The following is a 72,089-nucleotide window of genomic DNA, read 5'->3' as shown; positions in this document are numbered from 1 at the left end:
TGGGTTGACTGACACGGTGATCTACTGACCCACTGCTCCAGTCACGCCATGCAATGTGAAAAACATCTTTCAGGTGAGTGTGGATATTAGCAATACATACGGTCAAAATTGGTGGCGGGGGTGGTAGTGGTGGGGGGTGGTGGTGGTGGTGGTGGTTGTTGTTGGTGGAAGAAAAAGATTTTGAATAGAATAGAATACACACGCGCACGCACACACACACACACACACACACACACACACACACACACACACACACACACACACACACACACACACTGTGACACAATTCGGCCTAATTCGGGTCATCTTGACCGGTCATGTGAACCCTTTTTTCTTTGATTTACTTTCTCCCCTTAGTCACCGTATGTATATACGATTCTGGCATGCACTTCAAAACTATACCTGTACAAGAAAAAGAAGGGCAACAAAAACACAAACACTTACAACAAATAAACAAGAGGCGAAGCCTTCAAGACTCACGTAAGAAATCGACAAACAGTAACACAAACTCAATCACTCCGTCACACATACACACACACACACACACACACACACACACACACACACACACACACACACACACACACACACACACACACACACACACACACACACACACACACACACACACACACAGTAAGCATAGGTGACACTGTGCAAGAAAGCGAGACACTAGATCTAGATCTGTCTGTCTGCATGTAGCCTGTAACTTACAGGGACACGACTGCCAACTAGTCTCGGCCCGCTCAAAATAACAATGACCGAGACTTTCAGTAATTCCTTCGCGTGACGTCTAACCCTCTTACGCCATAATGTGACGTCTTCAAATGTTAAAGTTTCTACCACAGACATACACACGCACACACGCACACACGCACAAACAGACAAAGTTACGATCGCATAGGCTACACTTACGTGAGCCAAAAATCGACCCTTTCGGTCCGAATCTGCTGCCATCTGTTCTTATTTCGGTCAGGTCTGGACACAAATCTTCCGGCTTGTTCACGGAGCTATTTTGAACAGAATATAATGAACATAATCACTCGCCTTTTCAGAGAACGTTTGGTAAATAATGAGGGCTTTTACCGAATGTATGGGAGATAATCATTTTTTTAAAGGCACAGTGCAGCTCACAGCCTTCGTTTTGCGTTTTTGTTGCAGCTGAGTGCATTTACAGTTCAAAAATCCTCATATGGTAGTAAAACAAACCCAAAACTACCCAACGACGACATCTGTGAAGCTCGACAGTTTCTTGTTCACGCGAGTGCATGAATTAACCTAGCTATTACGTGGTGTTTGGTCGGAGTTCGATTCAACTGAGTGATTCCGGCATCCATTTTGTTTTACACAAACTCATGATGACGTCTGACATAGTTTGCTAGTGACGTGTCTTTTTGTGCATGATGTGGTGATCTACCTGATCTAAATTTAGATCCAAAAATAGGTCAAGACCAGCCGGGTCCGAGTACGAAATTAATTCGTAAAAAAATCGCAGTTCTCGACTCTTTGGGTGCAAGTCAATGAAACTTGGTAGTTCTTCTAACGGATAGCTGCCTGAGGTATGACTAAAAGCCCCAGGGGCTCCGTGCACCTGGATTTGACAAGTTCAGTACCTTTAACACATGGGAGACAATCACGTCTGCGGACGTCTTCTGACAGGGCTTTGTCGTCACAGGGCGGCGCTGCAGTATAGAACGACCCATATATAAGGAGATGTCTGGCAGGGGCAACTTTTTTTAAATTTTTTGTTGTCTTGTTGCAACTGGCGTAGGTGTAATAAGAGGGTAATCAGTGGCGTCTGCTATAGAGTCGTGCTGCCTGCTCAGCATCTTACCATGTATACCTGTTCTGATTAGAGTGACCTTTCTGTTTGCTTAATGTGACGGACATGATTGTGTGATAAGGTTCTTCTGCAAAATGCTCTACTTTGATACATATATATATATATAGGCAGACCTACACAGACCCACAGAGACCCACAGAGAGACTCAGACAGACAGACAGACACAGACAGACAGATTCACAGACAGAGAGACACACAGACAGACACAGACACAAACAAAGACACACAGACACACAGACACACACAAACACACACACACATACTCACACAAACACACACACACACACACACACACACACACACATACTCACACAAACACACACACACACACACACACAAACACACACACACATACACACACACTTCGTTTGTTTGTTTACTTGTCATTTTTTCTCAATCATCTGGAGCAACTTCTTTCTCTCCAACATATTCAATCTTTTCAGGTCGGCTCTTTTCTTCTTATGGGTGTTAACTAGTGCTTATATGTATGCCGTCTAGCCAGTTCATCAGAAAAAGGCAGGAAAATACCATCCTCCGCAAGCCAGTTTTTGAGCAAACGTCGTTTAAGTGCACTGTGCGGTTCTCGGTCTGAAGCTTCGGGTTGACTGAATGCAAGCACATACACTTTGAGAATAATAAAGAAAACCAAAAAGCACTGTTCTCTGAGCCATCTCTCATGAACTGTGCGACCTTCCACAAAAACATTCTGGACTGCTACACCGTTTTGCACCGAATTCACCGAGTTAATTAACAGTATATTCTAACTTCAAAGTGCCCATATAACTCGTTCAATTTGCAATTGAGTCTCAAGCTGTGGAGGTCGTGTACTCATTCAGGAACCCGCTTCACGTGCTTGAAAGGTTTCAAACGAAGATCTTCCCTCTGGTAAATATCAATTTGGCAACAGCAACCAAAATGAGACATACAAAAAAGACAAAACAAAGACAAAACAAAGATCAAGCGAGAGGGGGGGGGGGGGGATTGAACTTTATTGAATTGAACTTTATTTAACAAGGATTAAGATTTAAGGCTACGCCTTTTCTTACAATCTGTCCTTGGGACGCATAGACACACAATTATATAATTAAAAAATTAAAAATTAAAAAGTTAAAAAGTTAACCAACAAAAAAAGGAGGTCGGAAAACTTCAGCACGTGATAATAAAGATGACGATGATGATGATGATGATGACGATGATGATGATGATGATGATAATGATGATGATGCTGTTGTTGGTGGTGGTGTCGTCGCCACCGCCGCTTCCGTCGTCGTCTTCGTCGTCTTAGTCATCGTTGTTGTTGTTGTTGTTGGTGCTAGTCAGAGTGTTGGGGTGTACTTGCTTTTTCCCATAACTTTCTATTTCTGTGTTATTTCGAGAAGTACAATGTTATCTGCATCCGCCAGATTATAACCTAAATAATCTCTGCTGTCTACCCATGTTTTGGGAGGAGTTGAAAACTCAGTGTTTACGTGTTAAACGAAAAGATGTAAAGTGTTCTAGCTTTCACCGACTTTAAGCCAGGGGTTCACTCAGGGTGTTCAAAAACATAACAAGAAGAATCGCAAAAAAGTGGTACTTGTACCTAGGCACCGGTCGTTCCCTTCGCCCTCGACACCGGTCGTTCCCTTCGCCCTAGGCACCGGTCGTTCCCTTCACCCTAGGCACCGGTCGTTCCCTTCGCCCTCGACTCGCGACCGCCATCTTGGTGCCCATGGGTCCACCATTTATTTAGCTAAGTTCTGGTTATTTCGATGGTTTTATCATTATTTGTATACATGTCTGTCCTCTGCAAAGGTCACATTAGGTCACATTCGGGGTACGTTCCCCTTAATAACCTGTTTTTGGTTGTATTTTGGTACTTGTACCGTATGACTTTTCTTGTTTGTATACACCGGGTTGACCCCTGTGATGCTTTCTACAGTGTATCTCAAGTTTAGTTTTGACAAGTACGTCACTAGTTTTCTGTGAAAAGGTAGGGAAGCCGGTTCACCGGAAAGTGTTTTTTTTTTAAATGGGTTATATAGATTCGAAAGACCTGTACTTTTAATATGGAAGTAGGTCTCTTGTACAGCGTGACTGTTTGTTTTCGCATGCACTGGCTCGTAAAACTCTGCTTGTGTTTCTCAAGTTGAGTCTTAATACGTCACTATAGTTCGTAAGCTGTGAAACGGTCCGTTGGTTGACCGACAGTTGTATTACATTTAGTCAAGTTTTGACTAAGTGTTTTAACATAGATGGGGAATCGAAACGAGGGTGGTGGTGTGTGTATGACTGTCTGTCTGTCTGTCTGTCGATCTGTGTGTAGAGCAATTCAGAGAAAACTACTGGACCGATCTTCATTGAATTTGTACATGAGTGTTCCTGCAAGTGATATCCCCAGACTCTTTTTTCATGTTTGTTTATGAATGTCTTTGATGACGTCATATCCGGCTTTTTTGAAAGTTGATGCGGTACTGTCAAACATTAATTTTTCGATCAAATTGATTGACATTTTTGGTCAAGCAATCTTCGACGAACCCCGGACTATGAGATTGCATTTCAGCTTGGAAGCTTAAAAAACAATTATAAAGTTGGGTCATTAACAATCTGATAATTCTAATTAAAATTAAAATGTGAATAACAAAAAAACAAATAGATATATAAATATGTTATATTTTGAACATATTTTTCAATCAATCAATCAATATGAAGCTTATATAGCGCGTATTCCGTGGGTACAGTTCTAAGCGCTTGTCGAAGAGTTGTCAACACAGGACTAACAAAGAAATTAACATCTACAGACGGACACGAACCCTATCACACACCAGCAAACCCTGATACACATACAACAAACAACTGTTTAACAACAATGTACACATCAATAGCTAGGTCCAAACAAAATAATATTAAACACAAAGAAAACACCTCTCACAGAGCACAGCACAAGAATGTCTTTTGGGGCACAACACATCACGTCGAACATGAAAGTCGCAGCCAGCTACGGGAAGAACTGAGTCTTCAACCTACTCTTGAACGCGTCAAGAGAGGGGCTCTGACGAAGCTCAAGCGGCAGGGAGTTCCAGACGGAGGGGCCCGCGGAGGGGAATGCACGCTGACCAGCAGATGCGAGTTTCGAGCGAGGGATGTGAAGGCGGAGTGGGTCAGCAGCAGAACGAAGGGGACGGTCGGAGGGCTGGGTGTACAGGTCCAGGGAGGATTGAAGGTACTCGGGAGCAGAGTCGTTGAGACACTTGTAGACCAGAGTGGACAGTTTGTAGGAGATTCGGGTGTTGACATGGAGCCAGTGCAAGGAGCGAAGTAGGGGGGTGATGTGGTCTCGCTTCGTCTTCCTCAACGTCAGCCTGGCAGCAGCGTTCTGGACTCGTTGTAGGCCATGAATGGATGAGGCGGGGAGGCCAGCCAGAAGGGAGTTGCAGTAGTCCAGACAACTGAAGATGAGGGAGACAACCAGCTTGACACAGGCGTCGTGGGTGAGGTAGCGACGGATGGAGGCGATGCGTCGTAGGTGGAAAAAGCAGGTCTTTTAATCTTTTTAAAAATATATTACCGTATTTTACGGACTATAAGGCGAAACTTTTTTCTCAATCTTGACCCCTGCGGCTTATTGAACGGAAGCGCCCTATGTGTTGTTAAAATAGAAATCCCTGGCCAAGTTTCATCTCAGACATCAAAGAGACCGCCTGAGTACCAGTCAAACAACTTATGATAATGCATGTTTCAGCTACTACCGTACTACCCTGGCCAAGTTTCCTCTCAAGACATCAAAGAGACCGCCTGAGTACCAGTCAAACAACTTATGATAATACATGGTTCAGCTACTACCGTACTACCCTGGCCAAGTTTCCTCTCAAGACATCAAAGAGACCGCCTGAGTACCAGTCAAACAACTTATGATAATACATGGTTCAGCTACTACCGTACTACCCTGGCCAAGTTTCCTCTTAAGACATCAAAGAGACCGCCCCATAGGTTAAACTCCGTCACTGACCCCAGTAACACCGGTGCACAGAAAGTTTCCTCTCTCAGATATGAAAGGGGAACCACCTCTCATAGCTAAAACTGGGTCATTGACCCCGGGGAAGAAGGTCAGTGTCTGCAAACAAGGCCACCCAGCTATCACAATGTGACATGCCTTTGATCTCGCCGCACACACAGAGCACAAATATTTCCACTCTGTATTCTTCCTTTGATGTGCGGCTTATAGACCGGAAGCGCCTAATGTGATGTTTTTTTCTCTCAATTTTACCTCAAAAGTGGGGGTTGTGCCCTATATAACGAAGCGCCTTATAGTCCCGAAAGTACGGTATATAACAACATATTTTCAAAGATACAAAAACATATAGCTATGATATGTTCGAATTAAAAACAAGCTCATAAAGTGTACCGTTTGACTTTTCATTTTTGTATACACCGGTTTGACATCCCGGGTGGGGAAGAGGAACGAATATATTTTGTTTAAATGAGTTATATAGACCTGTACTTTATAAAAGTAGGTCTCTTGTACCGTATGACCGTTCGTTTTTGCATGCACTGGCTCGTAATACTCTGCTTGTACGTATGGTGTTTCTTAAGTCGAGTCTTCATACGACGTATGGTGTTTCTTAAGTCGAGTCTTCATACGTCACTATAGTTCTTACTAAACTGTGACCGACAGTTTTATTTAGTGTTTGTTAGCCTACATCGACCACGATCATACCGTTCGACCTATATTATTATGAAAGTAGGTCTCTTTGACAGGGGGAAAATGGAACAGTTACCCTTTGACGTCGAATTAACAATAGTAGATATTCAGAAATATATCTGTCGGGTTTGTATGAGCTGTGAAAGAGTGAATACCCTTGCTTTTAGTGGAACAAATAAATTAACACGTCCTCCTCGTCCACGTGTTTCCATGTGTTTCCAACACACCCCTCGCTTGTGATTGGCTCGTGAATTTGTAAAAGCAAAGGAACTTGATTCACTCTTTCAGAACCCATACATATCCGACAGAGTTATTTTCGGAATTCGTCTATTACCAAGCTATATTCTTCGTTTTACCTCACTTGGCTGAATAAAACATACTGGATCTGTACTTTTTCAAGTAGGTCACATTTTTTCACATTTGTTTGCTTAAAGGCCAACATCCAAAAGAATTTTTCTCCTGGAGCGACCTAAACTTGAACCCGTCGCTATTCTTGCATGTCTGTTTACTTCGTGCTGCACGCAAAAATCGAGCGACTTCCTTGCCGCGTGGATTGACGAAGCTATTTTATTCTCGTGACTGAAAACACTGCAGTGCGTGCAGTTTTTGACGAGCCGCAGGAGCGGCGACTCATATGGTCTCGGCTCGAAAGCTGTCTGTGGAGGCTGCGTGCTATAATTAGCTGACCTGCTGCGCGAGCAGTCACTGCAGAGTTTTGAGATAACTTTGTAACACGTTTTATTTTATGCTCCTCAAGAATACAACTTTGGGCAACGTGCCACGTAAAACTACACGCAACAAGGATTCAGTAGGTACCAAACATGCCTTGGTCAGAAGTAGAATGTAAATGAATCTTTATAAAGAAGTAGGCTACTTCAAACGACAGCCACAGCCACGGTTGGGTTCACGGCATCAAACCGATGCGACTCTCCGTCATATCATACACGTAATCTATCAAATAGATGACTAATAAACATGTAAACTACATGTATACGTCTATCGTCGGACATAAGAAAGGAGAGCTTCCCCCGGGCCTGTGCATGTGTTGTTCGTTGTGCGTGTGTAAATGTACACAACAAACTGACGACAAAACTGAGACAGACCTCTTTCGCTTCAGTCTTGCAGAATTTAAAAACGAATACAGGTAAATCGTGCATTATACTAACTGTTTGGTAAAAGTATCAAACGTTTCTTTTTATAAATAAGTGGCAGGCATACAAAGAGGCGCAAGTTGAAAGTAATGGATATATCTCTGGAAGATGCCATCAGTCCAAGTTGTCAAATGAAATCAAAGATGACAGAAACAGAAGTTTTCCATACAAATGTTGGTGTTTCAAAGGAAGTTGGCATTCTTTCAGATAATGATATAGACGAGGTGGCTGTTTGTTATGAAGTTTCAACAAGCCAACATTCAAATGATTTTACTTCATCTACAGATTTTTTAAATTCAGCACTTTATAACTGTCATTATGAACTTGGAATCAGAGAGAGACCGTCTTTCCATTGTCATTCATGCCATAGATTTTTGTTTCAGAATCAATGTTTCACATGGCGTTCACAAGAGAGCATGCGAAGTTTCCGACAGTCTTTAGGATTTGTAAAAAAGGCCGTGTTTTGCTGTACATGCAAAAACTACCTGTCAAAAGGAAAAGTGCCCAACAGATTGCAACAACATTCCTATTTTAAGCTCAGCCACACGCCGACATGGAAGTTCAATGGTACTTTCAAACTTTTTTTTCTCTTCGTCGTATTTGATTTCTTTCTATTTCATAAGTCGAGTGCATATGATTTCGGCTCGTGTTCATCGTGAGATGGACTTAGTTTCTTGTATTCTGTGGGTTCGACAGATTAACTAAATGTTGTAATTTCGCCTTACGCGACTTGTTCTCTCTCTGTTGGCAGCGTGTAATGCAGCTGGTTAGAAATTAGAGTATTATTTTGCAAAGTGTGTACCAAAAGTTTGTCATGAGCTGCTTTAGGTTTGGGGTGTGGGTTGGTTTGATATTTCCTCCTTGCAGATCAAATCTGTATTCATTTTTGATGTTGTGTCTTATTTTGTGAAAGGAAACATGCAGACTGACTGAACGCATATATATAATTATGTAACTCATAAACACATGGGTGTAGTTATGTTCAAGAACACACACACACACACACTCACACACACACACACACACACACACACACACACACACACACACACACACACACACACACACACACAACTGTGTAGATGTATCGTACACCTGATATATTAAATTGAAGTTCACGAAGAAATCGTTTTATTTCTGTGTCATTCAACATCTAGTTTGAATCAGACAAATTGAAACTGGTACAAATATTCAATAATGTTGCGATGTGGAAATGGACATGATATCGCAAAAGATAGACAACGGCAAGATCATTCAAGTATGTACATGCTTGTTGATGTCTACTTAGGCGATGCTCAGAACACTAGTTAGATCTTCCGAGATTAAAAAATGACGATGATCTGTAAACAAACCAGGACAAGGAAAGAAAGACAAAACGTATTTGAAAACAAATCATACTATACAGATTGACAAACTGAAACTTCGAACTCTGTTGATATTTCACGGGAGATGAGGTATGGTGCAAACGTATATAATTATACTGACTACATTTTGTTACGTACTCATCAACAACAACAAAAACCGATATAACCAAAGGCACACACACACACACACACACACACACACACACACACACACACACACACACACACACACTTTGCTGGTTTGCTGATCAATGTCACAGGAAACGAATGAACAACAGAAAGCGTGATGAATTCCTGGCTAGAAATCAGTCACAAAGACCTGAAAGTCTGCTGAATGGAACTGGTAAATGTACACATTTGAACTGCTGTCAAAATTACTATGTAATACGATAGTCGGGTTTTAAAATTGGTAGCAAATTACAACCAATAATGATGTTTGTTGCTTCGGCATTGAAGCAATGTTCACTATTTACTAACAAAATAATTACGAAATAAACACAAAACCAAATCAGTGAGGCAGAGGGGACAAAAAGCCGAGCGGGTGTGTGCGTGTGTGTGTGTGTGTGTATGTGTATGTAAATGTACACATTTGAACTGCTGTCAAAATTACTATGTAATACGATAGTCGGGTTTTAAAATTGGTAGCAAATTACAACCAATAATGATGTTTGTTGCTTCGGCATTGAAGCAATGTTCACTATTTACTAACAAAATAATTACGAAATAAACACAAAACCAAATCAGTGAGGCAGAGGGGACAAAAAGCCGAGCGGGTGTGTGCCTGTGTGTGTGTGAGTGTGTGTGTGTGTGTGTGTGTGCCAGTGTGTGTATGTGTATGTGTGTGTGTGTGTGTGCGTGTGTGTAGAGCAATTGAGACCAAACTACTGGACCGATCTGTCGAACCCACAGAATAAAACTGCACGCACTGCAGTGTTTTCAGTCACGAGAATAAAACAGCTTCGTCAATCCACGCGGCAAGGAAGTCGCGCAATTTTTGCGTGCAACACGAAGTAAACAGACATGCAAGAAGAGCGACGGGTTCAAGTTTAGGTCGCTCCAGGAGAAAAATTCTTTTGGATGTTGGCCTTTAACGCCCAGCCGACCACGAAGGGCCATATCAGGGCGGTGCTGCTTTGACATATAACGTGCGCCACACACAAGACAGAAGTCGCAGCACAGGCTTCATGTCCCACCCAGTCACATTATTCTGACACCGGACCAACCAGTCATAGCACTAACCCCATAATGCCAGACGCCAGGCGGAGCAGCCACTAGATTGCCAATTTTAAAGTCTTAGGTTCGAACCCACGACGTATCTTACATTTTCACAGTTTACAAGTTAGCCTCTAAAACCGGTCATGGAGTGTGTTTTCCAAAAGCAGACATATCTGCTGGAACGGGACTCTAATTAAGTCGCAGCAACACCAGATGTAAAAATTCAAAATACGCCAGAACTAAAGGTTCAATGATACATGATTTCTTGATAACACCGTCAACAGACAATATTGTTAAACAAACAGTTTTTATATTAGGCCTGTACAATTTTTGTTATGTTTTTTTTATTTAAAACTTTTTAAAATTCCTTTTTGACAGCAACAAGGAGAACTAGAAGGGAGCGGGGCGGGTCAAAATCGTGACACCGTGCAACGCAAACACATATTAAACGTTGAACAAGCGTAGACACAAATCAATGCCTTTCATTATCTGGGGGCTATACTGCCCACAATCAAGTTTGTCACCCTCGACCTTCAGGTAATGTGTAGGAGTCGCCGAGAAGCAATTCATTCATTTCCAAGTATGTAAGAAATGTTAAGTCCTTTGTACTGGAAACTTGCATTCTCCCAGTAAGGTAATACATTGTACTACGTTGCAAGCCCCTGGAGCAAATTTTTGATTAGTGCTTTTGTGAACAAGAAACAATTGACAAGTGGCTCTATCCCATCTCCCCCCTTTCCCCGTCGCGATATAACCTTCGTGGTTGAAAACGACGTTAAACACCAAATAAAGAAAGAATTCATTTCCATTTCCTGAATGGTTTATTCAATTCAGGTATTTCCCAACTTTGTGTATTGACTGAACCATGTAAAGTCTGTCCTTACTGAGCACATTTCATTCGACGGCAGTTCTCTGTTCGGGAATTTTTGGAGGCATATCAGTAGATTATCTGTATTGATTACCCACGCACGGGTGCGTATCGCTAGCGCTACGTGTCATTTGTCCTACGTGTCAATTGTGATACGTGCCGCTATCGCTACGTTGATTAGTGCTACAAATAATTTGTCTATGAGTCGCTATCATTCGTTCGTTATCACTACGTGTCGACAGCACTACATCTTTTAGCGCTACGTGTCATTATCGCTACGTGTCGATACCACTACTTACTGACGACTCTCTCTTTCTCATTTTTTCTCTCGCTCTCACTCCTTCTGGTTTGTGTTTGTATATGTATGTTTGTTTCTCTGTGTGTGTGTGTGTGTGTGTGTGTGTGTGTGTGTGTGTGTGTGTGTGTGTGTGTGTGTGTGTGTGTGTCTCTCTCTCTCACTCGCTGGTTCACTCACTCTGTCTCTCTCTGTCTGTCTCTGTCTGTCTCTCTCTCCCTGTCTCTCTCTCTCTCTCTCTCTCTCTCTCTGCCTCTTAATCGCTCTTTCTGTGTACCTCTTTAAAATCGCTCTCTCCTTGTCTCTCCCGCTCTCCTCCCCCTCTCTCTCTCCATCTGTCTTTCTGTATTCTCTTGCTCTTTCTTTCTCGCTCGCTCTTTCCCCCTCCCCCCTCTCTCCCTCTCTCTCTCTCTCTAGCATTATACCGTATATACATGTGTGTGAGTGTACGATACTGTGTGTACGTATGCGTTTGTGCGTGTGTGTGTGTGTGTGTGTGTGTGTGTGTGTGTGTGTGTGTGTGTGTGTGAGAGAGAGAGAGAGAGAGAGAGAGAGAGGGAGAGAGGGAGAGAGAGCTCAGAATGGTTTATGCCACAGACTCATATACAAAGCACGGAGGATGGGGGAAGAACAAAATCAAAACAAGTCGCGTAAGGCGAAATTACTACATTTAGTCAAGCTGTGGAACTCACACAATGAAACTGAACGTAGTCCGCCGCTAGTGCAAAAGGCAGTGAAAGTGACGAGCCTGTTTGGCGCGGTAGCGCTTGCGCTGTGCTTCATAGCACGCTTTACTGTACCTCTCTTCGTTTTAACTTTCTGAGCGTGTTTTTAATCCAAACATATCATATCTATATGTTTTTGGAATCAGGAACCGACAAGGAATAAGATGAAATAGTTTTTAAAACGATTTCGGAAATTTAATTTTGATCATAATTTTTATATTTTTAATTTTCAGAGCTTGTTTTTAATCCAAATATAACATATTTATATGTTTTTGGAATCAGAAAATGATGAAGAATAAGATGAACGTAAATTTGGATCGTTTTATAGAAACAAATTTCTTTTACAATTTTCAGATTTTTAATGACCAAAGTCATTAATTAATTTTTAAGCCACCAAACTGAAATGCAATACCGAAGTCCGGCCTTTATCGAAGATTGCTTGGCCAAAATTTCAATCAATTTGATTGAAAAATGAGGGTGTGACAGTGCCGCCTCAACTTTTACAAAACGCCGGATATGACGTCATCAAAGACATTTATCGAAAAAAAGAAAAAAATGTCCGGGGATATCATTCCCAGGAACTCTCATGTCAAATTTCATAAAGATGGGTCCAGTAGTTTAGTCTGAATCGCTCTACACACACACACAGACAGACAGACACACACACATACACCACGACCCTCGTCTCGATTCCCCCTCTATGTTAAAACATTTATTCAAAACTTGACTAAATGTAAAAACAAAACACACACCAACAACATCCATGAAATAAATACGTGGTGAAAAAAAGAGAGAGTGAGAGAGAGAGAGACAGAAAGACAGGCAGACAGACACACACACACACATACACACACACACACACACACACAGACAGAGACAGACAGACATACCGTCAGATCCGACAGACAGCCATGCAGACAATATATATACACACACTCACACGCACACACAAAGGGAAGTGTCTGCCGTTTGAACATGTAGTAGTGCTATCGACACGTAGCGCTATCGACACGTAGCGCTACAGTACATTGATTTTTTTAAATAGTGATATCGACACGTAGTTCTATTGAGACGTAGTGATAATGGCATGTGTGCATTGTGGCAATAGCACTACGTGCCGATAGCACTACTGTTTTTGGCAATTTGTGTCGATAGCACTACAGAAAATAGCGCAAACGATACGTAGCACAAATGACACGTAGCGCTAGCGGGACGCACCGCCCACGCACAAAGCGAGATTTTGTTGGGGGTATTTTTACCGACCGACTGACCGACCGACCGACCGACACACACACACACACGCACGCACGCACAGACACACATACACACACACACTCAACCGGTGTAACTTGAGCGATCAAAACAAGCAGGTCAATACATACTGTAACAGGTCATTCTATTTCTGGCACAGACTTTGACCAAGCTGACATCAATCCGTTCCACAAAAGGGGTAATACACTAAATATATCCCACAGCGACACTAGTATGATACACAGATGACACCCTCTCAACCCGCGAAAGTCTCGATTGAGAGCAAGCAAGTGTTCTTTGAAGTTGATACACTCTGATATATATGTCGTTGTAGGCTTATCTAACTGTATAATTCAATATATTGCTGGAAATTATTTTTTTTAAACTGATTGAATGTGTTAGCTGTTATTTTTCTCTCGCGAAAGTCTCAATTGAAAGCAAGCAAGTGTTCTTTGAAGCCTATAATTGTGCCCTGACTATCAATCTGATATATGTCGTATCTAAAATTGTAGATTTCAAATTTAGTGCTGGAAAATATTGGAAACCGATGGAATGTGTTAGCTGTTATCTTTTCCTCGCGAAAGTCTAGTTTGTAAGTAAGGAATTATTCTTTGAAGCTTAGAATTTCGAACTGACTGTGACTCTGATGAGATTTCGTTGTAGACTTCATATTGAATAAAAATGATTAAATATATTACCTGTTATTTAATCTGGTTTTTTGTGAAGGTCTCGAATTGTAACAAGTAAGTGGTCTGTGGAGCTTTCAGTATTGCACGGGCTTTCGCTCTTAAACCGTTGTATCTAACTGTATACGTTCATACAGTGCTTGAACATAATGAACACTGATTGAATCTATTAGCTGTTAACTGTACGTCCCTCGTGAAAATTGGGATTGTAAACAAGTACTATTCTTTGAAGCCTACAGTATTGCACTTACTGTCAATCTATTTGTAAACTTCGTTAATATAGAGCTGGAATTTTTTTTTTAATTAAACAGATCAATAAGCTGTTATCATGTCTGTCCCTCGTAAAAGCTCGATCGTAAACTAGTAAGTGTTCTTTGAAGCCTGCAATTTTGCATTTAATGTCACACTGATTTTGTTATATATCTAATTTTATATTTAGCTCAGTTGATGGAAATTACTGAAATCCGATTGAGTCTATGAGCTGTGATTTGTCCCTCTGGAAAGTAATCAGAAATAAGTAAGAGTTCTTGGGAGCGAAGGGCTATCCCCCACCCCCCCTCTCCCTTCCCTGCTCCACCTGGTGGGGGGAGCTGTGCCCCGCACACCAAATACCAATATAATACGTACCTAACCCTCCCCACCATACCTCAACCACTCTCTTGTCTGGTGTGCGCGTCCCGCCGGTACCCACTTGCCGGAGGCGACGAGCCCCCCTTCCCCCCTCCACCCTCATCCCCCATCTCCCCTCCCCGCCCCTTCTGGTGAGTGGGTCGCTGAGCACCGCACACAAAGAAAGACCCAACCAAATCGCGACACCCACTTGTACCTAGTGCTACCACTACATCACCGACGAGGCCTTACCCCACCCCCCCCCCCCCCCCCCCGTCCATACCCAGCCAAGGGCTCTAAAATGGCAGTCCACCAAATTAAAAAAAAAAAAAAAAAGCAAATCAACCAGCTTACCCTTAACTTTCGCGTCACTATACGACAAACTATTTTATACGCAACACTTTTTAGATGTCAGTATTTTTTTTTAACCTCTATGTACCTCTACTTACATTTAAGCAAGCCAGTCTTATGTATATTATGTATATTATGTACATTATGTATAATACAAATATTCAATTTTTAAACTGCTGCGGCAGAACAGATGCTTTGCATACTGAACGTTTTTAAAACCGGTGGTCCTGATTTTATCACTTTTAACAAATTTATTGAATAAAAACTGAACTATTTTATACCCCCCTCACCCCCTGACACAATATAGACACAGCAAAAATGGTGACCACGGGCGAAACTGATTCGTGCCCAGAATGAAACTCTTATAATCTCTATCAACGCAACTTTTAACTTTTACAGTCCCTCTCCCGTCATCCTCCCGGCCCCACCCCCACACACCCAACTTTTTCTTAGCGTACAACCACCTCATGTCCCAAATAGATTCTTATTCTGGGGACAGAAATAGAAATTTAGCATAGCCGGCACACAACTCTGCAGAGTAAATAATACCTGTTATTTGTCTTGACAAAATAAACATGCCATGGTAAACTGCTTGCAAGGTCCAGCGCTTGCCCTCCAACTTACCCGCAGGTTACAGCGTAACCCAGCCTTAGGCCATCCAGCTTTTGTCGACCTCTATACTGCTGTCCGCATAATCTCCCGTCACACGTCACCGTTGTGCTGTAACTGACCTTGTTTTGCTGACCCGTGTACGCTTAGTTGTCACTACTGTCCACTCTAGGCTCAGCTGCTAGGTCAGCTGTAATGCCCTTATTTTGCATAGCGTGTGTCCGTGTCACAGTCCAAAGGGCTTAAACCTCCGTTCTCACGCCATGGTTACGCTTACGCCATGGTTACGCTTACGCCATGGTTACGCTGCCGTATCGTTCTGCCTCAACAACGACGATTGACAAAGGACATGTTTACCACTGGCGTGGAAAGAGGTAAATAATTGATGAAATGGGAAGGACATGCCAGCATCATACTGAGAGGGATTGTCGCTTGTCTGGACTTGTTCAAACAGTGTGTTAAGAAGTGCTCATGCCGTCATGGACAGGTTTTTGCTCTCCCTCACCCCTCAACTCCCTTTTCTGTACATAGTCTGATTTCTTTTTGTTTTAGTTCCTTTTATTTGGTGTTGAATGAAATGTGTTTTTATTGTGTTTTTTAATTTTCCATGTACCCTCACGGGGTTTTATTGGAATAAATAAAACTTGAAACTTGAAACAGACATTAAAGGACGCACCAATTGTTTACCCTATCCCTCCGATGTCAGTAAGGGGCTCCGCTCACATAATTATGTAACTTCAGCAGGACCGACGACGCACTGCAGATTATCCCAGCCCGCTACACGTTGCATGAAAGGAAAACAGGCCAAGTACTCGTCATAATCCCTATCGCGGCAAAAATAACAGGCCGTGGGTCGTCTGTGCCGCTGAAACTGCGCAGGTATATTCTGCCCAGCAAGCTCAAGTCATCCGTTTGAAAGGTTCTTCACTGACTGTTTTACTCTTCAAAAAAAGTTAAGGATCACTTTTTTACAAGCACGCCACACAAAACAGACAAGACCGAATTCTTTCATTTTTTAAAATTATATAATTGAACAACCAAGGAGTAATGACAAACAAAGCAAAGATCGAACGCGGCAGCGACCATTTAGCTAGAGTGTGTCAAACGTGACAACCCTCAAAATGGAATTCACAACAATGTGAATCAGTGTCAATAACGCGTGTGCCCTCCGTTGTGTGCCAGGCATCAACACATCGTTGGCGCATATGGAGTGGATCAGGCTGCATATGAATGCTCTGGGAACTCCCTTCCACTCCTGCTTTAGCCATTGCAGCAGTTGACCCAGATTGGCAGGAGGAGGGTGATGTTGCTGTACCCGACGACAAAGCTCGTCCCACATGTGCTCTATGGGGTTCAGGTCCGGGCTGTTGGCTGGCCACATCATCCTGTTGACCCTGGCCTGCTGGATGAAGGTGTTTACAGCTGCAGAGCGATGGGGAGGTGCGTTGTCATCCTGAAGAATCGCTTGGAGGGCTGGAACGACCAGGGGTTGCAGGATCTCATTCTGGTAGCGGACACCGGTCAAGTTGCCCACTACATGGTACAGAGGTGTCCTTAGACGTGTGCTGATCCCTCCCCAGACCATCACAGAGCCTCCGCCAAAACGCTGTCGTTCCAGAACAGCGCCTTCTGCGAAGCGCTCTCCACGACGCCTCCACACTCGGATGCGACCATCAGCAGGTTCCAAGCAAAAGCGGGACTCATCTGTAAACAACACCTGAGCCCACTGCTGACGTTGCCACCTCACATGTTGAGTGCACCAGGCTCGGCGAGCTGCTCGGTGATTAGCAGTCAGGGTTGTTCCTCGGACTGGACGCCTTGCACGCAAGCCAAAGTTGTGTAAGCGGTTTCGGATCGTCTGACCACTAACAACAGTGTTGGTGGTAGCTTGTAGGCGTTGCCTAATGTTGTTTGCCGTAGCCATTCTTTGTTGCATGGCCTGCCTCTGAATGAAGCGATCCTCTCTTTGTGTGGTGACTCTGGGCCGACCAGAACGTTGTCGCTCCTGCACTCTTCCAGTTGTGTGGAAACTCTGTTTTAGTCTGATGATGACAGAGGGAGCCACTGCAAGCCTCTGGGCCACTTGCCTGGCAGCAACACCGTCTTGTAGCCATCCTATTGCCCTTCCTCTATCCAAATCGCTCAGTTTTCTTCGTGGGGGCATGTTGCTACTGTGCATAATTGTGTCAGCGTGTCAACCTTTAAACACAAGCTGGTGAGCGATGTTCATAGCCAGGACCCTGTTGTAGCACGTGCATCACAACCTTTTTCCCTGGCATGCATTCCGCAAATTTCATGGGGCTATAAAAAACACCCTTTTTCTTCCAAAATGCAGAAGCTTTTGAGAAGTCCCACAAAGGAAATAACTCTGCCTGCCAAACAAAATTCTAGGTCAAGACTCATTGTTCATTTGTTAATTCAAACACATTAATTTGTTAATTACTATGTCGATGTTTAATTTTTTGGCAATTTTTTATAATTAGATCCGTTTTTTCAACCGATCCTTAACTTTTTTTGAAGAGTGTACATTCGATTCTGCACGGTGAGGGTGAACGTACAATTGGTCAACTAACAAGAAAACGCGCACACGATGCCGTGGACCCTCCCCCCCACACACACACGTACAAACACACACACACACACAAACACACACGCAAACACACATACACACACGTACACACACATATACAAGCATACACGTATGTAAATATGTACAAACACATCCGCACAAGTGCACACACACACACACACACACACACACATATATAAACACACACACACACACACACACACACACACACACACACACACACATCTATATATATATATATACGACTTGTGTCTGTCTGTCTGTGTGTGTGTGTGTGTGTGTGTGTGTGTGTTCGCGATGCACGGCCAAAGTTCTCGATGGATCTGCTTCAAATTTGGTGGGCATATTCAGGTAGACCCCGGACACAACCTGGTCGATGAGAATTTTCAACACGTGCTCTTAGCGCGCAGCGCTGAACCGATTTTGGTTTTTCTGTTCATCTTCCCAGATCCATTCCCAGTAACTCTTCCTTATCTTCTCCAGTGTTTTGCGTTTATCTCCCTTCCTTCGTGTGGCGTCAATCCGTATTCCCGTTACTATTTTTAGAAGGTCACTGTCCACAACGCTTTCATCCCGGCGAAGCCGGATATTCCCGTTACTATTTTTAGAAGGTCACTGTCCACAACGCTTTCATCCCGTATTCCTCTACTTCTTCCCGACGAAGCCGGGTATTCGCTCTACTTCTTCCCCGGCAAGGCCGGGTATCATTCGGCTCTACTTCTTCGCCGGAAACCCGGCGAAGCGGGTATTCATTCTAGTACATACATACACACGCACTCACACACGTACACACACGTGCAAGCATACACGCATACACGTGGGGGCGCGCATACTCACTGACGTACACCTACACACACATACAGAGTGCAAACACACACACACACACACACACACACACACACACACACACGCACACACACGCACACAGCGTGCACACACACACACACATACAGCGTGCAAACACACATACTTATACTCACGCACACACCCACACACACACACACACAGACACACACACACACATTAACACACACACACACACACACACACACACACGCACACACACACACGCACACACACACCCACTTACTGACTCACACATTCACCCGTAAACAAACATTTATAGCTCCTTCCTACGACTTTTGTCCTCATAAAATACACATACATGCATATATGGGTGCGTCTCAGAAACTGATCCTTTTGTGTGTGCCATAATCAAATTAGCCCACAATTGAAACATACTGAATTTTAAATCATGATATTGGTATTTTTGAGAAGTAAAATGAATAAAGAAATAGTACAAACAAAATTGAGTATTTTGCATGATTATTATGAAGATTGTTTTGCGAAAGAAATGATTGGATGCGTGAAAAATGGAGGTCTGATCTGTGACATGAACCATCAACTAGTTTTGCACCTCACTACAAGAATCGTTTAGAATGTCCAAGGACTGCTATTCTTGTTATGTGTGTTTGGTTTAAGTGTACTTGACAGTTGAAATGTTATTTTGTCCACAGAATTGTTTTTTTAAACGAAATTAATCGCTTGAAAGTTTGCCATCACTGTCGTAACATAGGTTTCCGCACGCGTGCAACAGCAACAAGTCCTAAATTTGAACTTTAGAATTTGCATATTCATCTTCAACACGATCTAGACATGAAAGGGCATAGAACATCGCTAAGCTAAATGTTATTTAAGTATTATTTTCTCAAAATTGCATCTGCAAACTAAGTTGAAAGTTGCGCAATATGACATGCTTCTTCAAAATTCAGTTACGATGGTGAACGGTTTTGCAAATAATGTTCAGAGTTTTGAAGAAAGATTAGAACTATTTTGCGCGTAGTGACTTAGAGGTGCGGGTGACTACGCATGCGCAGTTACAGAGAGAAATAGTTCAGCTTCCAGCAGCGAAGAAAGATTTCGAGAATGTTTCCGAAGTCTGTGATTTTGTTACGACAGTGATCAACACCCCAGGTTCTTGAGAAATGGTGAGTTTTTGCTGCTATGATATTCTATGAAGTGAAAAATTAGGCTAAACATTTGTTAATAATAGTTTTTCTTTCGATTTCACCGAGTCAAAACCTGACTAAATGTTTTAACATAGAGGGGGAATCGAAACGAGGGTCGTGGTGTATGTGTGTGTGTGTGTCTGTCTGTCTGTGCGTGTGTGTGTGTAGAGCGATTCAGACTAAACTACTTGACCGATCTTTATGAAATTTGACATGAGAGTTCCTGTGTATGATATCCCCGGACGTTTTTTTCTTTTTTTCGACAAATACTTTTGATGACGTCATATCCGGCTTTTTGTAAAAGTTGAGGCGGCACTGTCACACCCTCATTTTTCAATTAAATTGATTGAAATTTTTGTAAAGCAATCTTCGACGAAGGCCGGACTTCGGTATTGCATTTCAGCTTGGTGGCTTAAAAATTAATTAATGACTTTGGCCATTAAAAATCTGAAAATTGTAATAATTTTTTTTTATATAAAACGATCCACATTTACGTTCATCTTATTTTACATCATTTCCTGATTCCAAAAACATATAAATATGTTATATTTGGATTAAAAACAAGCTCTGAAAATTAAAAATATAAAAAATTATGATCAAAATTAAATTTCCGAAATCCATTTAAAGGAACGGTAAGTGTCAATGTTTTCTTTAATTGTAAAAGTTGTATGTTCAATGGAATGGTAAGTCTGAACAAAATAATTACTTTATTTTGTTTTTAGCCAGTGAATGTGGATGCATCAAAATCTTGATAGACATTAAACAAATTCATGTTAGTGAAACTAGTACACATATTGCATCAATCTTTGGTTGAAATCGCTGGTACTTGCATGTTTCAGGTGCAAGAGATTCGACCTGATGAACTGGTGGTACCGTTCCTTCGAAGGAAACCGGAGGGGAACTACTATTGCTTTCCAGGGATCGATGATATTTCCTTAGTCCCTGCATCTGATGCAACCATGATTCGTGACCCCACCTTCAATGCCAGGGGGCATTATTTCTTTTAAAATAAATTAATTAACTGCAAGTGGCAACTGTTCTATATGTAACCAATGCCTTTGGTTTATTGTCTTAACAATTGAATGAACCACTTTTGAACATTTGCATTCTTCATGTCAAACCTTATAATACATGTCTGGTTGTTCGTTTCCGAGTTACGTCGGTGATGAACTTTTCATTAATGTTTCTCTTTTTTGGGGCAAAGTTTTCTTGATTTTGTCCAGCTTTTTTTCTTTCTGTTCCTGTTTTAGTGTTTGGCATTTTACCTAAGAAGAATCTGGTTGCAAAATCAGCTTCATTTAGTAAAGTTTGTGGGAAAAAGCATAACCGTTTCTTTGTTACAAAAGTGATGTTTCCATGTTACATCGGTGACCATTTTGCATTCTTTTGGGATAACTTTCTAACATTTTGTCTTAGAGCAACAAATCTTTGTATATATGCTATTGTGAAGGTTAAATGTCAATAAGACTGAATGAATGCCATGTATCAACATGTTCTGATCAGGATATCATTAATTAATTTTCATTTTTGTATTGAAATTTTGACGAATGCATGGAACATTGAAAAAAACATTATTTTGTTGTTTGCATGTAGTCATTTCATATTGAACCCTATAATGGCTTGTGATTCAACAATAATAACTGAATAAAAGTCATTTTCAGCCTTATAAATGCAGTTTTTTTGTCTTTTATTTTTTCCATGTTACACGGGTGATTTTGCACACATGGTCCAAATAATGCTCAACATATGGCAAACTAAAGGCAATGTTATATTTTTTCTTGTTTAAACTGAAAAGGTACACCCTGAGAAGTGTGTAAATAGTATTATCAAAGTTTTCTGGGAAGATTTTACTTTTGGTGATAATGTCACAAACAGAGGACGAGATTCTGAGACGCACCCATATACACACTTACCCACCTCCATTCACCGAGATTCCACATTATAAACAAACTGTAAAGAAACCCACCGCATTAGGCCTATTGTTTTTGCTTTTTGTTGATGTACTCTTAAGTTATTTGTGTGTGTCGATGTTTGTTGCTCTACTCATTTCTAAGTCGGAGTGTCGAGGACGCTTGAAATAGCTGACGCAGGAGAACAGGTTGTACTGAATATAGCCCAGATAGATATCTATGCAATTGTTAACAGTTGAACTCCCTTTTGAGAAATCAAAATTTCCCAGAAAGACAGGGTTTAGAATGTCTTACAATGGAGGTAACTTTTAAGTACAGAAGTTATGGACAGTCGATCTGAAGAAAAAACAAGTCGCGTAAGGCGAAATTACTACATTTAGTCAAGCTGTGGAACTCACAGAATGAAACTGAACGTAGTCCGCCGCTAGTGCAAAAGGCAGTGAAAGTGACGAGCTTGTTTGGCGCGGTAGCGGTTGCGCTGTGCTTCATAGCACGCTTTACTGTACCTCTCTTCGCTTTAACTTTCTGAGCGTGTTTTTAATCCAAACATATCATATCTATATGTTTTTGGAATCAGGAACCGACAAAGAATAAGATGAAATAGTTTTTAAAACGATTTCGGAAATTTAATTTTAATCATAATTTTTATATTGTTAATTTTCAGAGCTTGTTTTTAATCCGAATATAACATATTTATATGTTTTTGGAATCAAAAAATGATGAAAAATAAAATAAAAGTAAATTTGGATCGTTTTATAAAAAAATAATTTTAATTACAATTTTTAGTCATTAATTAATTTGTAAGCCTCCATGCTGAAATGCAATACCGAAGTCCGGCCTTCGTCGAAGATTGCTTGGCCAAAATTTCAATCAATTTGATTGAAAATTGAGGGTGTGACAGTGCCGCCTCAACTTTTACAAAAAGCCGGATATGACGTCATAAAAGACATTTATCGAAAAAAAGAAAAAAATGTCTGGGGATATCATACCCAGGAACTCTCATGTCAAATGTCATAAAGATCGGTCCAGTACTTTACTCTGAATCGCTCTACACACACACACGCACAGACACACACACACACACACACACACACACACACACACACACACACACACACACCCACACACACACATACACCACGACCCTCGTCTCGATTCCCCCTCTATGTTAAAACATTTAGTCAAAACTTGACTAAATGTAACAAGTCGCGTATGGCGAAATTACTACATTTAGTCAAGCTGTGGAACCCACAGAATGAAAGTGAACGCACTGCATTTTTTCACAATGACCGTAGTCCGTCGCTCGTGCAAAACGCAGTAAAACTGACGAGACTGTTTAGCGCGGTAGTGGCATCGCTGTGCTGCATAGCTCGCTTTTCTGTACCTCTCTTCGTTTTAACTTTCTGAGCGTGTTTTTAATCCAAACATATCATATATATATGTTTTTGGAATCAGGAACCGACAAGGAATAAGATGAAATTGTTTTTAAATCGATTTCGGAAATTTGATTTTGATCATAATTTTTATATTTTTAATTTTGAAAGCTTGTTTTTAATCCAAATATAACATATTTATATGGTTTTGGAATCAGAAAATGATGAAGAATAAGATAAACGTAAATTTGGATCGTTTTATAAAAAAAAATTAATTACAATTTTCAGATTTTTAATGACCAAAGTCATTAATTAATGTTTAAGCCACCAAGCTGAAATGCGATACCGAAGTCCGGCCTTCGTCGAAGATTGCTTGGCCAAAATTTCAATCAATTTGATTGAAAAATGAGGGTGTGACAGTGCCGCCTCAACTTGTACAAAAAGCCGGATATGACGTCATCAAAGACATTTATCGAAAAAAAAAGAAAAAAAGGTTTGGGGATATCATACCCAGGAACTCTCATGTCAAATTTCATAAAGATCGGTCCAGTAGTTTACTCTGAATCTCTCTCTACACACACACACACACGCACACACACACACACATACACCACGACCCTCGTCTCGATTCCCCCCCCCCCTCCCCTCTATGTTAAAACATTTAGTCAAAATTTGACTAAATGTAAAAACCACCAAGGTTTATGAAAAAAAAGAAAGAAAAACAAGTCGCGTAAGGGGAAAATACAACATTTAGTCAAGTAGCTGTCGAATTCACAGAATGAAACTGAACGCAATGCCATTTTTCAGCAAGACCGTATACTCGTAGCATCGTCAGTCCAAAGAGTATGTTGAGGAATTTCAGACATGTAGCAAAAGTCTTGTCAGTTAGAACTTGGAGGTGCATTCGGAAAATGTCCTCCCTGTCAGTCAGCATCAGCAGAATTTACATTTGGTGTGGATTTAACAATTACACAGATAATTTGGTACGCACAATTTTCTTTCAAGATTAATCAATATAAAAAAGACTCAAACGCCTCAGATTTACTGTTTTGAGACTAAAAAGGACTAGTAATGACCGTCAAAATACATTTCTGATTTCAAACAAGGGAGATAATCGGTTTTGGAAATTCAGGCTGTGCTGCACTAGCTTATGATTACAAAAAAGTTTACTAATAAAATCAGTATGAAATAACTTGTACAAGACTGTGAGGGATGAAGACTATTTGTGTGAAATTGGACTGCATTTTTATTGTCAGTTTGTGTTACAGTGAAACCTGTAAATAAAAATTGTCTTGCACACAGTACTGGGATTTGCATTTTGTATTTTAAAGTGTGTGACCATCAGAAAAGAATGATTAGCAAACAACACATCTGGTCTTGTCACAAGGATTGTTTTTTAACAGATATCAGTGTACATTTGAACACTATGTAGTACTCATCCACGATGCACAGGTGTGGGACAGCAAGTCGACAACTCAACGACCAGTGAATGGAATTGTTACCAATGGGATACGTGTTGCTATTATTATTTTTAGCATTTCAGTTTCTTTACTGGGCTGCTGCTTATTTTGCCAAGACCCTCTTGACGCGCACATTTAGCGCTTCAGTTTCTTCAGTGGGCTGTCACTTATTTCAACGGGAATTTCTTCTCTCTTTCTTTTTTCTACGTTGCCTTTAGGCTGAAACCTCATTGCTAGTCCTCTCTGTAGCCGCAGTTTATTCTCTTGGTAGCCAAATGTGTGGATGCTTGGGTTGTCACTTCGTTGCCCGAGACCTCTGTGCCTGCCAAAGTGAGCCTCAAGAGGGTCTTGGCAGAATCTGTTGCTAAGTACAAATTTGACACCATTGTCAAGCAGATAGACTGCTACTTCTGTGAAAGACCTGATGGTCATTTCCAGACCTTTGAAGGTCTGATGAGACAAAAACATCCTCGCTCTTTGTGCTTTCGTGAAGGGACCTGGTCGGTTGTTGACATTTTCTTTCCAGTTGTTTAGAAAGGTCAGAAAGTTGGCAAGGAAAGCGAACCTGGGGTCATTCCTGTTTGTGTAGGGCTTTAGGTCATCTACTCTTTTTCGGGCCGCCTCTTCGAATGACCTGGAGTTTAGGCAGTCAAAAAAACGGTTGACAAACAAAATGAGCTTGGCTGTTTCATGGCACTCTTCATAACCCTGACCTTGTAGGATGGAGCCTACACTTTTGCTCAGAACTTGAGCCGCCAGCTTCACATTCATCAAGGAATGGCTAGTCAAATTGACATGTTCATTTGTCAGCTTATGTCTGCGCACTAGCTCCATGTGTCTGTCTTCATCATAGACCCTTCTGATGTGTGCCCACAAAAGCTCTTTCCCATTGTTCCATAGAAGCATGGTTTTGTGAGGGCTGCTACGGAACAGATTATTTCTAATTGTTTTGATGAGGTGGGGCACATCTGAGAAGAAATAAATGTGTCTAGTAGGTGCATAGAAATTCAGTGTTTTGTAGCAGACTTGGTGTGCTTGACCATGCAGCTGGTAGAGGCGCTGATTTGGTGATGCTTTGTCACTTGTTGATGCAATAACTTTCAGCTTGCATGTCAGTTCTAACAATGCTATTGCTTGCCAGAACAAGGGGTACATTTGATCAGATGTTGCAGTCCTAGTTCCAAAGTAGCCCATGCTGTATTTGAGATTGCTGTTCACCCCCACCACGAAAAAAACAAGGACATGACTAGCTACTGTGTTTGTGCCCATTTCCCAGGTCCACTGGTTGAGATTAACAAAGCCTACTAGTTCGCCCGACTTTGAGTCCCACACCAAATCCTCTTTGACACTCATTTCGTCATGCAATAAGACCACAAATCGCTCGTTTTCTTTCAACTTGTCTGCTGCTGCCTTTATCTCTGCTACGACTTCTGGGTTAAAGCCTCCCTCTGGGTGAATATAGTTTGAATAATCCCGCAGGGTTGACTCGCCAGGAAGTTTCAACACCCCAGTGTCTCTTAAACTGCGATAGACTGCCGCGCTTTTGCTGTGGATGTAGATTGCTAATCGCAGCATCATGGGGTGCCATTTCATGCTTTTGCCTTTAGCTTTAAATGCCTTGTTTTGTTCCTCCCAGAATAGTTTTGTGAGGTTGTCCTGAATTAGTTCTTCATTTACAGTCAGAACATCTTTAAGTTTAGAGTGAATGTCTGGCTGAACAGCAACTGAATCTTGCTCTAGCTGTGTCTGTATTTTTTTGATTGTTTCACGCTTGCGTAATTCAAGTAGTGCTAGTTTCAGCTTCTTTTGCGATGCATTGTGTAGGGGTGCAAATTTGTGCAGCGGTTTTTTTTCAGCCTTTTCTGCACGTTCTTTCTTTTTGGTTAGTTCTGTTTTAGTCTTTTGACAATGCGTGCACACATCTTGCTCACTGAGCAGACTGCAGCTCGAAGAACGAACACAAGAATTGACAAATGGTTTTGTCTCTGGACACATTAATGATGTATGCAGAAAGTGTTTTGATACTGCGTTTTCTTGTGGTGGTTTTGAGAATTGTTGCAACTGTGGGTCAGTAACGCCTTGACACAGCTTCAGAGCAGACAGAGAAGACAGGTACTGAGACAAACAAACAGACTCCATGTTCTGGTTGAGGTGTGGCACAGGCATGCCCAACACCCTCACATTGGCAGACAGGTTCACATCAACATGTACACATAATTTTAACACATAATCTTCAATCACAGCAACAGATACAGTATCTTTCTGATTTGAAAGTAGTGTCCATGGTTGTGGCAATCTCTTCAAGTCCCTCCGCAAGTCGTTCAGGGTAAGGTTCATTGCTGGAACGTCTGGAACTGGCACGTCCGTCTCAGGTACGTTGGGTCCAGCGGAGTCTCGATTTTTCTGAATGTAAAACAAAACATTTATGACCAACCTTTTCCTAATAGTACATTTAGCCCCCCCCCCCCCCCCCCAAAGTTATGTTTATAGATTTACATGGCCAAAAAAATTAGGGTAGGTTTGTCGGAAAGATTTTTTTTCATAGATGAAAAAGATGCTGAAATAATAAAACTAACCGAGGAAATGCTTTTTATTTTTTTGTTTGTTTGTTTGTTTGCTTAACGCCCAGCCGACCACGAAGGGCCATATCAGGGCGGTGCTGCTTTGACATTTAACGTGCGCCACACACAACATAGAAGTCGCAGCACAGGCTTCATGTCTCACCCAGTCACATTATTCTGACACCGGACCAACCAGTCCTAGCACTAACCCCATAATGCCAGACGCCAGGCGGAGCAGCCACTAGATTGCCAATTTTAAAGTCTTAGGTATGACCCGGCCGGGGTTCGAACCCACGACCTCCCGCTCACGGGGCGGACGCCTTACCACTAGGCCAACCGTGCCGGTAATGCTTTTTATGAGCAGTTCCTTACATTTTAGTAGCATAAACACACAAGAAATGAAATAATTTGAGCAAAAACTGTCACCCAGAGTTGAAATATTTGTTTGGCTCAAAGTCCAAAAAGGTTGTAGGGTCAAGAGCTGAAGGGGTAAATGTTAGGGTAGGTCGGGAACCCTAAACACAAATGTTATTTTTGGGGTCTTACAAGTGTCTCTATTATTAAGATTTTATTTTATTCTGCTTCAGAAGTTTCACACACTTATACACTATAAATCTACTTCTTTTGACTGCCTGTTTTCTCTGTAGAATTTTTTCATTGACAACATCAAAAGGGTGGTAAAGTTTAGCCTACAGTATGGAAACTGTAAACACACTTTTATTTTACTTCATGTTGCGTACTTACAGGGGGTGGCCTTTCTGGGGGCTGTGGAGTCACGACGCTCTTCAGGGGCATGTTTTCTGTCGGAAGACTCCCTTCGATGAGCTTTCTTTTTCCTTTTGGACCTGTACACATAAAGTTTTAAACATACAGAATAAAATCTGAAATCAGAATAATATAATTATTATATAGTACAATCAGAAAAAAATGTCACTGTAAACTACGTACTGTGCTCTGGTCGATTAGTGTTGGCTTCAGTAGCTTAGTAGTAGCAGTGGTTCATACACCGAAAGATTTGTCCAGTGAAAAGCACCCATCAATTTTTTAATTCATTCACTGATTCTGCACTGACTACATCATCTGACAGACTGTTCCAACCATTCAGCACTCTCGTTTATAAAGTAGGGGCCTAATTTGCTGTGGTGCGGTCTGCTGAATGGCTTTGCAAGTTTAAACACAGCATATATTTTTATCGTACACATTTGTTTTTCCGTATACATTTGATTTTTCGTACACAATTACTGAAGATAAAATACTTAATCGTTTTTGTTTATTTGACTAAAATCTTAGCGTTCAAGTAGGCCCTATCTTGTGAAGGCCTTTCGTGTCTGTGCTGCGACTTCAGTTCAACTGAGAAAAATAATGATCCACCGGCTGTATTTAGATCTGAATCTAGAACAATGAGAAAGCACAAATTCGCTTCACAACATTTTAACAACACAAAAGGCTCACCTGTTTTGAAACACTCAGGCTTGTAATGCCGTGAGCAAACCCATAGCTTCGCGTGGTGTTGTTTGCTTTGCTCCAGGAATGTCCGATCGACACGGTCGATTTTTGCCAGTACTTGCCTCCTCCACGGATCACTCACGCCCATTCGGGGTATTCGGTGAAAGGAGAGGCCCTTGTGGCGACTGTTTTTCGCTGGGCAGGTGGGCACTGCGCAATTCGCACCACCCATAATGGACAAACAAAAAACCCAAACAATGGATGCCACACACATGTATTGAGACTGCCACGAACAACCGGAAGTTGAGAGGGCCTCGTCTGAATTTTCCGCGCAGAACGTAACCTCGATCTGAGTTTGGTGGTCGCTGGCGTTCTCTCTAGTGTTGGTTCTTAGGTCAGTCCACCGCTCATGGCAAAGGCAGTGAAATTGACAAGAAGAGCGGGGTAGTAGTTGCGCTAAGAAGGATAGCACGCTTTTCTGTACCTCTCTTTGTTTTAACTTTCTGAGCGTGTTTTTAATCCAAACATATCATATCTATATGTTTTTGGAATCAGGAACCGACAAGGAATAAGATGAAAGTGTTTTTAAATTGATTTCGACAATTTAATTTTGATAAATTTTTTTATATATTTAATTTTCAGAGCTTGTTTTTAATCCAAATATAACATATTTATATGTTTTTGGAATCAGCAAATGATGGAGAATAAGATGAACGTAAATTTGGATCGTTTTATAAATTTTTATTTTTTTTTTACAATTTTCCGATTTTTAATGACCAAAGTCATTAATTAGTTTTTAAGCCACCAAGCTGAAATGCAATACCGAAGTCCGGGATTCGTCGAAGATTACTTGACCAAAATTTCAACCAATTTGGTTGAAAAATGAGAGCGTGACAGTGCCGCCTCAACTTTCACGAAAAGCCGGATATGACGTCATAAAAGACATTTATCAAAAAAATGAAAAAAACGTCTGGGGATTTCATACCCAGGAACTCTCATGTCAAATTTCATAAAGATCGGTCCAGTAGTTTAGTCTGAATCGCTCTACACACACACACAGACACACACACACACACACACACACACACACACGCACGCACGCACATACACCACGACCCTCGTCTCGATTCCCCCTCTACGTTAAAACATTTAGTCAAAACTTGACTAAATGTAAAACGGGATTGGAGGCTCTGAATCGGCCGAGTCTTAAAAAAATGGGGGGGGGGGGGGGGGTGAGTTTCAATGTATAACAGAACCCGGGACTTGTGTGTAAGAAGACCTAATGTAATAACAATCCGCGAATGTAGGTGACTTACTGCCTTTCACGCCTGGTGGCGTGTAGGGCAGCGAGAATGTAGGTGAGTTACATTGTATTGATCAGTTGACGATTAGCATAAAGGTGGTGGTGGTGGTGGTGGTTGTTTACCTCAACAGCCGGCCTGTGTCTTTTGGAGCCGGTTTCGTGAGAATGCAATAACTGACCTTCCTTCCATCCTCCCCAACCCATACCCCAACTCCTCAGTCTATCACTCCCCCCCCCCCCTCTCTCTCTCTCTCTCTCTCTCTCTCCCTCGCTCGCTCCTTCTCTCGCTCTCTCCCTCTCTCTCTCCCTCGCTCGCTCCTTCTCTCGCTCTCTCTCTCTCTCTCTCTCTCTCTCTCTCTCTCTCTCTCTCTCTCTCTCTCTCTCCCTTGCTCGTTCCTTCTCTCGCTCTCTCTCCCTCTCTCTCTCTCTCTCCCTCGCTCGCTCCTTCTCTCGCTCTCTCTTCCTCTCTCTCTCTCTCCCCCTCGCTCGCTCCTTCTCTCGCTCTCTCTCCCCCCCCCTTCTCTCTCTCTCTCTCAATCTCTCTCCCTCTCGCTCTTTCTCTCGCTCTCTCTCTCTCTCTGTCTCTCTCTCTCACTCTCTCTCTCTCTTTCTCTCTCGCTCTCGCTCCTTCTCTCGCTCGCTCCTTCTCTCGCTCTCTCTTCCTCTCTCTCTCTCTCCCTCGCTCGCTCCTTCTCTCGCTCTCTCTCCCTCTCTCTCTCTCTCTGTTGACATAATATTCCATAATAATGTGGCCCTGACATTATTATTCGCAATTGTCCACCAGCTCAAAGGAAGAACATTCACGGACCACGTGCGTCTATACTTGTCACTTGCTGAGCTCGAGCGCGTTTATTTGTTTGCTTGATTGTTCATCTGTTGGTTTGCTTGTTTGTTTATTTATTTATTTATTTATTGTTTATTTGTTTGTTTGTCTGCTTGCTTGGTTTGTTTGCTTGTTTATTTGTTTGTTTGTGTGTGTGTGTTTGTTTGTGTGTGTGTGTGTGTGTCAGTGTGTGTGTGTATATGTCACTGTGTGTGTGTGTGTGTGTGTACGTGTGTGTACGTGTGTGTGTGTGTGTGAGTGTGTACGTGTGTGTCAGTGTGTGTTTATGTATATATGTGTGTGTGTTTGTTTGTGTGTTTGCGGATGTACTAACAACGGATTTGGACATGGCTCTCTAGCATACGTGTATTTTAGTCTCAATTCATCATGGGAAACCAATACGGCAGAAACTAGTTTCAAGGATTTACAAGAAAAACTCCCGGATTCCCTCCAGCGTGATACTACATGTATTGTCCAATCCAAAAGCAAAGCGACATAATGACTGTGTCAATACTGAGGATGGGAGTTGTTTGTTCATGCAATACGTCTTATTGTTCAGCGTGCCAGGATATTTGTTTCGAGTGTAGCACGTAATTAGTGCTGTCTATATCTAGCCCGCTTATTCATTGAGTGATTTTACTCTAACATTATAGTGAGTGACTGAAAGCAGTTTGGTTTCTAGGAAACCCCTTCAAAATGTACAACGAAACCGGTTAATCATAGTAAGTGTGGGCGATGCGGAAACTGAGCCGCAGTCATTCCCTTTAGATGCTTCCGATTGAATAATGCATACCAGATCCTGCTCAAATGTGGAGCATATTTAGATTTAATAATGTAAAGGAACCGGGAAAATGTAAGAATAGGCGATGCGGAAACCACGGAACTTCCGGTTGGTGTTTGCGATCCGGCACAGAGTTGAATCGTACGCCAGTGTATATTCTGTATCACAGATGTGGGGCATATTAGAATAGTACAATGTAAACCGGTAAAATGTCGTTACATCATGAGAGTAGTCGGTACCTTAAAACTTCACATCTTTCGGTCGGTGTTTGTGTTCGCACAGAACTTGAACACCATACGTGTTTATATCCTGCATCAAAGAGATATGGGGCAAATGTGGATGCAATAGTACAATGTAAACGGGTAAAATGTTGTTATGAGTGTATATAGTTGGTACTTTGAAATTTCAGAGCTTTCGTTCGGTGTTTGTGATCGCATAGAATTTGTACATACGTGTATATGTCCTGTAACACAAATGTGGGGCAAATTGAGAGGTAATAGTACAACGGAAACCGGCAAAATGTCGTTATTATAAGTATGTCGTCAGTACTTGAAACTTCAGCTGATCGCCCAGAATTCGAATGGACGTCGTAGGCTACGTGTATTTTCTGTACAAATGTGGGGCAAATTTGAATTACTTTGTTTTCCTTTCCAATACTTTATAAACCCATAGCTGGCAAATTCGGATCGCCTCCTCCTCCTCAGTGGAAAGCTAGCAGCAACAAGAGTAGCGCTACCGTGGAGGGGGGGGGGGGGGTGCGTGTTTAGGTGTAGTCAGCCATTCATCGCCCTGTTCCAATGAGTACAGGTGCATTTGGTCACGTGATGATAATGCTCCGTGTCATCTGTCGATTCAAAAGAACAGGGACAATGGAAGTTTGTAGAATATAGTCTACGCTCATCGTGAAACAGAAAATGCCTATGGGTAAACGTGGCTACCTCATTATCCTGTTCACAGTATCATTTGCGCAAATAGTGCATTGGCATGCAGCCACCCTTTGCGTAGGTGGGCAGCCGCAAAATCGATCAGTCGTGGTACAGATTCAAGAATTACGCTCCAACCGCGTGACTTTGGATGACACAACTTGGACCACATGTCAACTAATAAACAATAATCATATTCCAATAGACTGCAGTTTGATTGATAACCTTGATTTTCCGTAATAACTGTGGGAAGTCAGAATTTACGCACACTTTGCAAGAAAAGCATAAATAATCGATGCTCAACGTTAACAAATGCATCGAAGAAAAGAAGAAAATCGATGATGGGATGCTATAACACCTTAGGTCGAAGTACAAACGCCAGTAATGTGATGATATGTCATTTTGGAGAAAACAGAGACGATTTTGTCGTGCAGAAACTGCTCTTCATCGGTGAAAGTTAGTGCGGAGGCAATTCCCCAATGCAGCCACCGTCTACGGCGTGTATACGCGAAAGATACAATGGCATGAACGTGTTAATAAACTTTAAGTTTGTATATTCCTTGTTCTTGTCGAAGATAAATCAAGCACTAATGTGTTTATCTGATATCGTGTACATGCACTTTATTTGTGGTAAACGTGATGTTTTTGAGGACGATAATCTTCATCATCATCAATAGTAGTAGCAGCAGCAGCAATCAACCAAAAGACAAACAAATAAACAAACAAACACTCAAAAAAACCACTCAAACAAACAAATATCCTCAAGAAGAAGCAGGAGCAGGGGACGACAACTCAGTGCAACTACCACGACCATCGCTACCACCCTCACCACCCGCCACTTTCACCACCACCACCTCCACCACCTTCATCACCTTCATCACCACCCTCACTTGCTCTTTCACTAGATTTCACAACGCGGCTCTTCTCCTTTCCTTGATGTTAAAAAATAATGCGAACGCGATGTCATGAACCTCCAAATTAATTAAGTCAGAATCTTTGCTGACGGGTGCAGCACGCGGCTTGTAAAAGATATTTCGCAGTTTGTAAAGAAAATAACCTTTAGTTGAACCATAGATGTGAATACACATCTATGGTTGAACGAACTGAGACTAATTAGTGTATGCCCCTGTCTGCTCCTTCAAAATACCGTGCCCCCGACAGATTTTTATCAGTCGACACTGACTCGAACGTAAACTTGGTTTTTATGACATTGACATGAAGTGGCTTAATGGCGCGTGAATCCTCCAAAGGGTTGCGTCAGTGTCAGTCTGGGACAAAACGTCAAAGGAAGTTCGAGTTTCAAGCCTGAACCCCAGGGCGTGTGCGTGTGCACCATGCAGCCATTGAAATCTCTGTCTGGTGATTAATTGCAATTCGAGTCTGACCCCCCCCCCCCCCCCCCCAACCTTTAAGTGTCCCTCTGTCCGTCTCTGTCTCTCTCTGTCTCTGTCTCAGTCTGTCTCTCTCTCTCAAATACACACACACACGCACACACACACCACACACACACACACACACACACACACACACACACACACACACACAAATGCGCGCGCGTACCAACAAACACACACACACACACACACACACACACACACACACACACACGTACACACACAAATGCGCGCGCGCACCTGCGCACGTACGCACACACACACACACACGCGCGCACGAACGCACGCTCACACACACACACACACACAACACGCACACATACACACAGACTGCAAACACACACACACACACACACACACACACACACACACACATTCGTGTTTCGTTCCTTGAACCCGGCCGAGTGAGTATTCACAGTGCAGCGATTACAATCTCTGTCTGGAGCTTTAATTGCCGTACGAATTTGCTCCTCCCTTCCCACTCTCCCCCAAAGAAACTTTTTTTTAAAGGTATATATATAGCCAGTCATGGCCAGTTTTGAGCTTCACCGACAAAAAGCCTGAGTAAGCAAGTTATCAATCAATTTCCAAAGACGATAGACATACACATACACGTAGTCAACCTTATCATCTCGAACGAGAAATGTCGCTGTGTATAATTAATTACACGGGTGGGATTCTTCCAGTATATTCCGGAAATCCGGATTCGTAATGTCTGTGGTGATGTTTTTTTGGTTGTTATTTATACAAATCCTTCGGCGTCTGGGGGCCCCCAGAACCCCCCCCCCCCCCCCCCTTAACTAAATTTCTTCAGGATTCATGACATTTTTCCGTCCCACCCATGTAATTATCATTATTATTATTATTATGGTGAGCTTATATAGCGCGAACCACAATTAACTGTGCTCTCCGCGCTTTACATACTAATTTCTGCCGTGTGAAATGGAATTTTTTACAGACAGACAGACAAACAAACATTTTTTACACACAATATATAACGCATTCACATCGACCAGCAAACCTCAAGCCTGTTAGGCGAAACTTTACCTTTCACGGCCTTTATTCCAAGTCACACGGGTATTTTGATGGACATTTTTATCTATGCCTATACAATTTTGCCAGGAAAGACCCTTTTGTCAATCGTGGGATCTTTAACGTGCACACCCATTATAGTGTACAACAACATAGAGGTGGAGGATAAGTCAACTAATACGTACATAGGTCACAGTTTTCAATTGTTTCGTGCGTCTTTGTTCCTTGACCAATTCTCTTCATTTTGGTTCCGTTGCGTCCTAAGAGTTTGCACTTTCCTTTGATATCAGGCTCACTGTGTATAACGGAATCAAACACGTGAAAGTCGCTTTTGGATGAACTAATTTGTTTGTTTCCGATGTAAGGAAGTAGATATTTTAGACAAAAATGAAATGCAAATGGCGGCCTAAATTAATATTTTGCTGACATCTACTTTCTCTAGCAGATAATTAAAACCAAACAATGCGAACACGGGAAAATAGTTCATTCTTTAGCGACTATTACATGTTTGATCCAGTTATACACAGTGAACCTTATATCAAAGGAAAGTGCAGAGTCTTAGGAACACAACGGTTTCTTTATTTGGTGTTTAACGTCGTTTTCAACCACGAAGGTTATATCGCGACGGGGAAATGGGGGGAGATGGGATAGAGCCACTTGTTAATTGTTTCTTGTTCACAAAAGCACTAATAAAAAAATTGCTCCAGGGGCTTGCAACATACCAAAATCAAGAGTACTTGTCAAGAAACGAAGACGCACGACTTTCGTACGTAATAGTTGACTTAACCTCAACCTTGACCTCATACCACATTACAAAAGAAAACAGGAAAGTTATCATTTTGTAATAGTAGTGTTGTTTATTGTCACCTCATTCACCTCATCCACAACTGGGTGGCCGAGTGGTAACGCACTTGCGCTCGGAAGCGAGAGGTTGCGAGTTCGACCCTGGGTCAGGGCGTTAGCAATTTTCTCCCCCCTTTCCTAACCTAGGTGGTGGGTTCAAGTGCTAGTCTTTCGGATGAGACGAAAAACCGAGGTCCCTTCGTGTATACTACATTGGGGTGTGCACGTTAAAGATCCCACGATTGACAAAAGGGTTTTTCCTGGCAAAATTGTATAGGCATAGATAAAAATGTCCACCAAAATACCCGTGTGACTTGGAATAATAGGCCGTGAAAAGTAGGATATGCGCCGAAATGGCTGCGATCTGCTGGCCGATGTGAATGCGTGATGTATTGTGTAAAAAAAAAATTCCATCTCACACGGCATAAATAAATCCCTGCGCCTTGAATATGTGCGCGATATAAATTGCATAAAATAAAAATAAAATAAAAAAATAAAAAATCCCTGCGCTTAGAACTGTACCCACGGAATACGCGCGATATAAGCCTCATATTGATATTGATTGATTGATCCAGAGCTACCTTGAGACTAGCACTAAGACAATAGGAAGCAACAAATGCATCATGTTAAGAGGAAAAGGGTTTAAGTCATCACAAATACGACAACACGCATTTTACTTTTCCCGCTGACGAAATTGATTGGTTTAGTCTGGTCTGCGACCGAAAAGACACCATTTCATTAACAAAGAAAGAAAACAAATGTAGTTCAAACAGGAGTTGTAAAGAATGGCCAGCAGCATATAATCATTCTTTTTGAGTCCTATTCGTTCGACTTCCAGATTTCCAACGGACTTTGGCACGACAACCAGACCCACAAAATCTTTGTCTCGGTCTTCAACTGCTTATACTTTGAAACACAGAGGGCCGTTTTAGATGAAAGGTAAAAAGGCATTGTTTAATTTGATAAGTATACTGTTTAAAAAAAGAAACGCATAGTTGCTACTTGCCAAATTTGTTTTATTTTTCGAAAAAATTAACAGAAAATCCAATATTTAGATTATTTGTTTGAAATTTGGTATGGACACAGTTGAATGCACACACAGTTCATTTGCATCTTCAAATCAATCAGTCAATCAATACGATTGGGTGCCGAGGCTGTCAAGTCAGTAGGGGGTGTGACTGCCTTGAGCAGCAACAACTGCCCGGCACCTTCTGGGCATGGACTGGGTCAGATGCCGGATATCTTGCTGTGGGATGGTGTCCCACTCCTCCTGAAGTGCCTGCAATAGATCGCGGTGATTTGCCGGCGCTTCTTCTCGCCTGCGCACACGTCTGTCCAATTCATCCCAGATGTGTTCTATCGGGTTCATGTCTGGCGACATGGATGGCCAGGGAAGCACCTGGACATGGTGGTCGGTGAGGAACTGGGTGGTGAGTCGTGCTGTGTGCGGGCGAGCGTTGTCCTGCTGGAATATGGCATCCTGGTCAGCCAGAAGAGGAAGGGCGTGTGGGCGCAGAATTTCCTCCACGTATCGCTGGGCAGTTATGCGCCCTTGGACGTGCACCAGGGTGCTCCTTCCAGCGGTATTGATCGCCCCCCACACCATGACGCCTCCACCACCATGAACGGGTGCCTCATCCACACAGTTGGGCGCGTAACGTTCGTTTACTCTCCGGTAAACCCTCCTCCGACCATCATGTCGCTGGAGCAGGAAGTAGGACTCGTCGCTGAACCACACGTGTCTCCAGTGATTCCGGACGGTCCAGCGAAGGTGCTGGTTGCCCCACTGCACTCGGTTCTGGCGATGGCGGCGGGTGAGGACAGCTCCTCTGTGAGGTCTGCGAGCTCTCAAACCAGCTTCATGCAGGCGGTTCCGCACGGTCTGGTCCGATAATCGGTGTGGCCCGGGGAGAGCCTGGACAGAAGATGAGGCCGACAGGAAACGATTCCGGAGGTGGCGGAGCCGTATGAAGCGGTCGTGAGCAGCAGTTGTCGCCCTTGGTCTTCCCGCTCGTGGCAAGTCAGCAACGGAGCCAGTGGCTTGAAACCTGACTCACAGTCTACTGATGGTGCTCTGGGACACGTGGAAGTGCCTGGCGATTGCACTTTGACTTTGGCCTGCTTGTAAACGACCCAATGCAATTTGGCGGTCTTCTCTGCTCAATCGGGCCATCTTTCGTCGCTGAATTGTCGTCTGATTTCTTTGTGGCGAACAATCCGCTTTTATGGGTTTTGGAAGACATGGTGAGAGCTCAATATTCCTTGAGTTTCACGAGATTACACTGAAGCATGACGAGTGGTCATGCCAAATGAGCAATTTTGACATTGTAGCCACTGATAACGCATGCGTCACGTGCAGAGCTCACTTGTGGCAATGGACGAAAGGTCGACGACGAGATAAACATTTTCTGCAGTTTGGTGGATATCCTTGTAGCCATATAACTAAATTAACCAAATATTACAAGCTATGCGTTTCTTTTTTTGAACAGTATAAATCAAAATGACGTCAAGGCCGATATATGCTATCGCTTAATTTGCGACGCTGTAGCTCTAATCAAGTTAAGCAAGAAAAACAAACGCACCAAACTTAGGAAAGGCACACTCCTCCTCTTCAAACCAGTTAAGCTCACCTTCTCATATGTGGTCAGGCTTTTACATGGGATGAGACCATGCTATCCTGCCACTAGACTACATACCAGACATCAACATGAGGTCATGCTATCCTTCCACTAGACCACATACCAGACATCAACATGAGGCCATGCTATCCTTCCACTAGACTACATACCAGACATCAACATGAGGCCATGCTATCCTGCCACTAGACTACATACCAGACATCAACATGAGGTCATGCTATCCTTCCACTAGATAGACCACATACCAGACATCAACATGAGGCCATGCTATCCTTCCACTAGACTACATACCAGACATCAACATGAGGTCATGCTATCCTTCCACTAGACCACATACCAGACATCAACATGAGGTCATGCTATCCTTCCACTAGACCACATACCAGACATCAACATGAGGCCATGCTATCCTTCCACTAGACCACATACCAGACATCAACATGAGGTCATGCTATCCTTCCACTAGACCACATACCAGACATCAACATGAGGTCATGCTATCCTTCCACTAGACCACATACCAGACATCAACATGAGGTCATGCTATCCTTCCACTAGACTACATACCAGACATCAACATGAGGTCATGCTATCCTTCCACTAGACCACATACCAGACATCAACATGAGGTCATGCTATCCTTCCACTAGACCACATACCAGACATCAACATGAGGTCATGCTATCCTTCCACTAGATCACATACCAGACATCAACATGAGGTCATGCTATCCTTCCACTAGACCACATACCAGACATCAACATGAGGTCATGCTATCCTTCCACTAGACCACATACCAGACATCAACATGAGGTCATGCTATCCTTCCACTAGACCACATACCAAACATCAACATGAGGTCATGCTATCCTTCCACTAGACCACATACCAGACATCAACATGATGTCATGCTATCCTTCCACTAGACCACATACCAGACATCAACATGAGGTCATGCTATCCTTCCACTAGACCACATACCAGACATCAACATGAGGTCATGCTATCCTTCTACAAGACCACATACCAGACATCAACATGAGGTCATGCTATCCTTCCACTAGACCACATACCAGACATCAACATGAGGTCATGCTATCCTGCCACTAGACCACATACCAGACATCAACATGAGGCCATGCTATCCTTCAACTAGACTACATACCAGACATCAACATAAGGTCAGGCTGTATGGTTTAAACAAAATTGTATTCAGAATTCTTCGCATGAAACAATTCAAAACATACAACTAGGACACGCCCAAGACACGCACAAGACACGCACTCAAGCAAATGCTTATATTACGTGGCCAGAACAATACTAAATTACACACATTGTCATAATGGTGGACATATAAAAAATAAACCAGAAGAACAAATTGAAGGAATGGGGATGGGGAACTAAATAAGAACAGAAGAATCTACAGAAGAGATGTTGAAATGTAGTATCTGTGAAGGAGGGTGTTCTTATCCCGTGTAAAACCAGGGCCGGTATGCACGAGTAGCATCAGGTTAGAGACGTTATATAGATCAGCCCGGGGTAAACTGTAGTCTCAGTGCAGTATTTCTCAGAATAAAGTCTCCTAAACTCGACTCCTGGGCTGGGGTGCACGAAGCGAAAGTGGGTGCCACCCAAACGGGAGAGAACAAACCGCGGGGTCTGATTCGTTGAATTCACAACAAAGCTCAATTTCAACCAATTCAACACCGCGTCTGGCTCCCACCCGGTTGGTAACTTTCTCGTGTATCTTGGCCCTGTATACCAGCCCCGGAAAACATATTTGCTGATTACGGTCGCATTCACAAAAAGAAAATCTTCAACCTAACAAATGATCTGAGGGCAAAATACAGATTTGATATCGCCCACGCACACGACACTCGCTGACGCACACGTGTACGTGTGAATGCTGCTTGTTTTTTTCTTCGCTTGATGCTTACCTGCGTACAAACATGTACGTCACTGTGGGCAGTCCTAGTACATTAAGTATAGAGGACACTATAATCAAGCCTTCTAAAGTACCGGCTGACGCGATCAGACGTTCGCTGTCTCAGACAGATAGTAGTCATCATACATAACATAATCAGAGTCTCGTCAACAATCATTGATTAGTTGCCCGAATCAGCAGTGACCAGCATCCTGAACTCAGGTCAAAATGAGTTCCTTCGGGTAGACAAAGCCGATAGCGTGGACCGATGATTATCAGAATGCAGTGGCCAGCTGCATTTGGAATTACCCGTTGTAGGCCCGGTCAACATCCTGACCTCAGGTCAAAATGAGTTCGGCTCATTCTCTCCCTGGCAGGATGCCTTGAGTTTCCTTGTCTGGCAAGGAAACCGATTTTTTTACATATTGAGAGCTTTTATTTAATGTATTAACTATTATTGATATAAGCAGATTCGCGATCGTCGATAATAATTTTTCATGGTGTTTTGTAATTTTTAAATTACAAAGGAATTGATATGTAAGACAGTTTCAAGCGAGCTATTTTTCGCGGCTGTATTTACTGTGCAAACAACTCTAAATATGGCAAAAGTGTCACGTGATAATCACCGTTTGGTTTCGGCGCTCACTGGAGCAGACGATTTTTTCTGTAACCAGTTGACAGTGATGAAACCATATATTACGGTCTCCTTCCGGCAGCAGTCCCAAAATTTCGACTTGTTTTGACATTAGAACGATGTCTTTATCATAACTGTGAAGAACAGAACGGAGATCACTGTCGAAGTCGGCCAATCTGCAATCCGATTTTCGTCTCGCGAACACTGATCTCAAATTTAGATCAGTGCTCGCGAAAAACATATGGGAGATAACTCTGTATTCTTATTTTGATAGATTCGCGTAGGACTGTAGCGTCCGGTCAGAGAGATAACTGGCGATGACTGATCAGAATGGCCCGGTCAGCTGATTCGATCGAGAACAGGAATCTATTGGGAGCATATCAGTGATCATTCTGCAATCCAGGTTATTTTTATTGTTTGTTTGTTTGTTTGTCTTTCGGTCAGTAAGTCAGGCAGTCAATAGATCGGTCAGTCAGTCAATCAGTAAGTCAGTCGATCAGTCAGTCAGTCAGTCAGTCAGGCAATCTGTTTGTTCGTTTGTTCATTCATTCGTTACTTCGTTCGTCGTTCGTTCGTTCGTTCGTTCGTTCGGTTGATCTTTAGTCAGTCAGTCAGTCAGTCAGTCAGTCCGTCAGTCCGTCAGTCAGTCAGTCAGTTAGTTAGTTAGTTAGTTAATTAGTTATTTTGTTTGTTTGTTTGTTTGTTTGTTTTTTCGTTTGTTTCACAGTCAAAATGTTGTCACACTTACAGACCCATGTCGCTTTTAGGGCTTAAAGTCAATGTGCGGCTTCCTGCCCCTTTGTCTGGCCTCATCAGTGCAGTGTGTCCGCTAACCACTGATAATTGCCGCTGTCTGCATGCCGGGCCGGACGTGATCAGACGATCCGCTACTGACGTGCACTATAGCTAATCAGTGACGCATTGATTGAGCGTGGTTAAAAACATACGACACCAACACATAACTCAGTTGTTAAGGTAGCCTTGACCTTACCAGCGATTTGAATTAAATGTTCTTTTTTTCTTCTAATTTGACGTCATAGCGCTCCTGATTTGAAGGAACGGATCGAGGAGTGACGTTCAGCTTTGTTTCTTGGTGTTGTAAACAAACTTGACAAACGCAATTGATTGGAATTGATTGGAAACAACTAGAAGAAAAAGAAAGAAATACCACCTAGCTTACATAGCTCAACTGTTTCAAACCCGTTACGATTTGCAGCAATGAGAACCAACAGGTTCTCTCTGTCTTGGACACATACACAAAAGTCAACTACCAAGCTGCCGCTTTCTGTGCAAATGCAGAATTGATTCATTGACACAGGTGTCACACAGCACAAATAATTCATCCTAATAAATCCAACTGTCTTCACTAGACGCGGCCAGGCTGTTTGTTTGTTTGTTTGTTTGTTTGTTTGTTTGCTTAACGCCCAGCCGACCACGCAGGGCCATATCAGGGCGGTGCTGCTTGGACATATAACGTGCGCCACACACAAGACAGAAGTCGCAGCACAGGCTTTATGTCTCACCCAGTCACATTATTCTGACACCGGACCAACCAGTTCTAGCACTAACCCCATAATGCCAGACGCCAGGCGGAGCAGCCACTAGATTGCCAATTTTAAAGTCTTAGGTATGACCCGGCCGGTGTTCGAACCCACGACCTCCCGATCACGGGGCGGACGCCTTACCACTAGGCCAACCGTGCTGTTGATTTCTGGTATGTGTTCAAGTGGAGGGTTGGTCTTAACCCGTGTAAAACCCTCGGTACATCTGACATGGTGGCTCGAATCGTTGGCACGAGAAGGTCTGTTAATTCAATCACTGCTGCGGCCATCCTGACCTCAGGTCAAAATGAGTTCGGCTCATTCTATCCCTGACAGGATGCCTTGGTTTTCCTTGTCTGGCGAGGAAATCGATTTTTTACATATTTAGATCTTTTCGTAATGTGTTATGGATGTAAGCAGATTCGCGATCGTCGATAATGATTTTTCATGGTGTTGTGTAATTTTTAAATTACAAAGGAATTTATATGTCAGACAGTTTCAAATTCAAGCGAGCTATTTTTCGCGGCTGTATTTACTATGCAAACAACTCTAAATATGGCAAAAGTGTCACGTGATAATCAACCGTTTGGTTTCGGCGCTCGCTGGAGCAGACGAGTTTTTCTGTAGTGATGCAACCATATATTACGGTCTCCTTCCGGCAGCAGTCCCAAAATTTCGACTTGTTTTGACCTTAGAACGATGTCTTTATCATAACTGTGAAGAACAGAACGGAGATCACTGTCGAAGTCGGCCAATGTTCCATCATTTTCGTCTCGCGAACACTGCTCGCGAAAACATATGGGAGATAACTCTGTATTCTTGTTTTGATAGATTCGCGTAGGACTTTAGCGTCCGGTCAGAGAGATAACTGGCGATAGCCGTGGAGCAATGATTATCAGAATGTGCTGCGGCATCACTAAAATGTATCTTTGCTATTGGCAAGGTCATCCAGCCGACCGTAATCTTGTCACAAGCACGTCATCAGCAAATCCGATATCATCAACATTATGTTATGTTTCAAGAAACAAGTCGAAATACACGCCCTTTGGGACAACCCCTTTCGCTCTGATCACTATCAGGACAAGAAAATTGGTTGATTAAAATCAACATGGCCGAAGCAATGTTTTCATAAAAGAAGCGATATTGTACGGGCACATGTTGAATTTGGGTTACATGTGTTGCAGAGTATTTGAAAATCCGCAGGCATAAAAACATGCAAAGAAGAGTGATAGGTCGCTGTTGTGAATATAGTCAAGTGGATTTTTGAGTCACTTGAGAAAAAGTGACTCTATGTAATCGGTCAGTGTTAGTCTGTCCGGCCGGCCGTCTGGCCGGCCGTCCGGCCGGCCGGCCGGCCGTCCGTAGACACCACCTTAACGTTGGACTTTTCTCGGAAACTATCAAAGCGATCGGGCTCATATTTTGTTTAGTCGTGACCTCCAATGACCTCTACACTTTAACGATGGTTTCGTTGACCTTTGACCTTTTTCAAGGTCACAGGTCAGCGTCAAAGGAAAAATTAGACATTTTATATCTTTGACAAAGTTCATCGGATGTGATTGAAACTTTGTAGGATTATTCTTTACATCAAAGTATTTACATCTGTAGCCTTTTACGAACGTTATCAGAAAAACAAGGGAGATAACTAGCCTTTTCTGTTCGGCAACACACAACTTAACGTTGGGCTTTTCTCGGAAACTATAAAAGTGACCGGGCTCAAATTTTATGTGAACGTGACTCATTGTGTTGTGAATAGCAATTTCTTCCTGTCCATCTGATGCCTCATATAATATTCAGAACTGCGAAAGTGACTCGATCGAGCGTTTGCTCTTCTTGTTTGTTTGTTTGTTCGTTCATGGGCTGAAACTCCCACGGCTTTTACGTGTATGACCGTTTTTACCCCGCCATTTAGGCAGCCATACGTCGCTTTCGGAGGAAGCATGCTGGGTATTTTCGTGTTTCTATAACCCACCGAACTCTGACATGGATTACAGGATCTTTTTCGTGCGCACTTGGTCTTGTGCTTGCGTGTACACACGGGGGTGTTCGGACACCGAGGAGAGTCTGCACACAAAGTTGACTCTGAGAAATAAATCTCTCGCCGTACTTGGGGACGAACTCACGCTGACAGCGGACAACTGGATACAAATCCAGCGCGCTACCGACTGAGCTACATCCCCGCCCGTCAAGTGGATAAATTGATTACTTATGTTTCACACTAGTTTTGCTGTTACAGCAGTCCCTCTCATGAACGGACACCCTTGGGCCAGTGCAAACCTGTCCGTACATTGCAGGTGGCCGGTCACGGGAGAGCCCCCCCCCCCCTCACACACACTCAGGCACACTGACGGACTGAGTGAGTCTTTGCTACTGGTGAACGAGCTCTACTTGTCCTAAAACAATAAGGTCAAACTACTACAACATATAACTGAAAGGGAAAAAAATTTCCTGTAAAAGTGACGTTAAATCAACGGTGTCAGAAAAAGAGAGATAAAATCAGTAAATCCTCAAATTCCTGAGGATACAGGCACCCGATGAAAGCAGCCACGAACATACTCACAGAGGCACACATGCTTGTGCAGATACTTTGCAAAAATATGAATTGAAAACCTGCATATGTGGTAATTTCTTTTTTGTGTGTGGCTTTATTGAATACTTCAGGCAGTGACTTTTCCCTGTCCAGTTTTTTCTTTCGTCTCTCTTACCCCTTGCTTACCCACCCCCACCCCCTTACCCTACACTCCCTTTACCCAGCCCCGACAGCACACATTTCTAATCTGCAAGGCAGAGTACACATTTTCTAAAAGGAAGACTACTCCTCTTCAATTATATCCAGAGATCTTCCAGCTGTCTCCACCATAAGCCAAGTGGTCGAGTCTTATACCCCCTTTCCACACAACCGTTCTAGGTCCCGTTCCCGTACCGACCAAGGAACGGTGCGGGCACGGGAGGGATCGGGACAGAACCGCAATGAACGTAACTGATCGTTAACATAACTGCTTTGAACGGTAGGGTCGGTAGGGACGGCTGAGTTTGGGCAGCATGTTCAAATTTTTAGCCGTTTCCCTCCCGATCAGAATGAACGGTAATGGAACCTCAACCCATCGGTAACGGAACGCTTGGATCGTTAAAGGAACTTAAAACAACGGTAACGCAACGGTAGCGCTCTCACACACTGAGTTGTCATACCCGCATTCCACACAGTCATCCGTTCTAGGTCCCGTTCCCTTACCGACCAAGGACGGCTGCCACTATGGTCAGACGCTGCTGATGAAAGATGCCAAAAAAACGGCCGTTTGCGCAGCGTTCCATTGTTGTGGCAGCAGTCCTTGGTTGGTACGGGAACGGGACAAAGAACGGTTGTGTGGAATGGGGGTATAACTTTTGACACCGACAAACTGAAGAATGAACAGATCTATGAGGTAACCGTCTCAATGGTCCAGGCTCAGGAAACAAAGAGTATATATGGCCTGGGGCGATTGTAGCTTCCTTTCTTCGTGTCCGATAGACAAGGACAATAAATAGTAGAGCATAGTGCAATTTCATGTTGGCATCTTCTCCACAAAAGCTATAACCCAAAGACTGAAGACCAAAGTGCTTTACCCCACTTCTGACCCGAATCACCCCCCTCCTGCTGGGTACACGTGCACTCAAGTTAACCTCTGCTTTGACCTGTGTGCCAGGAGTCGGATGAGGGAGAGAGAGAGAGAGAGAGAGAGAGAGAGAGAGCGAGAGAGAGAGAGAGACACACACACACACACATAGACAGAGACAGACATAGAAAGACAGAAGCGGAGAGACTCAGAGGGAGACACAGACAAAGACATACATACAGACAGAGAGAGAGAGAGAGAGAGAGAGAGAGAGAGAGAGAGAGAGAGAGAGAGAGAGAGAGAGAGAGAGAGAGAAAACTGTAACTGATCTCGTGAGAACGGTAACAAACGAGACATGTCACATCTCCGAATGCATTCCAATAGATGACCGCTCCTGCGGCCATCAATAAAAGGACAATGCCCTTGGTCTGCGTATACTGCGTCTTTGGCCGGGTATGTCGACGAACTGCACCTGGTTTTGTTCACTATCCTGTGTCCAATATCAACTGTTTTCTGTGCAGATTAGGTTTTTATTTATGTATTAGTTTTTAAATATCTATTTTTAATATTAGTAAAAAAAAACTGTTTTTGTTTTTTGTTTTTGTTTTTTTGCTGAATTATTTTTGCAGATTCAGTGACTCTCCAGTATTAGTTTGCACGAATTCTGCAGGGACAACTCAACTGGTGTTTTTTGCAGATACATTGACATTGTAGCTTTCTTCCCGTCGAAACTTACGAGCATGAATGACATGAAGCGAACATATACTCCCACCCCCCCTTTATTTCAATGTTTATATAGTTAAGTGGTCTTTTTAAGACTTCCCACATGTTGGGCGGGGATGTAGCTCAGTCGGTAGCGCGCTGGATTTGTATCCAGTTGGTCGCTGTCAGCGTGAGTTCGTCCCCACGTTCGGCGAGAGATTTATTTCTCAGAGTCAACTTTGTGTGCAGACTCTCCTCGGTGTCCGAACACCCCCGTGTGTACACGCAAGCACAAGACCAAGTGCGCACGAAAAAGATCCTGTAAACCATGTCAGAGTTCGGTGGGTTATAGAAACACGAAAATACCCAGCATGCTTCCTCCGAAAACGGCTATGGCTGCCTAAATGGCGGGGTAAAAAACGGTCATACACGTAAATTTCCACTCGTGCAAAAAACACACACGAGTGTACGTGGGAGTTTCAGTCCACGAACGCAGAAGAAGAAGAAGAAGTAACCATTCCATTTCAGTTTCATGATTTTATGCACCTGATTGGGGTCAATAGCCTACACGCTGAAAATTTGCCTACGTTCTACATAGTAACTAAATTGCTTTTCAGTGCAGCAAGAAGATTGCGTCCATCGGATATACCATTTTCAAAGATTTGCCGGGTTCAATTATTTGTTATGCCCTGCACCAGCGTCAGTTATGATTTTTATATTTCAGTTTTCGACTTACCATGTTAAGTGGTCAATACAATGAAAATTTGCCTTGCCGCCTTGCCGCCTTGCCTAGTCTTGCTTCGCCGCTTTGAGTCTGTGCTACGAAAGTAGTTCGACTTCGGTTTTAGCGACCGAGTCGTTACGCTTTGGGCTTTAGCTAGAATGCCCGGTTCCATTCTGATAATCATCGCTCCACGGCTATCGCCAGTTATCTCTCTGACGGGACGCTAAAGTCCTACGCGAATCTATCAAAACAAGAATACAGAGTTATCTCCCATATGTTTTTCGCGAGCAGTGTTCGCGAGACGAAAATGATGGAAGATTGGCCGACTTCGACAGTGATCTCCGTTCTGTTCTTCACAGTTATGATAAAGACATCGTTCTAAGGTCAAAACAAGTCGAAATTTTGGGACTGCTGCCGGAAGGAGACCGTAATATATCAGTGGTTGCATCACTACAGAAAAACTCGTCTGCTCCAGCGAGCGCCGAAACCAAACGGTTGATTATCACGTGACACTTTTGCCATATTTAGAGTTGTTTGCACAGTAAATACAGCCGCGAAAAATAGCTCGCTTGAAACTGTCTTACATATCAATTCCTTTGTAATTTAAAAATTACACAACACCATGAAAAATCATTATCGACGATCCCGATCTGCTTATATCCATAACACATTACGAAAAGATCTAAATATGTAAAAAAAAAAAATCGATTTCCTCGCCAGACAAGGAAAACCAAGGCATCCTGTCAGAGATAGAATGAGCCGAACTCATTTTGACCTGAGGTCAGGATGGCCCGGTTCAGCGAAACAGCGGAGTCTCGAGATCCCTGTCCCTGTGGTCTTGCGTTAGCATGTCCTTCGCCGTTGCCAAAATTGCGTCAGCACAACCTTCAAACAGTGCTAAGTGCCAACTCACACCACGCCCCTTTAAATACAGTGCAAGTGCACTCTTCTACTGTACAACAGCAGTAGTGAAACGACACGACGACTAAACACCATAATTTGTCAAGACCGAAATACCATGAAATCGCGTAGCCCCGCCTTCCTTCAAAACACCCGTATCCTCCAAAGTTCAACATAATTAGCTCTACCAAGTAACAAGGTCGTTCTTTTCCGTGTGACTGACATATTTCTTGCTGCGGCATGTTCAGAAAAGCCTCTCTTTACAGTTAAAAGCTCGAAGGTCTTGCCGAATTAGTTTCCCGCGGCGAAGGAAAAAGGAGAAACAGCTGATAACGGATTATTCTGACGGACCCCCACCGATAATAACCCCAGTGCCAGAGCGATGCCAGAGTTTTTTCAAAGTCACTCACCGAGTTCTTCTTCAATTTCAACACGCGTATTTTTCTTCCTCCGCCTCCCTTTTCTCCACCTCCTCCTGCTCGCTCCCTCCCACCCTCCGCAACCCCCACCCCCCATTCACCATTTTCCAGTATATCGAGAAACAGCTGATGCTGAGTACGCAAGATAGATGGAGCATACACACCACGTGCTCGCACACCGGCATGCACGTGCAAAGCAGGAACCGCGTGCGCGAATTTGAGAAATTTGGGGCTACAACTTCTGGCACACTTTCACCTTAGCTAGGAAGGAGATAGAAAAAAATGCGGTCTACGCCCCTGAGGGTAAGGGAGAAAAGGAAGGAAGGAGGGGAGGCGAAAGCGGGTATGAAAATAACCATGCCGTAAAGAAAAGTGCAACAGAAGGAGGCTCGAACGGAAAATCATGCGAAACGGCCATGGTTGCTGAGCGTGAACACACACACACGCTGACCAATGAAATCGCAGGAAATGGGGGGCGGCTGCGTCGCTCAGTCAAGGAAACGGAGTTAATGTATGCATAACCAAGTTTTTTGCGAAATCAGGGCCGCTTGGACGGAGAAATATAGGGGGGTCAGGTTGTCCGGCCGGTCCAACCGATATTCAGCTGACCGGCCGGGGAAGGCTGGACAAGCGAAGAAAAGTGTGTCAGTTTGAGCCTGACAATAGCTTGACCGACACAGCGATTGTGTTAGCGCTGTTAGAACGCGGTTTCCCTCTAACCCCCTCCCTTCTCTGCCCGCCTGGCCTCGTTTTCTCGATTCTGCCCACCCCTGCGGTTTAGCTTGGACTCGTCGCAGTTTCTGCTATAAGACGAGCGGTGTTTCCCGTTTCTAATCACTGCTACCTCGCAGCTGAAGATCCTCTGGTGAGCTTACATTTTTTCTACTTGCCGATTGCTTTGATTCCACTTGCCGGTTGCTTTTAATCTACTTTGCCGGTAGCTGTTATTCTTTCTCTATTCTTTTTGTGTCACCGATGATTTGGAAGCAATGTTTTCAACGATCGAGCAAGCCGGCTTTCAACGTTACTTTCGATTTCAGTTGTTTTGACGTGGTTGAAAGAGTTTAGCAATTGCAACTATGATCATGCCGTATTTCTGCCGGTTTGTAATCCTTCGCTTAGCTAATTTTGATCGGACTTTGTTTGATGTCTTTACTATAATGGCTTCCGTGTTTGGGATACTTTGCACAGTCAGGCCTAGTAGTTAGAGGACTGACTGACAAATGTCGTTGTCAGGAGAAAATCAATTTTCTCAGTTTTGCTTAAAAAGTTGACTCAAAACTAATCTCGAACAAATGTTATAAGTTTTTACTTGCTTGCTTGCTTGCTTGAAAGTGACTTTTCTGCAGTCAGCCGAATTCCTTCAGTTTAGCGAAGAAATTTTACAAGTTCTTGTATTTGTTAGCTAGCTCAGTGGTACGCCGGTCATGCATGCGATTCTAATGTTGCATCTGTGTAGAACTGATTGGACTTGGTCTAAATGAGCATGGTAGTTTCCCAGAAAGTATTGTATTACTGTTAGGATATAGTAGATCAAGATTCTGCATAATGCTAGGCGGCATGCGCCCCGCAACGTTGTGCTCAGTTTGTGCAGTTGTGCTCAGTTTGTGCACATTGCTAATGAATAAGTTGTATAAATGTTTTGGAAACAGATTTCGTAAAATTAATATCTGAAGTTCAAAAATGTGTAAACCTAAAACGAGTCGTACTGGGAAATGCAATCGTTATCCTGTTGTTGTTTGAAGTATGGCACGGAGCCAACCAGTTAGCGGCGTTAAAGATTGACACTGATAAGTGCCATGTATATATGTGAATAGCGTCTGCCAAACTGATTTCAAAGTGACAATGCGCTTGCTTGGGCACTATGCAAACTCTTCAATCCTCTTTTTTGTAGTATGTCAGTCAGCCAGTTACTGTAAAAGCCGTTCGACCGACAAAAGCAGTGAGACATGATATGTATAACATCTGTCAAACAGATTTTAAATTGACAAAGTGCTAGGGCACTATAAACACTCTTCAGTCCTCTTTTTTTTTTGGTAGTATTTCACTGTCAGCCAGTTATTGTTAAAGCCGTTTGACCGACAAAAACAGTGAGACAAGATATGTATAACATCTGTCAAACGGATTTTAAAGTGACACAGCGTCATAGCACTAGTCTGACTTAGTCGTTCTGTAAAATACGGCAGAATTTTTCATTCTGGTTTTTCATATTATGTCAACCAGCCAGTTATTGTTTAAAGCTCCATACTTAATCGGTGAATTTGTACAAGGTCGGTCAAACGGATTTCAAAGTGACACAGCGATAGTACAATAGCCCAGCATAACTTAGTCGCGAGAAAATTGCGACCCTGCAAATGTCAGCGCCGATGCCGCGGCCTGATAACGGCGTTTTCGCAACGACCTTGGATCGGGTATTTTCGAAATCAACCAGTGCATAACGACCGTTGCCAGGTAAACTGCGTCACAGCGATAAACCGACCTATTGTTATTATGTTGGATTTTATACCAGATAAGCTAGTGCACCAGGCTATTCGGTTTACCGTGCACAAAGCCGGAAAGTCGCTGACTTGCGAACGAAAGCACCTATATTATTTTCCTTCCTGTGAAAGGCGTATTGGCTCAGTTTACTTTAGTTCTTTTCTTATTCCTTCAGCCGCACATTCACGTTTTAAATATATGAGTATTTGACAAGTATAGTGTCTAACGACATATTGAACAGAATCACAAATAAGCCGAAACAGTTCAGACGATGGCAGGCGTCGTTGCTGCCCACAAACTATTCTTAGTCTTTGTAATCTGAGCGGCATTGAGTTGTCAAATTTCAAAAGGCTTTTAACCGAGATCTTTTTGACCTACGGTTACTTCAGTTTAAAACCGACTACCAAGAAAACTTTTCAGACAATTATTTTGAAAGGAATTATTCAGGCCTCTCTGGGAACCCGATCTTGAGATTACGCCAATGACGTCAAGACGTAGTGCCTACCGTAACTGAAAAGGCGAAGGAGAAGAGAAAAAAAAAGAATTTATAAAAAGGTCGATTTTCCAGCTTGCTAGCTTCTCTACCGGTCACCAACTTGTTGCGTCTTGATTAATACATAATATCACCAACTTTGTTATTCTCTCCCTTTTTTGTACCAATCGGTTGTGTAAGAAGAGAATACGCGTCAGGATAAGATAGTAAATGTACTCTACATCGTATCGATTCGATTCGTCATTTGCGAGGCTATAACCTTGCTCGCAATAATGTTGTGTCTAACAAGAACAGCTTGTATAGTGTGACTCACTGAAAACTGGCGAGCATCCACAAAATCAAGGAATATGGATATTCCAATGATGTCAAGGTGTGGTAATCATCATTATTATAACTCCCAGCGTAATATTTGATTGACAAGAAGAAGAATAACAAGTAATGGAAATTTTATTGCACTAACAAAATTTTTCGGAACCAGATGATGTGACAAGGATCTGAAATCATTAATGAGAATGCATGGCAAACCGCCACGAACGTGTATATAATGACTAAAAATTAGTTTCATTTTTTTTTTTTAGCTGCGTTTACATTTCTCTCGTCGCGAATTTCTGTTTTGTCAGCAACAGGGAAGATATATGTATATATATATATATATATATATATATATATATATATATATATATAGCCTGACTCTGTTCTGCATTTGCATAAAGTACATGGATATAGATTGGTCGAGATTTTTTATTTTTCTGTACGAGGACATGCATGCAGCCCGCGAGCTAGGTCACGGACGGTCGATTTTCGTCAGATGTTGTAACAATCTGTTTGAAGTTCTCACACCATAGAATGTCGAGCTCAATTGATTATATATCAGTCAATATAACTACCCCCGCCACCAACGCTGCTGTGTCTGAACTTGATTAATTAGGTGGATTTTTGATTTGATGTTACTGTTTACCGACGCTATTTTTTGCCCCGAGATCACAGCAACCTAATAAACGGTATTAACAGCGAAGTTTTACTGGAAGATGTAAAGAAAAAAATTGAAAGAAAACTTTTCTGTGAAGAGCAGACGGTGTGCGATCATGTGATACTATCAGATTGATACTAATATTCTAAGCTTAGTTATGTCCTGGTAAGTTAGTCAGAAACTCGAACCAACTAACCGACAAGAATTAATAGAGTAAAAAAGACAAACCACAAAAAGAGAAAACTGTTGAGTCTGATATGTGGACAAGACAATTTTAGTCTATCTTGGCTTTGCAACCTCGTGTAGATTCACTTTTGCAAGGCAAGTTGATGCTTACAACTAGTTGTTAGTTGTTCTTATTCTGTTGCAGTCACTTCAACGGTGCAAGTGAAGTTCACAGAAAGAAATAAAACTTAACAGAACTTTAATCTTCTCTGTTTCAGTTCTCACACGAGTTCATAAAAAGACTGTCAACAGTTCGTCTCACAGTCCCTCCACAACAGCTCTTACTCAACTCATCAGCTGCAACCTCTCTACTTTCTTCGTTCTAACTCGAAACCCAGCCGCACAAATCTACAGAAATGGCAGAATTACAGAAGTTCATCCAGTCCAGCAACGGCGCCTTCAAGTCGGACCTGATGAAGTCCTTCGTGGCCAAACACAAGGGGGGCTACTCTCCATCCTCCGCCGTCCCTGGTTTCACAGGGGCTGGTATTTTCCCTTCCACCACCACCACCTCCACCACCACCGGCGGCGACACCACCGACAACGCCAACATCATGAGGCAGAACATCGACAACAACCAGACCGGCGCTAACACGAACACCACCACAGGCAACACGACCACCACCCAAAGCGTCACCAACTCGGACAACCTCAACGAAAACAACGGCAACGGCAACAGCAACCGCAACATCAACAACGCCAACCGCAACACCCAAACGACCACCACCACCACCAAAACCACTTCATCAACCACCACCGCCACAAAGACAGCCTCCCCCGAGCAGCCTGACACCAACGCCAACGTCTCTGAGGTCACCGCTATCCTTGAAGAAGTGAAGCGCGCTGTCCCCGAGGCCGTTCAACTGCTCGTGCAGCAGGTCGCTGACGCCACCGTGGACGCTCACATGGCCACGTGCATGAACACTCACAAGGCCGTGTCGGAGGCCACACAGCGCTTCATGGCCATGAAGGAGGCTGGTCAGCTGCCGGACATGAGCAAGCTGTCGCTGAGCGCGGGATCCATGTGGGAAAAGATGATGGAGCAGATGATGCCGGAGATGGGCAAGGCTATCAAGTTCTGCAAGATGTTGCCTGGTAAGAGAGATTGACGATGTTGTTGACTTTCGCTCCCAGTCTTTCTCCGTTCTTCAGTTCCCGTCTCTTCTCTTTTGTTTAGTGTTTTTCTCTACCTCTTGTAGTGTTTGCTGCGTTTACTTTGCATTCCTTCTGCTCATTTGTCTCTTTCCTTCTTCAAAAAAGAACACTTGAATCTAAAGGAACCAAAGACAAATATATATTGATGTTTTTTGTTTTCTTAATTGCTTTTTTTTCTGTGAGACAAAGATGTTTTCTTGTGAACTGGTGTCAAGATGTTTACGATTTGTTCATTCCTTGTGTTTCAGGATTCTCCGAGTTGCCTCAGGAGGACCAGATGAAGCTGATCAAGCACGGGTCGTTCGAGGTGATGATGACTCGCTTTGCTATGCTCATCGACCACGAAAAGGAGACCATGCTGGACCCTTCCCACAAGATGGTCTGCCCTCGGTGAGTAGTTCTTCGCCAGTTCTTTTGTTCTCTGGCCAGCTGGTCTTGGAGCCTGAGGTCTTCAGAATACTCAGCTTTTTAGTTTAGCTCTTGGTATAGAAATGTTTACAGCTTATTTTATCACCAAAACATAATGATTTGTAGCACCAAAGAAAATCGGCACAGTGATCCGATAAAGCAAAGAGAAAAACTCTTAATGAGATTAAGCTAAACATTTTGGTACGTAGTGTACAGTTCATCCAACGGCACAAAGAATGACAGAAAGAAAACTCGTATCTGTAATGCGGTAAAAGACAATTCATCACCCTTATCAAATCCACTTTAAAACTGAAGCGGAACCTGAACACAACTTTTTATTAACGGTGCCTCTTTTTTTGTCGTGCAGTGCTGTGATTCTTGCTATGCCTATGGGCAAGTTCCTGGACGGTTTCTTCCACGTGGGCGCTCAGTTCAACCCCATTGGGATGACTGATGGCGAGATCGGACTCTTCACAGCTGTGCTCATCTTCAGCCCCTGCCGGCCTGGCCTCACTGACCTGAAGCTTGTGTCCAACATCCAGAATCTCTACCAGCAGGCGCTCTTCAACCTCATGAAACAGAACCACTCTGGTGAGTGTCTGAATGAAATCTCTCGCTGTCTTTCTGTCTCTTGTCTATGTCTGTCTGTCTGTTTATCTGTCTGTCCGTCTCTCTCTCTCTCTCTCTCTCTCTCTCTCTCTTTCTCTCTCTCTCTCTCTCATATGGGACTATGGCTTTAATGAATAAACCATCCATCCATCCATCCATCCATCTCTCTCTCTCTCTCTCTCTCTCTCTCTCTCTCTCTCTCTCTCTCTCTCTCTCTCTCCAACCTAGCTCTCCATCGCTTCTTTGACATCCAAAGACCTGTCATCCTTTTAGAGCTAAATGAAGCCGGAACCTCCCTTCTCTCGACCTGCCTGTCGTCCTAGTTCTTAAATATCCCGAGCAGCCTGGTAACATCTGGGACAACACCTTCTCTTTTTCCTCCTCTGTTCTGCCTTTGTAGTTCTAAGCACTCGCCTGTTACGATAGAACAACTTGTTAAAGTACCAACCCTAAGCATCATTACTTACCTTGGAATCTCTTGTGTTGTTCTTGCAGACCCTGAAGAAAAGTTCAGCAAGACCCTCAGCCTGGTGCCCATGTTCCGTCGCATCAACGAGGAACACTCAAAAGCTCTCGGCGGAATGAAGATGCAGAGCCCAGACTCCTTCGACAAGCAGTTCCCTCCCCTGCACAAAGAACTCTACCTCGAGGGCCAGCAGTAAAGCTCAGAGACTGATCTCCCTTGGCGGAAGTGGTTTTATGACGTAATTCACGCACAACGACCAAAGACGAGGGGGGGCGATACTTTACCACGTGCATCGGGAATGGGCTTTTTGGGCGTAACGTGCATGGCAATGGGGAAATTCTCGTAGCGTGCACCGTGCACAGAGGTCCGGCGTGCACCGTGCATGGAGCTTTTTCGTAACGTGCACCGTGGATCATCGTGCATGGCACTTTTGGCCCCAACGTGCACGTGCACAGACCCCCCCCCCCCCCCCCCCCCCCCATGGTGACCCTCAAAGACTTGAGAGAGGAATCTCGCTTGGGGATTGGGGTTCGGAGGGGAGAGGGAGGGGGGGGGGGGCAGTTGGGAAGGGCGACGAGGGTGAGATTATGCTACGTTTATGTTGAGGATTTCATATATACATGTACCTTAGAAATTATAAGGTTACGAAGAATTACTACTAAATGGCGTATTTTCTGGTTCAGAAGTTGAAAAGTGACAAAGAATGGCATTTGGTTTTTTGTCCTGGGCTAAGTAAACTTTATGGCATAAAGTTCACGACTTTTCTTATGGTGCTGAAATTAAAACTTTGGAACAAGTACTACGACTATTGTGGGGGGAAATGGCTTTGAAGTTAACAAAATCGGTTATAATACATGTTAATCGTTGTTACCCCTAAAAGACTGAATCTCATCGACTTCGATTAAACAAACATTACTGTTTTAATTTCTACTCGCTCAACTTGTTCAATTGTCCATGACTTTGCATTGACCACTTAGTGAAGTGATGTGTATTGACAAAGTGGCCGCCCAAAGTACACAAAGCCCTTATACGGCTGTGAACTAGTGCAATAGTGACCACCTAGGTGTTCACATTTATGTTCAAACATTTTGTTTACTATGTGTTCGTTTGTAGTCCTACGTGCAGCCGCGTTTTAAATACGTAGAATATTTTACGGACCAATTTTTTTGTAGAAGGTATTGACCAAAAGTTGTGGTTCATTCCTACGCTGTGTTTTTTTTTTATATCAGTATCGTTTTTATCATCGCAGATCTAACAGTTTCAGTTTTGTATTCTTTGACATGAAGTTCGTACATCGTAAGCAAAAATTGGTCGATCAAAAAGAAATGGTTGAAGAAAAGAGCTCAGAGGTGGTAAAAGTGTCTAAAAAAGTATTGAAGAAGAAATCTTATAAATCGTTGAAGTGTAGGGTGCTAGCTGACACTGCCAGTAAGAAAGCATTCTGATTTAGAAGAGGTGCTAAGAAAATGCTTCTATGATGTTGTCCAAATCAAACATTTCTCCAGTGAACGTGTATTTAACTGTGATTGTACAGTATGTTGAAGAAAATGTCATTTTTGTCATTATAGAAATGGCAAAGGTTCGTTCAGTCTTTAGGCTCAGAATCATTTTTTCAGTCATTTTTACATGAGTGAAAGAATGAAGTTAATAGTCAGTCAAAACGCACGTGTAGTAATTTATTATTGTCGAAACTGAAAAAGAGATAATGTGAGTGAGTTGAGGTAGACTGCGCATTGTTCAAGCTTTGTCCATTCAATTATCATTCGTCTGATATTGAGTTATGAATGCGTGTGTGTATATGCGATCGGAGTGTCTGTGCATTTAATACTTCGCGCCTTTGTCCATTCATTTACCTTGTGTTGATATTATTTGCAGTAATAATTGTATGTATGTGTGTATGTGTGTGTATGTGTGAGACTGACAAAGTGTGACTACTTTTGAACGAAAAATCAAAGTACCAGGTAAGCTGCTGAGAAGCTGCTTCCGTAGGATGATGGATGAATGAATGACGACAGATTATGAAGGAATGACGTATTATTGTGAACAAATTGTGTAAGCTTACATGGACGATGGCTGAGGTTTTGATACCTGTAAGTATTGTATCGGTTGGAAGAGTGTGTTTGAATTGCATAAGTTGATGTCTGAATAGTGAGTGTGTGATATCTTTGTTACCTGGAATCTCACGATGGTTCGTGTAACATACTCATGTTAATAGACTTCGTTCTTACTCTGGTAGTGTTGTTACTGATCAGTGTTTTAACGGTTTGTGTTTTATTGTTTTACACCAGAGTAGTGTCTGCTACTCTTGAGTCTCGTTTTGTACTTATACTTGGTCTTAAAAATAAGAAACAAGAAAAAGAAACAGGATTGTGATACTGGCTGGATACCTGTTCTTGAAGAAATCTTTGGAAATGTTCGAAAAAAAGAAAACGAGAATTAAAAACAAAGGAATTTTAAACTTCTTGCAGTTACTGTGATTTGTGTGTGTGTGTGTGTCTCTCTCTCTCTCTCTCTCTCTCTCTCTCTCTCTCTCTCTCTCTCTCTCTCTCTCTCTCTCTCTCTCTCTCTCTCTCTGTCTGTCTGTCTCTCTCTCTCTCTCTCTCTCTCTCTCTCTCTCTCTCTCTCTCTCTCTCTCTCTCTCTCTCTCTCTCTCTCTCTCTCTCTCTGCCTATCAATGTGTGTGTGTGTGTGCGAAATAGATATATAGCCGTTCAGCGCTCTCTTGTCTTGAACATTTTTCTGAGAAACAATCAAGTGCATCATCCTGCTGCGTGAAACAAAAGATGATTCTGTATTTCAAGGTGTCATCGTTTCTTTCGATCATTAAATGTTTACATTACAGACATGAAACCAGGTTACAACTTCACCATGAGGACACACACACACACACACACACACACACACACACACACACACACACAAACACATTCACAGAGAGACAGACAGACACAAGACGCACACACACACACACACACACTCACACACTCGCACACACACACACACACATACACACACACACACACAAACACACACACACACATGCGCACGCGCACGCGCACGCACAAGCAAACATATAAGCCTATGTGTGCACTGACGAACATGCACGAACGCACACATATTTTCTTAGAAGTCTCTAAATATAAACCTGGAAAACCTGCAATTATGTTCCTTCCCTTTAACTTTTGTTTAGTTTCATTCATATCTTACCAACGCACTATTCCTCACGACTGTATTTAAAGGGATATAGCCGATCACTGAATAAAGTGATTCTTTTCCAAGAAGTTATCACACCTTACTTTCGGCCAGGCACGTCTGTCTCACACAACAGAAAAGTATCATTTTAGATTTTAAACAGAACAAAATGAACAAGTTGCGTGAAGCGAAATTAATACATTTATTCAATCCGTCGAACTCACAACATTAAATTGAACGCATGTTGCACCACACTTTGAAGTAATCCCACACTTTGAAGTAAATTACTTCAAAGTGTGGGGATGTGCCCCACACTTTGAAGTAAACCCATTTTTGTACTTCAAAGTGTGGGGGGATCTTCCCACACTTTGAAGTAAACTCAGTTTTTACTTCAAAGTGTGGGGGGATCTTCCCACACTTTGAAGTAACTTACTTCAAAGCGTGGGACTTTTGCATCGCCTGTTTGAGCCTGATGATTTTGTCAAAAAAAATGGCAAAGTCTTTTGGATGAGTGAACAGAAAAAGTGAGCGAGCCAAGAAACATAGTGATGTTTGTTATCAGGCTTTAAGCAATGTCCCATTGTTGAGTGTGACGAAAACTCGTGGTGACGATTTTAAAACATGTTGGGTCATGCGGAGACTATCTGGGAACAATTGGGCTAATTCGGCACGATTTTACAAGCATGGGCTCACTGTAAAAAGCCCCCCCTACGACATTTCTCCACAAAATGTCCCCACTGTCACAATTTCCCGCCAAACGTCCGCAACTGCGATAATTTCCCGCCAAATATTCCAACTGCGACAACTCCCCGCCAGATGTCCCAGCTACGATAATTCCCACCAAAATGTCCCCACTACGACATTTCCCCGCAAAATGGCCTCCACTGCGACAATAGTCCCCGCCAAACAACCCATCTACGACGATTCGTCGCCAAATGTCCCCACTACGACAATTCCCCGCCTAGTGTCCCCCACTGCGACAATTCCCCGGCAAATGTCCCCACTACACCAAACTCCCTGGAAAATGTCCCCACTGCTACAATTCCCCGCCAAACGGCCCCACTACGACAATTCCCCGCCAAATGTCCCCATTACGCCAATTCTCCCTGGAAAATGTCCCTACTACGACAATTCCCCGCCAAACTGACCCACTACGACAATTCCCCGCCTAGTGTCCCCCAATGCGACAATTCCCCGCCAAATGTCCCCACTACGACAATTCCCCGCCTAGTGTCCCCCACTGCGACAATTCCCCACCAAATGTCCCCACTACGCCAATTCTCCCTGGAAAATGTCCCCACTGCGACAATTCCCCGCCAAACGGCCCCACTACGACAATTCCCCGCCAAATGTCCCCATTACGCCAATTCTCCCTGGAAAATGTCCCCACTGCGACAATTCCCCGCCAAACTGACCCACTGCGACAATTCCCCGCCTAGTGTCCCCCAATGTGACAATTCCCCGCCAAATGTCCCCACTACGACAATTCCCCGCCTAGTGTCCCCCACTGCGACAATTCCCCGCCAAAGTTCCCCACTACGCCAATTCTCCCTGGAAAAGGTCCCCACTGCGACAATTTCCCGCCTAGTGTCCTCCACTGCGACAATTCCTCGCCTAGTGACCCCTACTGCGACAATTCCCCGCCAAATGTCCCCACTACAACAGTTCCCCGGCTGGTGTCCCCCACTGCGGCAATTCCCCGCCAAATTTCCCCACTACGCCAATTCTCCCTGGAAAATGTCCCCACTGCGACAATTCCCCGCCAAACGGCCCCACTACGACAATTCCCCACCAAATGTCCCCACTACAACAGTTCCCCGCCTAGTGTCCCCCACTCAACAATAGGTCATTGCTTTGGGTTGATAATAAACATCACTGTGTTTCTTGGCTCGCTCACTTTTTCTGTTAACTCATCCAAAAGACTTTGCCATTTTTTTTGACAAAATCATCAGGCTCAAACAGGCGATGCAAATGTCCCACGCTTTGAAGTAAGTTACTTCAAAGTGTGGGAAGATCCCCCCACACTTTGAAGTAAAAACTGAGTTTACTTCAAAGTGTGGGAAGATCCCCCCACACTTTGAAGTAAAAAATGGGTTTACTTCAAAGTGTGGGGCACATCCCCACACTTTGAAGTAATTTACTTCAAAGTGTGGGATTACTTCAAAGTGTGGTGCAACAAACGCACTGTATTTTTTTCACCAAGACTACAAATCATAGCGGTTTGCCGAAACCCCGTGACCGAGAAAGCGCTGGCACATTGTCTCGGAAATTACACAAGCCCAATGAACTTAATTTACATGCCGCACATTTCTTGATTTGTGAGCTTATCTTCAATCAAAACACAACACATGTATATATCACGTATTTTGGGATTCAAGAGTTGATAATGCAATGCAACACAATGCAATTCTTTTTAAATCTGTTGGCGGAAATTCGATTTTAATCTCAATTTTAGTATTTAATTTTTAATTTTCAACTTAAATGCTATCTCTTAGCCCGGACGTAATCAAAAACGTTTTGAATAACATTTCAATCAAATTGATTCAAATTTGTTTTTTCCGTCAATAGTAGCCTAGGGTTAATCATTCATAATGTGTTACATAGAGAATACTAAATGGCTTGCTATGTCGTACCAAATTTACACGAGGTGCATTTTAAAATATTGAAATGCGAGCGAAAGTGAGCCTTCGCGGCTCCAAACATCCCGGAGTCGACGAGTCCACATTGAAGACGCTTCTTATGGAACCTCGATCTCTTCCAAAGCCTCGTCCAATCTTTGACATCAAAGCAAAGAGATGTCACTCTAGAAAGTATAACTTGGCGTGTTATTACACATTCTTCCAAGTGAAACAGCAAGCGCAAACGTCTTTCCATAATGACGTTTGTCTCGGTGACTATGGCATCATGATCAGCTGTGGAAAACCAGGTCCCTGTCAGACTAGTTTGACTGACACGACCTCATTTACATGATATACTAAAGTGTGAATTGAAGGATATTGTTATCTCATGGCTGGTCTCTCTCGCGTATGTAGGATAGTTGTTTATAGACCTATTATTACTTTTCATACATCAGTATCTTAGAGAAAGGCGTGGAATCAAAGACCCTTCAAAATTAAGGCGGAACACAATATAGGTCCCCCTCCCATAATTACGCCCCGTGACGGAAGGTTAACAGAATAAATTTCCAGTAAAATTACAATCTTGCGAAGTAATAACAATCGGGCATGCAATGTTTGATCATTTGTAGTAGTTTCCTTGACATTTGGGAAATCAACATAAATCTTACCGACGAACGTAACAACTTTGAAATACATAAATAAGTCTGCCAACCAGTGAACCCGGAATCGGCCAAATGAGGTCATCAAATTAAAATAAACTCTGCAAAAAAATTATTGCACCCATTTTCGTACCCCAACTAAAACATTAATTTCTCTGTCATTTTAAACAGATACGTTTTTAATTGGAACCTGATGTTTTCGTCAGGTCGATTGTGGGGGTACCCTTACTTTGGCGGCAGTCACGTGACACCTATTATAGAAATCCTTGATACGAAAATTGTGTCTGATAGCCAAGTGGAGGGCTTTTAATGGCATATGAACTTTGAATGAAATGACACGGGAATGAATAGTTTAGTTGGGGTACGAAAATTAGTGCAATACTTTTTTTGCAGAGTTTATTTGTATCAGTCAAATACAAATATTTGTATCAGTCAAATTAACATGTTTGTATCAGTCAAATTGAAATAGTTTTAACAGTTGGGTGGTGGTTTTTTTTTAAGGTCTGTTTTAAAATTCAGACGACAATGGATTTGACAACATGCTTACAGATTTTCTCGGGCTGTTTCCGAGAAGAAAATTCCGTTTATTCTGGAAATTGTTAGTAAGCAAGAAGCACACATAAGTCGATGAAAATGAAAACATATAAATAAATCGTCTGTCCCCCGAGTGTACCACACTAGGGTGCTGTGTTTCTAAAAAGAATGAACGCTGTTCATTGCTGAAGGAGGAACGTACTGTTCGCAGAGCGGAGGGACAGGGGGGTGGGGAAAAAAGGGTGAAGAAGGAAAGGGGGAGGCTGAAGGATTTGCCCGACATGTGACTCGGCCTCGACTTTGCCCTCCGAACGGTAAACTGACCGTTAAACGCTTAAAAAAATACTACCCCCTTTGAAAGTAAAGACCAAAACGGCCAAGAAAAGCTCTCCCCGGAATCTCAGTGGCGAATCTCGTTTAGATTCTCGCGTTTTCTGACCGGGGCATGACCCCTGACCGGGAAAAAAACCTTCACGTAAAAAAAATAGAAACCAGAAGAAAAAAAGAAAAACAGTATCTACAACACTCAAACCAAAGCAAATAGTAACTAATGCCACTGCGGCTAAAAATGGAAGAAGATGTAGGCCGGTAGCCTCCAGTGATAATGACTTGAACCGAGGAAGGACTGACGATGACGGAGAGTGGTTCGGGGTGAGGGTTGGGGCGAAGATGACCAAAAAATAGGATGAAGATAACTGTGCCAACAAAATATTGCAACAACTTTCGTACCCTAGGCCGGGTTGGGGCGAAGATGACCAAAATATAAGATGAAGTAAACTGTGCAAAAAAAGTATTGCAACAACTTTCGTACCCTAACTACTGCATTCTTTTTCTTGTCATTCAATTCAAACTGTCTATGCCATTAAAGGCACACTTTTCAAATCAAAGAAAAATCGACTTGTCTAAATCATATGGTACCAATTATTAAATGATTCGAAATAGGCACAACTGACTTGACACATTTTACATACATCTCTTTCTCCCTCTGTCTCCTCCCCCCCCCCCCCTCCCCACTGTCTCTCTCTGTGTCCCATCTCTCTTTTGCTCTCTCTCTCTCTCTCTCTCTCTCTCTCTCTCTCTCTCTCTCTGTCCCCCTTGCTTTCTCTCGCTCCCATTCTCTCTGTCTCTATCTCTCTCCCTGCGTCTTTCTCTCCCACTACCCCTTTTTCTCACCCCTCGCCCTTCCCGCTCTCTCTCCAATCTCTCTCTCTCTCTCTCTCTCTCTCTCTCTCTCTCTCTCTCTCTCTCTCTCCGAGTCTCTCTCTCTCACAGTCTCTCTCTCTCTCCCTCTCTCTCTTTCTCTCTCCCTCTCTCTCTCCCTCTCTCTCTCTCTCGCCCTCTCTCTTTCTCTCTCGCTGGCAAAATATAACTGTACTCTCTGATTATATTGAAAAACATGATTATATATAATTCATGAAGGATTTTTTTTTTTTTTTTTTTTTACAAACACATATTTCCCTGTTATATAGGATTTTCAAGCATTGCTAAAGAATCCTAATGCATCTTAAAATGTCTTATTGGATGCTTGACATGTTAATTATGGTAAATATGTCATTTGTACTATTGTTAAACTTATCTTTTATTTCTTCTTGTTTGTTACCCCTCAATGGGCGAGGGCCGGATGAAAAGAAGCATGTATGCATTGCTTATTCTGTCACCCTCGTAAAATAAATTTCAATAAATTTCAATTCAATTCAATTCAATTCTCTCTCTCTCTCTCTCTCTCTCTCTCTCTTTCTCTAACACGCAGACTCTCAGACGGTGAATGGCCTGATGCCTATTGTATACGGGTCAAGAAGTCGGCCATAGTCTCGCCTTGTCAAGCCTATGAGTAAGTAGGCGACAGACAAGTTGACCAGTCACTGAACTTGCCAAATGATCAGTGCCTTTCAACTCGATACTGGAGTGTCTTCACCCTAATGTACGGGGCTGACACTATGAGCTTGGCGAGACTCTCACTGGCTTAGACCATTAAAGAACCATTTTCTTCAGTAATGGTGACGTTGTGCTGAAAAATAATATTGACTGAGAGTGTCTTACGTGTTTCATTTTCATGTTCATGACTTTATTGTCCCATCGCTGGGAAATTCGGGTATTCAGCCACCTGCACTTATGCAGAATGACCAAGGTCTTTTACGTGCCATTTTGGTGACACGGGGGTGGGGCATGGCTTCCGTCTCTGGGTCTGCACATAAAGTTGACCCGTGTCCGTCCCGGTGTAACACGAGAAAATTACTCCCACGAGATGTTTACTCCGGAGTGTTACACAGGCCTGAATTCGAACCGGCTGCGACTTTTCGATCACAAGTCCAGTCCTCTTCCAACTGAGCTACCGGTCCCCCCAAAAGTAGCCTGCATTCCTCATCGTATGAGCAATAGTGTTTACCGTAACATTTCTGTTCAGGCTTTTACACGAGAGAGAACACCCGTATAAACTTGAACGCATGACGGCCACATGATCAACATTACATCCTGGCTGCGTTCTGTGTAGAGTTTTGGGAGAGGGGGTGTCCGGGTGGGGATTAAAGGGGGGGGGGGAGGGGGGAGTGCCGGTATGTTTCCAATTTTAGCGATGGTCTTATCCCATGTAAAAGCCCTGCCCAGACCTGAGATCGTGAGACTGTGAACGTTTACACGAGAAGCCGGGGCTGTGCCTTTAACGTCATCGACATAGCTGAAATATTTTTTTTTCGCAGTTTGGAAATGGTGAACGTACTCTTTGGAACTCACAGACACACTGACGTACTTACGTATCAGGCACATACGTTGGTCCGGAAGGCACTGAGACTAGAAAAAAAAGTCGGAATCATGATCGTAAGTACTAAACAAAAAAACACAGACACGCGTGACTTCCGTTTCAAGCAGTACGTTGGTCCGGAACTGAGCAGCCTAGAAAAAGGTCGGAATCGTGATCGTACTTAACTAAAGATCTCATTATGCATTGTGGGTGACAAAACGCCTATAGAACTCGGTAATGTCCTAGTTTATTATACAAGGTAGGTGGTCTGTCGACTGACAGAGCTGTTGCGGGGAGAACGTCTGAATACTGACTCAGTTCTGACTTGAAACAAAGATGGCGTCCTTTTTACTCGTCTCGGCAAGGCAAGGCAATTTTTTTTTAAACCCTAGTGTTACATGAAATACACTGAGCCCAAAAAGTTAAGGATATTTTTTCAGTGGTATACCCCAGATGTTAAACAGCAGTTTTTGGGTCAGAAATTAACGTGTATTTTAAGATCTTTCTTCTGCTCAAAAATGCCTTTCAGGAATCTGAGCAATATTTGGGCATGACGTCACATGTTCGTGACCATGCCTACCCTCAAAAATGGCGTTTTTTGGCGGCATGATTCACCATCAACAGTCAAAACGGCGACTTAAACTGAACGATATTTTGCATTTTTTACACCAAAATGTTTATTTGGTGTCTTATCTAACAAGTCATACTAAGTTCGTTCAAATCCGTCGCGCAGTCAGGCTAATCTAGCGTGTAAAGGAAAGCGACCACTATCCTGAAAAACAGCAAAAAATCCAGGGTTTTTGTGGTGCTTTTGCTGGGTAGCTGCAGTTGATATGCAATACATATAAAACTACAAATAGCAGCCTCTCCAAATTACACAGAACGATGACAAATGTAGGTAAATTACATCAACAACAAACAAAGACAAAAATAATAACAAGACACAACTCTTCACAACTGTCAACCATAATTCTGGAATGCACGTGAAACGATTGATCTGCGCAACTGTTCTGGCGACATTGGCGTCTGTCTATTCTCCATGCGGTCATTTCTCCTTCTTCTGACTTTTTGGCGTTCCCTGGCAAGACGGTCAGTCCGGTGTAGCGATCTGAAGTTTCTCCTGGACCAGCTAAGTTTCTCATTCGGTCACTGCGCCTGAGCTGTTCCCCCGAAATCGGCGTATGGCATTGCGGGGTAAAAACGGCCATACACGTGAAAATCCACTGTTGCAACGACATGATCGAGTGGACGTGGGAGTTTAAGCCCATAAACGAAAAGGACGAAGAAGAACTGCGCATGACCACAACTTTGCGTCGTCTATTCATCTCATTTTATTGTCTGACGCACTCACAATAAGAGACCATTCGCTTTTCTTGCTCACTAACAGCCAAACATTGGCATTCGTTTCCGACCAGACAGCATGAAAGATGGTCGTGGCCGTGAGAAAGATAGGCGCAAGATGAACACGATCTAAGATATGTCTCCCATGTTTGCACATACGTGCAAAGACCGAATGAGAAAGTGGGTCGAGGAAGAAACCTCAGGTCGCTACAGTGGTTCGGGTCATGATGAGGGCTGATGAGCACGAGAAAATAACCAACCGAGTAGAAGCCAACCACGAAGTCGGATCGGCTGAAATCACAAACATGCCACATTTTTTTTTTTTTTTTTTTTTTTTGTAGAGGGCGAAATTCTGAGCCACGTCCTCATCCGGTCATTTCTTCTCATGATTTCCGGATTAAGGGAAGTAATTTGACCGAACTTGGTATATACTGATGTATTTTCAAAAAGTATATCCTGTTCCAAGAATACCCCTTTCTGGGTCAGTCAGTTGAATGGAAGAACATGAACCAAAGCTTTTTTTCAGATGACCTTTTTTTTGGTAGCACTCGAGCCAAGACAGGTTTAGCGGTACTGTTTCTGCCCGAAGGGCGTTGATCCAGTGCATTGAGTTTCAATCTTTTAAGACTACAGATGGTCTGAATGTTTTAATGTCGTTTTTGGCGACTTATTATTTACATTTAGTAACGTTTTGATTCTTTCTTTTCTTGGGAGGGATGGGGAAGGGATGATGGCATTGAAGGGCTATATACCGACAACAACAAGGAGCAGTTTTAACGCCTTTGCTGGTTTGCCATCGTGGTAGGTCTGGAACACTTTTATCTGACAACACTCGTTGTAATGAGTCGTATTTCGCTACGTTGACTATTACATTATGAGTGTGTTTGTTCTTCACACAAAACGTCTTCTTATCCAGGACGCTAATAGGACCTCCTACGCAGCTTCCATTTTATCATCGTGTACATGATACACTTTACCTACCACTGCGAGTCTCTTGCCACTCTTCATCCTCCTTCTTTTTCTTCTTCTTCTTTTTCTTCTTCTTCTTTTTCTTCTTCTTCTTTTTCTTCTTCTTTTTCTTCGTTTTCTCCTCCTCCCTGTGTCCAAAGACAACAACAATAACAGCAACAACAACAACAAAAACAACAACAATAACATCAGCAGCAACAACAACAATAACATCAGCAGCAACAACAACAACAACAACAACATCAGCAACAACAACAACAACAGCATGGTTAGGGGGAAGGGGGAGGAGGGGGGGAGAGAAACAAAGAGAGGCATAGTGGGAAGCTAAAAAGTGATAATGGCAGCAGGTTTTTGTACCCAGAACAGTCATTGTTATTTTTCCGTCCTCTTTTTTTTTCGCTTCTTGGCATAGCACATGGTTCTATTTTGTACCCGTACAGGTGAAGATGAATGTGCCCACCGGGCGAAGATTGACAAATGATCGTCCTTGACCCCCGATGACCCCTGACGACCTGGAATTTCGAATACTAAACCGTTTTTGTATGGCCATCATAGGGCAATGGCCTTTCAGTAGTAGTAGTAGTAGTAGTAGGGTGGTATGGGGTCGGGGTGGGGGTGGGGGGAGAGGGCGGAGCTTTTCTTTCCTTACCGCAAGTCCACCTTGGGATAAATGTCACGACATTCCAGAGCAGTGATCACACACACATACACACACACACACGCACACACACACCGTTCACACACACACACACACACACACACACACACACACACAAACACACACACACACACAGCTCAAAACAATACAGCTATTTAAAGGCGTTGTCCTTCCGAGACTGAAGTCACGTACATTTACGGTACACTCTCCTGCTGAAAATGCTATCCAGTTCTTTACCCAAGTTATAAGTGTAACCAGGTTCGAGGAACGATTTGAAAACAAAATCGATTACTGATCAGCCATTTGTGACCAGGTTCCAAAAAGATGGAAACTTTAATCGATGATTATTTGATGTTATGATGGGAATGTGTTAGGGCCGGACTCGCTGGACTATCACTCACGGACACAAAGACAGACACGTCTTTCTCTCTCCAATCCGTCAACAACAAAGTGACAACAGCAGAAGATATGGAACCTGGTCACAAATGGCTGATCAGTAATCGATTTTGTTTCCAAATCGTTCCTCGAACCTGGTTACATAAGCTCCGCTGATTCCGGAGGTCGAAACGGTTTTGTAATTGCGAGCACAGGCATCATGCCCGACGCTGGTTCTGTGGTCATTTCAAAAAGACAGCGCCTTTGCCATGAAGAATGTAGAAATCCAATTTTTGTATGTGTCAAATACTTAATGACTTGATCGAATAAGTTGACGCTTTCAACAGGTCTCTGACTTCCAATGTCTTACAGTATTCTAAAAACGAGAGGTATCAAATTGAACTAGCCTATGTGCGAAGCAAGTACTCATGGAATGGCCGGCCTTAAAAAATTAAAAATTGTTTGGTCCTCGATTAATTGTGACTTGTCATGGCCTCATATACTGGCTGATATTCTAGCTGACCCCATGAGAACTTGTAATTCACACAAAAAAAGTTTGAAAAGCTTGTCAGAGAACTGAGCAGGATGCATGGCGGTATGCAACATAATGACCGGAGTGTCACGCCAAGGGGTTAACAATAACTGAGGTGTTTTAATGAACACAAGTAAAATAGGACTTCAATTGGGATTCGGATTTACAACCAGGGCCGGACTACCGGGGGGGTTATGGGGGTTGCGCAACCCCCCCCCCCCCCCCCTAGCCTAAACATGTACCTTACTTATTTAATTTTTTTTTTATTATTGCTTATTTTATGCCGTTTCATGCAAGGAGCGACCATTTTCCTATCTCAGAATATGACCTACCCGTCAGCTTCAGGGGGCTTCGCCCCCTGACCCCCACAACGAGGGGGGGGGTGTGGGTTCTAGGGTTTCCGGACCCCCCCCCCCCCAGCCAAAAATAAAAATATTGAATGAGGTATGCATTTCTTTATTTTACATTGAGTTTCAATTTTTGGGGTATTAATCAGTGACAAAATCTGCTGCCTGAAACTGGTAATGATCATCCTCAGAATGCACCAGATTGCACCATTTTGCATCCTTTTTTTCAAAATTTTCCGGGGGGGCATGCCCCCGGACCCCCCTAGCAAGCTAGACGCTTCGCGCCGTCGGCTCGGCGCTTCGCGCCTTCACACCCATATCTTCACAATATACTTTTGAAAAAAACCAGTCATAAAATGAACACATCCGCCCCTGCCGCCAGGGGAGACATCCCCCTGGGCCACCACTGGCAACCCCCCCCCCCCCCTCCTCTTCGCCTAGTCCGGCCCTGTACAACTTTCGTCCACTGTAAACACACAATAACTAAGCATATATAGAGAACTAGATGAATACCCGCTTCGCCGGGTACGGCTTCGCCGGGAAGAAGTCGAGCCGCCCAATACCCGGCAAACGCACCGCACGAAGGAAGGGAGATAAACGCGCAAAACACTGAAGAAGAGTAATACCCGGCTTCGCCGGGACAGTGACCTAAAAATAGTATAACGGGAATATGGATTGAGCGTTGTCGACAGTGACCTTCTAAAAATAGAAACGGGAATATGGATTGACGCCACACGAAGGAAGGGAGATAAACGCTGAAAACACTGGAGAAGATAAGGAAGAGTTACTGGTAGTGGATCCAGACCAAAAAAACAAAATCGGTTCAGCGCTGCGCGCTGAGAGCACGTGTTGAAATATCTCATCGACCAGGTTGTGTCCTGTCCCGGGTGTACCTGAATATGCCCACCAAATTTGAAACAGATCCACCGAGAACCTTGGCCGCGCATCGCGAACAGACACACAGACACACAGACACACAGACACAAGTCGTATATATATATAGATACTACATGGCTTGCTGTGTCGTACCAGATTTACACGAGTTGTTTTTTACATTTAGTCAAGTTTTGACTAAATGTTTTAACATTTTTTTTAAATATTGAACTGCGAGCGAAAGCGAGCTGTTCACTATTTGAAAAAGCAACGAGTGTAAATCTGGTACGACACAGCAAGCCATGTAGTATTCTGTTTATCCTACATACTGTACTTACGTGTATTTTACTGAAAATGTCTTGCAGTCGAGGCAGCTAAATTGAAGACGCTTGTTTTGGAACCTCGATCTCTTCTAAAGCCTCTTGCAATCTATTACGTCAAAGCAAAGAAACGTCACTCTGAAAGTGTGGCGTGACGTGTTAGTTCTAAAGATCCATCGAGGGTAATTAGCGAGCGCAATTTTTGTTTCTATAATGACGTTTGTCTCGGTGACTTTGGCATCATAAGCAGTGGAAAAACAGGTCCCTGCCAGACTTGCTTGACATGACCTCATTTACATGATATACACACGTGTGATTTGAACGATTATTATCTCACGGGTGTCTCTCTCACGTATGTAGGATAAAACACAGTTTAACATTGAATAGTTTCCACTGACATAATTATGAAATACTGTAAGGATTTTTTTTTTGGTGTGAGCCCTGACAGCATGTGATACTCCTCAGTTTATGTGGTTATTTCAGAAAAACAGCGCCTTCGCCGCGAAGAATGTGGAAATTCCATTTATCTTTGTGTACAGGATGACAACAATAGATAACATAAGATACCAATGTGTACGTTGGTGATAACTTTAGATCTGTAGTACTATCATAAATAAATCCCTGCGCCTTGAATCCGTGGTTGAGATATGTGCGCGATATAAATTGCATAAAATAAAAAAAATAAAAAAATAAAAAATAAAAATAAAAGCCACCTTCTTACATATTTCAAGATTGTGTGGCCTACTATCATCTGAACCTAACTGTTTTTGTGTCATGAAAAGGTCACAGAGATACAAAAGCCTCTGCTGCCCACCTTCCTCTTCTTACATAACCCTTATTTTTTTCATAAATATATTTTTGGATTTTATTCTATTTTTTTCGGGGGGGGGGGGGAGAATTGGGTGCGGGAGGGGGAAAAGTTCAAGCAGTATTGTCCATGGGGTGTGTGTGGCAAACA

The 72,089-nt window shown here is 43.0% G+C and overlaps 1 protein-coding gene and 1 long non-coding RNA gene across 2 annotated transcripts; one reads left to right on the top strand and one right to left on the bottom strand.

Moving 5' to 3' along the window:
- Positions 1-26,852: 26,852 nt before the first annotated feature.
- Positions 26,853-29,389, bottom strand: LOC138964469 (uncharacterized). The gene is made up of 3 exons (XR_011455114.1): positions 29,004-29,389; positions 28,296-28,396; positions 26,853-27,393 (listed from the first exon to the last, which is right to left on the bottom strand). It is a non-coding gene; the product is annotated as an uncharacterized lncRNA (long non-coding RNA).
- A 20,512-nt stretch (positions 29,390-49,901) lies between these two features.
- Positions 49,902-58,434, top strand: LOC138964468 (nuclear hormone receptor E75-like). The gene is made up of 5 exons (XM_070336433.1): positions 49,902-50,037; positions 53,557-54,433; positions 54,742-54,883; positions 55,269-55,492; positions 56,006-58,434. The coding sequence occupies exons 2-5, from the start codon at positions 53,695-53,697 to the stop codon at positions 56,170-56,172; spliced, it is 1,272 nt and encodes a 423-aa protein (XP_070192534.1). The 5' UTR covers positions 49,902-50,037; positions 53,557-53,694; the 3' UTR covers positions 56,173-58,434.
- The last annotated feature ends 13,655 nt before the right edge of the window (positions 58,435-72,089 follow it).

This window comes from Littorina saxatilis, linkage group LG4 (assembly GCF_037325665.1).
Source record: "Littorina saxatilis isolate snail1 linkage group LG4, US_GU_Lsax_2.0, whole genome shotgun sequence".
Classification (NCBI taxonomy): Eukaryota; Metazoa; Mollusca; class Gastropoda; order Littorinimorpha; family Littorinidae; genus Littorina; species Littorina saxatilis.
The sequence above is the reverse complement of the archived record's forward strand: the minus strand, read 5'-3'. Positions and strand labels throughout refer to the sequence as shown.

Excerpts from the sequence above, each read along its gene's own strand:
- LOC138964468 (XM_070336433.1), top strand. The coding sequence starts at position 53,695 with ATGGCAGAATTACAGAAGTTCATCCAGTCCAGCAACGGCGCCTTCAAG. Across the intron at positions 54,434-54,741 it reads GTTCTGCAAGATGTTGCCTG|GATTCTCCGAGTTGCCTCAG; the intron begins GTAAGAGAGATT and ends CTTGTGTTTCAG. Across the intron at positions 55,493-56,005 it reads CATGAAACAGAACCACTCTG|ACCCTGAAGAAAAGTTCAGC; the intron begins GTGAGTGTCTGA and ends TTGTTCTTGCAG.